Source organism: Drosophila eugracilis, unplaced genomic scaffold (genome assembly GCF_018153835.1).
Source record: "Drosophila eugracilis isolate 14026-0451.02 unplaced genomic scaffold, ASM1815383v1 contig_367, whole genome shotgun sequence".
Classification (NCBI taxonomy): domain Eukaryota; kingdom Metazoa; phylum Arthropoda; class Insecta; order Diptera; family Drosophilidae; genus Drosophila; species Drosophila eugracilis.
Genome location: NW_024573224.1, coordinates 933,863 through 1,005,725, shown reverse-complemented (window position 1 = coordinate 1,005,725; position 71,863 = coordinate 933,863). Strand labels below are relative to the sequence as shown.

General features: G+C 40.7%; 3 protein-coding genes across 3 annotated transcripts in view; all 3 read right to left on the bottom strand.

Annotated features, from left to right (window-relative positions):
• LOC108116394 (TSC22 domain family protein 1) overlaps window positions 1–17,861 on the bottom strand; it is a 23,259-nt gene extending 5,398 nt beyond the window's left edge. The window contains exons 1-3 of the mRNA XM_017228258.2: window positions 17,416–17,861; window positions 11,759–12,198; window positions 4,459–4,571 (exon numbers count right to left, since the gene is read on the bottom strand). Of these exons, the coding sequence (XP_017083747.1) occupies window positions 4,459–4,571; window positions 11,759–11,980 (335 nt within the window). The 5' untranslated portion in view covers window positions 11,981–12,198; window positions 17,416–17,861. The remainder of the gene's footprint in view (window positions 1–4,458; window positions 4,572–11,758; window positions 12,199–17,415) is intronic.
• A 29,550-nt stretch (window positions 17,862–47,411) lies between these two features.
• LOC108116313 (serine protease grass) lies at window positions 47,412–48,449 on the bottom strand. The gene is made up of 4 exons (XM_017228103.1): window positions 48,233–48,449; window positions 48,132–48,177; window positions 47,894–48,069; window positions 47,412–47,834 (listed from the first exon to the last, which is right to left on the bottom strand). The coding sequence occupies exons 1-4, from the start codon at window positions 48,447–48,449 to the stop codon at window positions 47,431–47,433; spliced, it is 843 nt and encodes a 280-aa protein (XP_017083592.1). The 3' UTR covers window positions 47,412–47,430.
• A 168-nt stretch (window positions 48,450–48,617) lies between these two features.
• On the bottom strand, window positions 48,618–49,783 carry LOC108116307 (serine protease easter). The gene is made up of 4 exons (XM_017228096.2): window positions 49,564–49,783; window positions 49,460–49,505; window positions 49,233–49,402; window positions 48,618–49,168 (listed from the first exon to the last, which is right to left on the bottom strand). The coding sequence occupies exons 1-4, from the start codon at window positions 49,781–49,783 to the stop codon at window positions 48,759–48,761; spliced, it is 846 nt and encodes a 281-aa protein (XP_017083585.2). The 3' UTR covers window positions 48,618–48,758.
• Window positions 49,784–71,863: the final 22,080 nt, after the last annotated feature.

Sequence of the window (71,863 nt, the reverse complement as noted above, 5' to 3'; positions counted from 1 at the left end):
TATTCTTAAAAGTAAATTAAATAATGTGGCATGCCACAAGCCAAGCCAAGGCACACTCCCTTGCCTGGCCCCTGTTTGACTCTCTGTGCTTCTTCATTTCATTTCACTTACGAGGCGTAAAAACGAAATCAAGAATGAGTGGGGAAAGTGTGTGATAGGAGTAGAGGTCTCCTTCTTAGCTTAACCCCTTTGAGAGGCTTGTTTGATTTCTAAGCGTTATGGCCAACTGGCCATAAAGAGAGTGAGTCCAGGACCCTTCTGGGTCATCCCCCAGAGTGTCGTACAATTTGGCAAGAAAGTAAACCATTTGTATGTATGCAAAGAGAATGAAAGGGGTTGATGCAGAGCTTAAGCCAAATGCGAAATGCGAAATGCGAAATACCTTTGGGGGGCAAAGCTACAGACACGGGTTTTTCCTTTTGCCATAAGCAATTCACAATAAAAAGTAGCCGTAGCCGTTGCCGGCAAACCAAAAGGGGCAACAATGTGTATTGTGTGTGCGTGTGAGGGAGTTACTGCTTGGCAAGAAGTGAATCTTTTATTTATGAACTCTGAACTAAAGTTCTCCTGGCTCCCACCTCCTACTGCTTCCATCTGCCATCTTTTGGGGGTAGCAAAAAAAAAGAGTAAAACCCGCCCGGCACGTAAAAAAGTAAAACTACAAAGGCGAAATGGTGAAATGGTGAAAAGAATAAGGAGAAGTACTACAAATATTCCCAAGGTAGGCAAAGGGGAGTTGGTTGGCTGGGCGTGTTAAGACTTTGATATGGAAATTGCCAGCAAAGAGATTCTAACAAGGCATCTAAAGAGGCAGCAATGGAAAATCAAATCTGCATAGGTAGAGGGAAATGTTAAAGCGTGTACGAGAGTTATAGGGAAAAATCAATGAATCTTTAACCCATAAAATCACATTTCAGTTTCTCTAACCAACTAATTTTTCTTGGATTTTTCCGTTGACCACACTTAATGAATACATTTTCCCAGGCAATAATTTCGTTTGAACTGCAGTCAAAGTAAATGCTATTTGACTGCTTACTGGGGGCCACAAAACCGACACCGCCACTTTGGTGGTCTGCCGGCCACATGCCCCTTGCCCCTTGCCCTTCCCCGCTAAACTCTGATCTCCACTCGGAATCCCCTTTGGAATGACCATTGCATAATTTCACTGCAGTCAACCAGACCAGCCAGGCCAACAAACAAACTGACCGCAGAAACAAAACCGCAGGGCAAGACTCGACTAGGCATCAAATTACCAAAAAGCCAGAAAGAGAAGAAGAAACAGCTGAGAGGCATGAGTCATAGGGTAACATGGCAACTCTGGCATAGGCCTGCGTTGCATTTGATTAAAAATTGCCAAGACAACCCAGCTACTTGGAGAAATTTTTATTGTTATTGCGTGAGGGAAAAAAGGCATTTAAGGTAAAAATGATTTTACTTATTTAAGGAAAAGCAATGTTAATGCTGCCATAACTTGTACTTTCCATGGTTGCCAGGGTTACCCTGCTCTGCTCATTTAATATGAATGAACAGGGGCCTTGAAGTTGTGGCTGCCTCGAAATTGTAAAATATTTTATCATTATTTGTCTACAAATTAAGCATTTAATGTATGCTTATTGAAATATTATTAACTGACGACAATGTTAACAATTTTAATAACAACGAGACGAGGGCTTCAGATTTTTTGTCTTCTTTTTTTGCATTTTTTGTTGCTGCCACAAACACACACACACACACACATGTTGCATATGGTTTTTGGTGTGGCACTCGCATATCGTGTAATTAATAAAGTTCCAATATGCAAACATTTGCAGCAAAGTGTGTGTGTGGCAAGCGGAGAGTGCTGAAAACACTCTGGCGGTTTATTAAAATAATTAAGGTAATTACCAGCGGAAATGCCAAAGGGATTGGGCGGGGGTTGGTTTATTTTTTTAAGGGCTGAATATGCATCATAATAAATGCAATTTATGGTTTGAATTTTATATGATAATCGGTTCAGGGGGGCGGCCAATGTGTTGGGGCATTTTAATTAATTATTTATCAAGAATTTAAAAGACCACGCACAGAGGAGCAGGAATCAAGCTTGCCACAGACTTTTTTCTTCCAGTGTTTTGCTTTATGATTATTTGATTTGTTTTTGAGGCTCAAACAGAAAATATAAATAAAATTAGTTGCTATTTTATTTATGGCTTTTCATAGTTATGTCTGTTTTCTTCCCTTTTCCTTTGCCTTGCTTTTCCTTTTTGCCTTTTTCTGGGGTCTCCAGGACACGCAGCACATAAAAGCAAAAATAATGTGCCACATCATAAATGCCACAAAAATGGCTCAAATGTGGCACACACACACACACATACATACAAGGGGGGAGGTCAGTTAGACACTTAAAGCAGAAACACCCACACTCAGACAGACACACACACACACTTGCATAGATAACTATGTAATAAAGATGCCCGTTTGTCCTGTATTTTTTGCTGCCTTTGTTATGTCGAGGCATAACCTCAAAAATGATGAAGCACAACAACAACATACAATGTTGTTTTTCCTCTTTCCCCCCCCGCCCCAGACCCCTAGTTCCCAACCATTTTCCCACCCACTGTGCGTGCGTGCGGTCAGCAAACTTTAATGAATATGTATGAAAATCGCTTGTAGCCATAACTCCCTGCCATTTTCCTCGTAGACTTTTACCCATGAATATTTCCGAACAAGTGGCGTATTGTTGTTGAAAGGAAAATCGATTTTGGGTCAGCCTTGGGTTTTTCGGTTAGCTATAGCCTGATGTTACTTCCACACTTGTTGATGTTAATGAGGGGGTTTTGTCGAAGGAGGAGAAATCCCATAACCTTAAGACCAAACTTTAACCCTTTAAAGTCGAAAAAGCTGTGGCCTTGCCCATAGCCATTATCTAGCCTGCCTCTCGTTTCTACTAACTGGTACATGTATGCTGTGCGTGCAAAAATCTTTTCCAGCTTTCCCAGCTTTTCCTGGCTCTCTGTTTCCACACTGCATTACATGCAAACAATGTCCATTCGCCCTCCCCCCTTTCGTTTTTTTTTTGCTGCTCCTCCTTTGTGGTTTATTTCTGCTGCAGATTTCATTTCGTTTGCAATCTGACTGAGTTTTTTTTTTCGAGTGTTTTTGTGTGTGGGTGTGTGTTGTAGAGACTGTAAAAGTAAATTGTTTTATATCTTTACTTGTGTGTGTGTGTGTGAGGGGTTTTTTTTTACTAAACCAACTGAAAGTTGATTTGTGTGTGTGCCTGAACCATTTCTCACGTGCTTTTTTCTTGCAGCTGCAGCGGCAACATTTATTTAAAATTTCAATTTAATTTAGTTTCGGTTTTAAGTGCACCCACACACACACACACACACACATACATACACACGTAAATGCTCGCACATTTACATTGCCATATAGGTCAGTGTGGCTCCGCTCAAAAGTAGACTACATTAATTTTCGTTTGGCAACGCGTTTTTTTCTTTCTTTCATTTCTCTCCCTGTCTCTTTTGCTCTCTCCCCTCGCTTCGACAGATTTAGCAAATGGGTTTTTATTTCTCTAGTTCATTTTCTTTCATTTTTCCACAATTTTTTCTCGCATGTTTACATACATTTTTGATATAGTTTTATAATGTTTATGCATTGCTTGCATTTTTCATACGGCGTGAACATTTTTGCGGCTCAACACTTTTAGCCACCGCCGTGTTTTTACCTGTATTTGCACCTGTCCTGCCCTGCTCTGCCCTGCCCTGCATTTCATTTTATTTGCAAGGGTTTTGGGGAGAATTTATTATCCTCTCTGAGCTGGCCCTGAGTTGATTAAGTTTTTTAGAGCTTTGCAATTGCATTATTTACGTCTTCTTGGGGGATTTATTTTATAAATTTTATTTGTTTTTCCTGCATTTATTTTTAAAACTTAAACCTCTGCCCGTTGAATCCAAAGACTTCCATGAAATGCAGCTAGACCACCACCGCCTCTTTATCGCATCCCAGCTATCTACCACTCTTCATTTTCTGCGGTTTGGGGCCACATAAATCATAAAGGCAAAAGAGCAACATGTTGCAGGCAATGGTTAACGCCTCCTTTAAAGCCTCAAAAGTCTGCAGCTTCCACTGCGGCAGAGTAAAGGAAAAAAATGAAGAAAAAATCAAAATGAAAGAAAGAGAAAAAATAAAGTTGCCAGAAGGGGACAAGCCAGCCGCCTTGATAGTTCAAGACAAAGCCACACAAGGCGTTTGCAGGGGAAATGACTCGTGTGCGAGTTTGTGTGTGTGTGGGCCAGGCCAAGTAATTGAGTCATTGCGGGGATCTATGTACATTGCACTGAGAAAAAAAAGGAGAGGGAAAAAGATGGCTCTTACTGTAAGGGATTTCCCTAGCCATATCAAAAACTTCCATCATTCTTCATCATCTTAAACTCCCCCTTTTTGTATATTTAAAACCTTTTCTTCAAGTGTACTTACTTCCAAACGAACAGCGACGAGATGAGAACAATCAAGACCAAGAGCAGCGCGAACACGGCTATCATGGCCGATGTGGCCAACGTCTGGCTGCTGTACAGGCTGGCATCCAAGATCTGCAAAAAGAAGATATGGAAAAGAAAGAGAGGTCTTAGTTGAGTGTGTTTTTTGGCGGCGGGGCGGGCGGTTTAAAAGTAAAAGTTAAATGTGAGTAAATCAACGCTAAACTCAAACACAAAGCCATTTTGCATATAAACAAAGGGGGGGAGCGGAGGAGGAGGGCCCCCAGAAGAAAACCCAAACTGTTGGCAAGAGGAAAATATTTTCGTAAATATGCCTAACGAAATGCAAACAAAAGCGCAGCGCACGCGATTTGGGCTGTTAACCTTTCGGTTACTTTGGCTTTTCCTCAAAATTCAGATTGGGTGTGTAGGCGTTTTACCTTTTTTTTTCTTCTCCCCCGCTAGGTTTTCTTTTTTGACCAGGCCCCAGGACCAGGAAATTAAGGTCAGCTGAGAGTGGGGAATAAGGCGGGCAATTTGCCTTTGAATTTATGCTTGGGCATGCAAAAAAAAAAAGAAAAAAATTTGCTAAATAAATGATGAAGTCGGGGATAAATAAGGGAAATCAGTTGATACGAAAAGTGAATAGAGATTGATACGGAGGAAGTTTTCTTTTTTTAGAGAGAAGAAAAATCAATATTTTAGTGGGATTTTTCTAATCTCTTTCCAGTGACAAGCTTTGGCTAATCAGGCTTATTTCCGCCTCTCACCTGTCACTGTCAAAAGGAAGTTAAACTAAAAATAAAAATATTTTGCATTAAGTATTTTTATTTTTATTTATTTGATTTTCCATTTGGGCCTTTGACCTAAGCGAGAGAGTCAAACTTGAAAAAGGCAAAACAATAAACGAAGGAAACTCCTCCACGCACAAATGCACCTGTCATTGGGGCACACACACACACACACATACACACACAGACGGCATAAATCACTCAAAAACATGGAAAATATTTTTTTGACCAAAAGAGACATACAGAGTGTGTGAACGAGAAAGCAAGACACAGGGGAGAGATGTGCAGCTTGGCCAAACACAGAAATTGGGGTCAAACTTTGACAGCTGTGCAAATAATTTCGCCGGCAACTGTGTGTGATGTTTACTTTTAACCGGCACTCTCTTTGTTTCCCGAATCTAGGTTACCCCTTAATTCGTAATGCATTTTGTGCATTTACTAATTTATTAAAAGCATTTTTCCAACTTTTCAATTTCGATTTATATTTACTCAGATCAAATACAAATACTAATACGAGTGTGGCACAGTTCGGTTGCCAAATGCGGAAGCTCTCGCTGAATTCAAATGCTTATCAAAGCGGGGCAATTAATCATGCGCTAGCAGCAAATATAAATATTATTCAGATTCCATTGAGAGCAAAACACAAATGCGGATTTGAGAGCGCATAAACAAACAGAAACTGTAAGAGAGAGAGAGAGACTGAGAGCAGCCCCTTGTAGATAAGCCATTAAAATATTGACATCCAACAGCCGTTTTCCACATGGCGAAATTGTTTAAATTATCGAAAGGGGGCTGTTCCCTCTGCTCGCATTTGGATTGCTTATCACCGAAACACACAAATAAAAATTAAGAAATTTGTATTTTGAAACCCATTCAGAGAGTCCAAAAAAAACGAAATACAAATAATAATAAATTAAACAATTATGCGTGGCATGTGTGAGCGAGCAGTGCAAAGGCAAAAGCTTGAAATCTGGCAGGGGGAAGCTGCCCAAACTGCTCGTAATCAAATTGATTTATGAGACCTGACACGAGTCTCTCTCCCTCTCGGTGTGTCTTGTCTTTTTCTGGGCTTCGATCATTTCCAATTCATTTGAATTTGGAGCAGGGAAAAGGGTCTTGGGGGAATGGCCAAGGGCGGTACAAAGATATATTTTGAAGAAAATTTAAGTTAAAAAAGGGAAATACTTAAAACATTAAGACTAAGAATTAGTAAAGTTTTAAGTTTTGCTACTTAATAGGTGACAAAATCTCTTTGAAAATCAATATGCCTTGCCTGATACCCTACCATAATAATATAAGATCCCCCCCTATACCTCCTAACCTATTCCCAATTGCTTTTTACAGAAATTACACTTGCCCAACTTCACTATTTTCAATCGTTGGTCAAAGAAAATGAAACAATTTCCTTTTGTCTCGCCTGCCTGAGCAAGATTTCCCTTTCCCTTCACGCATTTTCCACTCAATTTTGATCCGCATTCAGTGCCTGCGTTGATAATCGATAAATCCAAAATACATACACATGTAACTGTGGACTTGGAAGGCGTTTACCTATTTGTAATGCTCATTTTGGGGCCAAACAAATAAATGAATGTGAAGATCGTTTGGGGAGGAGTTGGAGTTGGGAGGGGGCCAGCCGTGGGGGGAGGGCAATAACTGTATACATTGCAACAGTTGTCGATTGCCACCGAAACGCTTCCAGCTGCCTTACGGATTAACCCGAAGATAAAAAAAAATGAAAATGAAAAAACAAAATACAAAGCAAACAGAGTCGCATTATCGATAACAACAGAAGCAGAGTTGGCCGCTGTTTGCCCAGATAAGCAATGCCACCGGTGGTATGATTGAAGGCTTTCCATCTAGGCCGTTTGTAATAACCCCCCTCACCCCTCACTCCGTTTCCTATTTAACAGCACACACACACACACACACACACTGCCTAACCCCATGGGCATTCCATAAATTAAATTAAATAAAGAAAAGCAGGAAAAAAAAGGAGTAGGCAATGTAAACCGAAGATAACGATAAGAGTTTGAACGATTTATGTCTAGGGAAAACCAACAGTAGGCACTTGGAAAAACTAGGTTACTTCAAAATCAATTTAAACATCTCATATAGAGACTAAAAATACCCCTTAATTTCTCTCCGTGCAAGGAGAACAACTTGGCCGATAAAATAATTAAGCCCTCCTTGAAGTTGCAGACAACAAAAGCCATTAGTCGGTGGGGGTTTTCGGGTGGAATATAAAATTATGGCTTAAAGTTTACACCCACCCAAAAATAAAAAAAAGGAAAAGAAAAAGAAATAATAATAATAATAAAAAGCGAGAATAAGGCAAAGTGAGATTAACGCAGGCAGAGCTGGAAAATGTTGTTTACTTTTATGCGTGTGAGTTTTTGTGGGAGTGGCTCTGTGTGGGAGTCTGGGTGAATGTTTTTCCGGCCTTGTGGTGGCAACTTTTTAATCATGAAAAATCACCAGGCTCAAGGGCGGCAGTTCTGGTCTGACTTGAGTAGGCCATAAAGTGAAATGTTTGCCTTTGACCCAGATTTTAAGTGTGGCCAAAGTGCATAAAAAAGCACAAAGCAACATTGTAAAATGAACTAAAAGAGGGGGAGGAAGGGGGACCGTTTGGCAAGTCATCAAAATCAGTCATCAAAATGAGTTTCCACCTGCACATCGACTCATAATATATAGAAAAGTTCTCACCGCTTCCGAAACTTTAAAGTTAACAACTTTTCAGTAGCAAAGTCAACGACTAGCGCGTTTTCATTTTCGTGCCTGATGAGAAAAACACAAAAGTTTTCACCATCAAAACACGACAAAAGGAGAAGCCAGCAGCAACAAGCACGTGCCACTTGCAGGATGAAAACTATTTTGCAATAGCAACAGCAACAAAGGCCAGAACTTGCCTGCTTTGATAACATGGCAAAAGTTTTCCGAACATGCGATGCATGTGTGGCTGGCTGGCTGGCTGGCTGGCGCCTTTTTCTCTTTTTTCTTTTTCTCCCCCTTCTTTTTTTTTAGCACCCCAAAGTGCACCTCCAACTTCGATTTCATTGCACGTGCATATCGAGAATCGACCTGGTGGTGGTTTCTCCACTTCTCCTGCTCATTGTGCTCAGCCCCCTCGGGGCTTTTGTAACCACTTGGCAGTGCAATTGTTTGGAAACAGCTCGTGATTGAGCCCCATTCCCATAAGATGTTCGGAGGGTGTAATGAGTTGCGAAACTTGTTGGGCCGATGTGGCTAAGATGGCGACGATAATGTGGGGGGTAGTGGAAAAATGCAACAGAAAATGGAAAATGCACTAAGATTGTTGGGAAAAGAAAGGGAAGAAAACTGGATTTAAATTTGGTTACATTTTAAAGAAGAAAATGATTTTTAATTTACTTTTTAGTTAAGCTTAAAGATAAATCTTCTTTAAGAGATTTTAAATTCTTAAGTTATAAGGCGGAGTCCTTTGACATTTTCCTATTTTTTCTTCCATTTTATTTATTGAAGCAAAAGAATATTTGTGTATATATTTTTGAGGAATATATCATCGCATGAAAATTCAATTTTTGTGCACACAAATATTTTTCGTTCAGAGAGCTGGCTGGCTCGGCTCCCTTTCTCTCTGTCTCTGATTTTTGTGACTGTCTGCAGCTGTGTCTGGCTATGTCAACTGTAAACAACATCAACACTAAACAGCAGCAACAGCAACAACAACAATGGCCTTGTCATTCTATGCCAACACCACCCACACGAACACCCAGTCATTCCTCGGAAACCAAAAGCCAAAGCGCCCAAAAGCAGACTACAACAAAAGCCAAAGGCAACAAATTTAGCTATATATAGGAAGAAGTAGCTAAGGAATTTCGCATTCTCACGACATTTGATATCAATGTCATGCTATTTGCTACACACCCAAGTCTGGATGTCCTTCGTCCGCCCAGTCCCTACCCCTCCCTTCCCCTCCCTTTATCATCATCTTCAACAGTTTCTCGTCTGCTTAAAAGGAGAGCTTCAAAATATATATTTCAAGGAGGAAGAAGGAAGCGAAAGCTGGAAAAAGGATTATTTGCTGCCACGCCCATTGGAGCAAATCAGAAGCTGCTTGTCAAGTATTTTTGCTCCTTGGCTTGGCTAACACACACACACACACATACATATACACATATACACATACATATACATTCACTTGGTGGAAATTTAATTTCGCATGTCTGGCGAGGATGCCACTTCCGTTTGCCTTTTAAAGGTTTTTTCCTGATTCGCTGGTGGTGTTTTTTTCAAGCTTTACTTTTTCTCTCTCTCTTGAGTTTTTCCTTTGCCTTTCCTTCTGCCAGTTGACAATTACACCCACACGCACACACTCACACACACACACCGCCCCCAAATTGGCACAATTCGCCGTTAAACTTATCAATTTGATGGGCGAAAGAGCTTTCCGCCATTGAATTTTATTCGTCAACGCTAATCCATTAAATTGATTCGGTTGCTCAAATTGATTTTAAGCTGATTTCGCTGAGATTTTAATGTGTTTACCTGCGATTTATGTGGAATTGCAATTGGGTTTGTGTGTGTGCGTGTCTAATATTGAAAATAATCTTATGGATTTTCGATTTGAGTTTTGGATTTCGTCTGATACTTTAGACCGCGAGCCGTGAGATACAGTTTTCCTTGACATAAACTGCATGTTAACATTAACATTTGATTTGTCAGCATAAATCAAACGGACGACAGCCTCAAGTGCCCACACACCGAAAAATGCTCTAAGATCTGTGTGGGGACCACACACAGATCCGGTTTATAATGGCTCTACACTTTTTTCCCGCTTTCGTTGGAGTTTTCGTTTTGGGTTATATTTATTTAAATTTATCATGTTGGAAATTAAGTGGAAAACACTCGAAGACGACGACGAGTTCAGGGGGTTGAGAGTTCGCTCGCTGTCAGACGATTCTCATTTTTTCTTCTCTCCCATTTTTTTGGGGCACGTGAAATTTTATCAATGACCGCTGCTGCGGTGTTGATATGTGGAATTTGATCTTTGTTTTACCCAAAACGAAAAGAAACCCCCATCCTTCATCGCCTAAACAAACACTTGCCCCAGATTAGACGAGTGCCGAGTTACAGTTTTTCCACATGGAAAATTATCTATTTGGCTGCTTTTTCTGGCTGGCAGCACCCAAAAAAAAAAAAAAAAAGTAACAAAACTTTATATAGAAATATCTATTATTTTTGTTCCTTTGTAACCGCTGACAACCTTTTAAAGTTGAGGGTTGATTTCGTCCGGGCCATATGTTGCCGAAAAATGCTTTTTTTTTTTCTGTTGTCCTTTTTTTTACTCTGGGTGTGCGTGTGTTGTGCTGCCGCTTAACTTTTCATTGTTATTGTAATTTCTGTAACTGTCCAAAAGGGGGGAGGGATGGCCAGCATCGTCGTCGACGTGTCCTTATAATGATGAGGGCAGCGGCAGCAACAACACTTCCAAGGAGCAACAGCTGTTGCTGGGGCAACTCTCGAGGCCAAAAGGACTTGAAACGAAAAGAAATTTGTTTCACTTTGCTTTAAAGTGATTCCTTGCGGTTGTTCTTGACGGCACCCCCAAAAATTGTGGGCGATGTATGGCTCAAGTGGGCGTGGCATGTTGGTGATTTTTCATCGAGTCTGTTTGGGTTTTCTTTTTCTTGTTGTTTCTTTTGGTTGGCAGACTTAAATGGCCTTAAAGAGGTTGAAAGGAGTTTAAAAAGAGGTTGGAATTCGCTTGAATTTTATGTTAAATCGATTTATTCTTTAAAAGGATCTCCTCTGGGAGTTAGACAGGTGAAGTAGAATCCACCAATTAACATTTCCCACCACAAATCGAACAGATTTCCTATCAGGTGTTATCATTTTTTTCACTCTGTCAATAAATCAATTTACATTCTTCAGTTAATTTTTGTAGCTTCCACTCAACTGTTAACATTTTCCAACAACTACCAGTTCATAATCACCACGCCCATGGCCACAACCCACCACTTGAGAGTCGACAAGAAGGCTTTTGTTATTGTAATATGCATATAGAACATAATTCAATAAGGCAACATACAATTCTGACACCTCTTCACAAAAATATAACTCAAATCACTTTGCAACTCGTTTCGCGGAACAGTACGGGGGGGAAAATCTCAACAGCTGTGCCAAAATGCAGGCCTCATTATGACGCACACAGAGAGAGAGAGAGAGAGAGGTTGGGTTGCATAATCATCAGCCCATTGGGGTTGGGCTTGGTTTGGAAAATCCCATTTGCAACGCCCTCAAAATTATAATCAGCCTAAGCTGCACTGAGGGGAAGAAGTGTAGTTGAAGGTCAGGAATGTAAGATTAAACTTTTGGGATTACAAAATCTCTTAAAAAAGGTGTCTAAAAGTAGGCAGTGTTATTTTTAGTTTAAGAAACTCTATGCAAATGAAGGATCTTTGATATGAGTTTGTTGATATTTACTTTTTCAAGTGTAAAACATAGAAAAACATAGTAAAACCAACTCACCGGCATTGCCTGGCAGACATCGCTGTCCCACTGTTGCTGGGCCAATTGCTCCTCATTGCAATCCTGTGGCACCACCGTGTATTCAGCCAGAGCCGGCGGCCTTGGTGGCGGTGGGATAAAGAACTGTGGCGGTGGGGCAAGGGGCGTGCCCGAGCACTCGTCGCAGTCGAACATAAAGAGCTCGGCTTCGGACAGTTCCATCATATCCAGCATTTTCCACATTGAATTCCTTTTGTGATTTCCGGCTGGACGGGGCAAGAGGGTGTGGTATATATACCTCCTCGATCTTCCAGGGGTTGCCTGGAGGGGATTATCTATATATATAGAGGGCTTCCCCTACTGTAAATTTCGGATTCGTTTTTTGAAGATTTTTTTGGCTGCGTGTCAAATTCGCTGCCCGATCGCTGTCATCTGGACAGCCTTCATTGGCGGCCTTGTAGCTGAAAGAAAGAAAAAGAGAAAAGGAAAAGGACTCTGGTTAGTTGAAAAGTACACTCAGCATGTGGCCATGTATATTTCTTTTGTGTGCTAATTATCTCACACATGGATGTCCTGGCACGTAACAATTGCTGGGCATTCTAGCTCTGTAATTAGCCTGATCCTGGCCATATCCCTGCAAACACGATTGTCTGTTTCAGTTACAAAAAGAAAGAAAGAGAGAGAGTCTACCACCTAACCACCCCCTTGGCACCTCCTATGCCACCTCTCTACCTCCCCTTCTGTGGCCAAATGTTAATTTTTATTGATTTTCCCTAATGCGTTTCCATTTTTTGCTATTTATTTTTATTTACTTAGCTCGCCAGCCACCGCTGCTATTTTTATCCCTTTGCACCCCGATTTTCGTCGACTCACTGGCAATTGTTTAACCCCCAGTTTTTCCAGCCCGCGCGTTCCTTGTTTTCTATTTTCAATACTTTTATTATTATTATCCTTTTTTTTGTTTCTCCTCTCTGACGACTGCGGTTGTGTTTTTTCTTCACACATATGCTGACAAAATAATTGAGAAAAAACGTTTGACTTGGTGAAACCTTTTTCGGGGTTCGATTGAGTTAGGTTCGATGATTGATGGTCCTGCCTGGCTATTGGTATGGGTTATGAGGCGCAGTAGTAGTGGATTTTTAATCGAAACTTTAACATTTGACTGCTGTAAGACTTTCCTCTCTCCCTCTCTGTTGCACTGACAGCTCAGAGTATGGCCCATCTGTTGGTGGGGTAAAGCAAGTCCAAGGTTGGGTTTTGTGATTCCAACTCTGAATCTCGTTCTGCGGCTGAAAGTTATTCTTATTCTCATTCTCATTCCCAACATATGTTGCCAGTTGGTTTCGTTTAATTAGCTGACAGTTCTGGAGAGGAGCGGAGACTCGATTCGAGGCACTGCAGCTTGATAAGATCTTTGAAAAAAAGTATATAGATACACAGTAAGTATCTGTATGTGTGTCTGTGTATGTGTTGTCTTGCAATCAAATGTAAGCCGCTGTTGACATTGGAGATTAAAAGATATTAAAAACGAAGACGACGAAGGAGGAGGAATGCCCGAGGAGCTCTCTTGGTTATATAAACACAATGACAAACAGACACTCCGACGGACACACAAAACATGTCAAAGATGAAATGTTGTAAAGAAAATTGAATTGAATTCAAGTCCAGTTCAGCTAGCCAGGGCAGGCGCAGACCAAACTAATAAATAACAAAAGAAATCGGATGAAAATAAAAGTAAAAAAAAAAAGCGGAAAAAAGAAAGAAATCTCCCAAAGATTGGATTTCAAGAAAACTTAAAGCTTTAGTTTTTTGGCTGAGTCCCTTGAAAATCGATTGAATTGTGTCTGGTCTGGGTGATTAACTTAAGCAGACAAGAAACTTAAAATCAGAAAAAGACCAAAAAAAAAAAACCATTGGCCAAGAATAATGAAATAAATCGTGTTGAAAAAGACCTAAAAAGAGAGGAAGCAGGGCTGGTATTCAGAAGGAAACCCAAACTCAAGACACACCGAGTCAACGAAATCGATTTGTTTTGAGATTAAGTCGACTGCTCGTATCCCCAGCCTCCCGCTTTTAGCCATGAAACGGACTTAACTGAAGCGTAAAACGGAAATGTTATGGACAGGCAGGCTGAAAAGGAAGCGTAATGGAAATCAAAGTCCTAACCGAATCAGGTAAAGGAGTTTCGGGGGGCAATTAGCGTGGGCAGAGCAGCTTCTTGTCTTGATAGGAAGACTGAATGGATTGGATCTGCAAAATCAAAGGCAAGCGCCCAAAAGCACTTAGATAATTGTCTTAAAGCTGGGCACACTCAAATAATTGCTTTTACAGGACTCTGGGCACACTCTTATAATCACTTTAAAGCTGGCAAGGAAAGTACTTATAAGGACAGCTGTCTCTTCCCCTCTTTCTCCTTATCATAACTCAAACACTTCAAGCCCAATTAAAGGGTTTTGACCCCCCCTTGGAAAGCAAATGCAATTTCTTTTATACTTTCTTTTCCATTTGATTGTTGATTTATTTCGGGAAAACTTCTTCCAGTACTTGACAAAAGACAATTGCGGTTCAAGTACAAGAAGCCAGCTGGCTGAAAAATTTATACACTTCCCATAATTGAATTGTTTGATTGGGAAATTGTTACCAAAAAAAAAAAAAAAAAAAAAAAAAAAGAAAGGAAAAGGAAAAAACTAAAATTAGATGGACATGGCCCAAAAGTCAGCGAGGGTTGCTATAGGACTATGACTCAATTGGAATTGGGTTCGTGTGTCGGTCAGGTAAGGGAAAGGCATTTATTAGCCGGAATGATAAATGTTCTCCGGGCATTGGCGACAGGCCTTCGGCTCGGCTTCGATACAAGGTAAAGGATCTCCAAAAAATCCCTACTGTCTATATCTGCTATATAACTACCTCTCTACCCTCCCTCTCTCACTCTTCCCTCCTTTTTGACCGCCAGTCAATGTGTAATTTTAATTCGTTTTGGGTCGCATAGAGAGGAAATTGATATGGGTGCGTCGTCGTTGCAGTCTGGGCCTTGGAAAAACTCAACTCAGGTAAGAATTTGTATCGGTCGCTGGTTCTTTAGCTCTCGTATATTGAGACATTATAGTTAAGGGCAGTGATAGCACAGCGGGGTATTGTCGGACTCGTAAGTGGAACAAATGTGGCAGACACTCGGAATTATCCTCAGAAATAATGATTGCAAAAATCTGAGATCTATAAGGTTTTATGTCGTTAAGATTAAGTTTTATCTAGCCCTGCCATTAAATAGTAATTATTTTTAAGGAATATATTTAGTTTTATAACTTTATTATCTGACAGAGATTTCTTTAGGGAAAGTTCTTAGTTTCTTAGAATTTTTCAGCGCCTCCATCAAGCCATCTTAAAGCCGGCTTTCCCTAGTTTTTCATCTTTAATCTCTGGCAAATGCCCTCGGGCCTATGGCCACACGCACAAATTACTGAGCTCTGCTCTGGGTTTTTGGCCCCCTAAGTTGTGATTTAGCCAACCTACGGCAACTTCTGACTTAGTTTACATATCATTTATTATTTGCCTGGGCCAAAAGTCCCACCGAGGCGTTGTTTTTTAACACAAGGTGAGTGTTTCTGTGTGTGCGTGTGTTTGTTCTACTAACCAAACAAAATTTGCCACGCCCCCGAGGCGTTAAGCGAAAAAAATGGAAATGAAAAAGAAAAACTTTTAAATAAAGCAAAGAAGGTAAAGGAAGAGGGAGAGGTAGAGGGAGAGGTACAAGCGAGGGCAAGATGACGGCATGTCACATCAATGTCACTCAGCATTAAGGCTGAAGTTGAGGGGGTGTCTGGCTTGGGGTAGGGAAAATTCATGTCCTGCGAGTACTGCGATAAAGTTTGTTTTTTTTCTGGCTAGGCTTTCTCCTCTTCGGCCGCCGCAGGGCAGCTGAGCGTGAAAAACAGCCTCCCGAATTCAAGACCTCCCCCAACTCTGAGCTTTTCCTTTTTGTTTTTCCTTTTGCCTGACTGGACTTTTCTGCCGCGATAAATTTACAAGCGTATAACAAATATTTTGCTTTGTGTTTACAATTTCTTACCGCTTAATATTCTTCCGCCAATGTTTTATTTTTGTTCCCCGGCCCCACCATATCGAGGCCTATTTGCATAAGAGAAGATACTTTTCTGTTTGAGGTTTGAGCGGAGTTTACCTGGTAAGTAGCTTAGGAATATGCCATAAGTAGCGCGATTCAATGAACTTAGTTCTGTGATGGGGAGACTATATAACACTGAGAGGAAATTCTTATAAAGATTTTCTGTTTTCTGGATTAAGTTTTTATCAGAGAAAGATCTTGTTAAAGTGTCTTTCTTGCTGTGCACTAGAACAGACGACACTTTTTGTGAAATTTATGTTTCAACTATAGAAAGAGACTGGGGGAGAGGAAAAAGCCAGTTGGCTTATAAATTTCATGGGCACACGTTTGGCATACTAATTAGCAAAGGAGGGATTTCAAGAGGGATTTCATTCGAAAAAAAGGCTAAACAGCAAACGGAAATCCTGTGAAAAAGGCCCGACATGTGTACAACTCAATTCCGAATTAAAATTCAATTTGTGCCAAACAGGTAGATTTTCAGATTCCCAGTCACATGAACTCAGAAACCTTTTTTCAGAGTTAACTTCTTAAACTACCCACGACTACAATCCAGATTGAGTTGTTATTATTATTTATATCCATGCCGGCCACGATTCCCGTTTAACAACTCATTTAAGACCAGATCTTATCGCGATCTTTCGTACATCTTCTTGTCCAACTCTGCCGCCCTCCCATCCCGCGAACTTCTTCTCCTTGAACTCCCACCAAACTCAAGGCATAAATTTTATTTTGCGTGAATTTATGAGTTACGCCGTCGACAGGAGGAGGAGGGGGATATATACTTATTTACCAAAAGGATTTACACGAAAGAGAGAAATAATGAACTTCGGTTTGCTGCACTTGTTGCGCGTTTGCTAATAATTTAAACAAATTTACCAAATGGAAAAAATGAAAGATGAAAAAACTCAGGTAAACAAAGGTGTCGTCTCAACTATTATTTGGTTATAATTAAAGGCCTCTTTTTCAGGTCTTTTTTCTCTTTATTTTCCTTGGCTCTTTGGCGGTTTGTGTTCGCTTTGAAGAAGGCAAGAAGCCGCAGCCCCAGCCAGATGATTTGTTTACATTCTTTTGGAGCCGCGATCTAGGGTGGCTATACGAGTTCTGGTTAGATAGTTTCCATCACTCATCAGTTTGCTGGTAATTCTATATGGCTTAACAGATATCTGTTTGATATAAACATAACACACTTTCTTGGGAACTTTGTTTGGAATCAGATATATATAATCCTTCACTTGCTTATTTGAATAATTCCCCAGCCCTGCTTTGCCACTTCCTATCATAAATCTCAGTTTTTATGACCAAACTTCCTCTTGAACATTTTTCAATTAGTCACCGCACTTTGAAGATTGGGAAAAATTCAAACTTTATACAAAATATATTTCTTGATCTTGTAAATCCCTAATCAAAGGGAAATTCCGTTGATCTCACTGTATCTCTGTGCCAGCTAAGAAGATTTTCACTTCGCCTACAGCAGCAGCTCAAGTAATCCGCTGCGTAAAAGTTTTCAATTTCTATGCCGCATATCCAGATTTGATTTTCCATTTCCCTGCCCACTTACCCGCTTTTTCTGCCTGTTTTTTGGTTTTTTTTCTTATACTCCAACGGATATTTGTCAAGTGCTTTCTTTAACTGTTTCTGCTTGTCTTTTGCTATAGCTTATCAAATCAGATTCAAGCCAATTAATCCAATATAGTATTGCCTTGTGAATTTTGCTTTGCTTTTTGTTAACTTTTCCTTTTGGCTGTAACACTCAACACAGAATATTTTTGTTTGATTTTCTTTCTAAAACATTTATTATTTGCACCGTCGCACGTATTTTTCGATTGCTTTCAATTTGTTGTATTATTTTTGATTAATTTTTTGTTTGGTTTAATCCACTAATATGCTGCACATACACCGAAAGAAGTCTCGTATTTCGTTGAGAATTTGTGATTCGATTTTTTGGTTCAACACGCGAGACTCACGTCCGTTTTCAGCGATGTCGAGTCAGAAACTGAATTCCAAATTCGTTTCGAGCGACTGACGACGGCGGCAATAGCAGCAACATCTGCAGCAGCAACACCAACAACAGCAACAGTAGGCGGCCAGCAACTTCGTGAGAGTTCGGGGAAAATGAACTACTCCCCGGGGTTTCACGAGAGCATAGAGAGAGAGAGAGATTCTCAGGGCGGATGAACTTGTTCTGAGTCTTCATTCTAATCGGGATTTTGACAGATTTTCATTGCAGTTGCCTTTTGCTGGCACTGGGAAATCGTTGGATGTTGCTGCTAACGCTGAGTTAGGGAAAATGTTAAACATTTTTATTAATTTTTTTAATTGGCAAATATTTATATATTAAATTACGTTAACTCAGCTACTGGTAGTTGGTATTTTTCATACAAAGAATGTTTAAATTTTGTTTATTTTGCATTTTAATGTCGTTGAACTCGTTTTTGTGGGTAAAGGTAGCATGCTTACTTTCTTTTAAGTTTTTAATATTATTATTTTTAAGTAATTTACTAATATTTTTTAGCTTATTATTGCCTACTTAAACATAAGTTATTTAAGATTGAACTTAACATCTTCTCTACATTCTCTTACTCTTTATTTGCTGGTAAAATTTGTTTATCCAAAAAGTAATATGATAATTTCATTGCTTATCAAAAGTTACAACTTTTGTATTTGCTTAACAAGCCCATTTCCACAGTTTATGGAAAGTTTTGAGGAAAAACATATGTAGGTAGTTCCCTTAGCTGTGATAAAGTGACAAATAATAAACTGATAAAACACCTCAAGATCGGATCTAGAAAAAGCCAAGCCCTTAAGAAAGGTATTTTTACAAATTCTTTTAATACCATTAAATTAAATTCTAGATTTTTGTTTACTTTTTAAGGGTTTTTCTTAGGGAAATTAATAATAATTTACATAAAGAAACTTCCTTTACTTTGTGTAATCAATAAAGCTGTTATGGAACTCAGATCTCATTTGAAATATGAAATTAGAAATGACTCTTCCTTCAAAACAGATTTAGCAGATGGCTTTCCAGACAAGTAAATTACCTTTTCAAGATATCATTTTCCGCACTTGCCCATTAAAAGTCTATCATTCTAAAATTACCCAAAGAAAATAAACCATTAAAAAAAATCAGAAATATAAAACCAATCCCCTTATAATCACTATTTATCAATCATAAAAAAATAACAACTTTTTGCCTTTCAATAAGCCGGAGAAAGAACAACAACAACAACAACAACAACGACCACTATCAAGGTCAATGTCTGGTGGGAGGTTGGGGTGAAAAAAAGTGGGAGGCAGCGCTTTTCAGCATTTTCCTGGTTTTTTCTTCTTTGTTGCTGTTTTTCAGCTGCATGTAAAATGGCAAAAACAACAACAGCAGCCGGCATGAAAATTCAATGTTATTTTTCATATCACACTTACGCTCTCTCTCTTTCGAAATTCCATTTTCGAAAATGAAGTCACTCTCTGTATGCCCGCTCTCTCTCTCTTTTTTTTGTTGATGTTGCTGATGGCTTAGCAACATGTTGCTAGTAAGTCATTTGAATGTTGCACACGCACTCTGTTGTTTTTTTTTTTTTTTTTGTGGCAATGCAATTTCTGTTTACGCATTTTTTTCGCACCTCCACTTGCTGTTTACATTTAACGTTATACTTTCACCTTCTGCGCCACTTCGGCCCAATGGCCCCGCCCACTATGCTAGCCTCCCACCCAGCGCATTCTTTCCATGTTTTGTTTATAAACATTCTTAACTGTTTGTTTTCAATGCAATTCCATTGTGCCAGTTGCTGAAAGAAGATGAAAAACTGAAGTGGGGAGTTAAGAAAGTGGGGGCCAATCTTTGAGTTTCCTTCTGCAGAGTGGGAAATATTTTTTGAAAATTTTTAGATGCAGTTTTTCTGGGTTTTCTATGTTTATTAGACCTCAAACGGCAGGTTTTTGGTTTGGTTGGAAAAATATCTTGTTTATAGCATAAAAATAAATACACGTAAAATATTTTTTAATTTTTAGTTCTCATATCATGTTATTTCTCCCAGTGCACTCACAAGTTTGTTTACAAAACGGCGGGAAATTCTTTATAAATAGTTAGCTGTCGACAGCAGCAGCAACAAATGCTGCTGGCCGCAGCTTAGTCAAAGTCGCTAACGGTAATATCTGCCACGGCCCCCCTCTGAAAATCCCTCCCCCCTCTGAAAACACCACCCTCTCGCAGACTCATTAGGCGCGTCAAGTGATATGTTTGCCTTTGCCTTTGCTTTTGCCTTTTTCCCGGGGACCAAACCGAAACACATTAGCGGCTCATTTCCCTTGCAACTTGGGGGCCAAAAGCAGAAAGGCCACGCAAATTAAAGGCGCATTAAGTGATTGACCGATGAAGGAAAAGGGGGAAAAGCAGAGGCTGGCGACCACACGCATATTTGGAAAACTCCCAGAACTTTGCCAACAGAAGCCGCAGAAGAAGAAACAGAAAAGTATCTTTATGGCTGGCAGCATTCTTGAGATATTGGCAAGGACCAAAAGATACAAAAGTATATGTCTTATAAATGTTGAGGAAAACTATCAAAATGCAAAAGAAACAAACATTTTTCAAAAGATCTGAAAATCTCTCATAAGCAAGCTTAGATTTATCTTTTAGATAAAAATGCAAGAGATGAAAAGTATCTTGTGAGTGCCATAGTTGCTGAAATATCTCAGGCAGAGACAAAACTTAGGAAAATGTGACTTTAGGTGGAGAAAGTTTATTATGTCGTTGAAGAAAAGTGAAATGTTTTGAATAAGATAAGTTAGAAATAAAACAAAAGTAAGCTGAGAAAGTCAAAGAATGTAGAAAAAATCAAGAAGATTAGTTAGTCCCAACTCTTTCTAACTGACAATTTAAATTCCAGTTTAAAACAAAATTTAAGCAGTTTTAGTAAAATTCAAGCTAACTCATACCACGTGGTTTACCAATTAGTCATCCCATTTTCCCCGTTGCCAAAAATTCATAAAACCAAAATGCTCTTTTCCGGCAGCTCCCTCGCCTGGGACAGCTGACGGCGGGGCTCGTGTTTGCAGATACAATAATTAATAATTCCAGGATAATCTGCATGTTTGTCAAAGTGATACGGTCCAAAAATGGAAAAAAGGAAAAATCTGTTCAGCAAAAAATAACACAACACAAAAACTCGTCTTCCTACACACACATGTGGTTATTAAAATCTCTGTGTGCCTGTTTGTGTGTGGAAAATGTAAGCAAGGCGAACATTTTTCGGCTGCTGCTGAAAACCATCTGCATAAATACTTATACACGGGGTGTGAGTCCAATTTCATGGCACAGAAACTGAGGTCCTGTTAATGATTTCTATTCGATTTTTGGCTGGACATTCCCTTTCCCTCCTGAATTGAGATTTTTTGTTTAGTTTACAGCTGTTCAGGGTGGGCAGGAGAACTATTTATTTGACATTTATGGCTGCAACTTCATTAGGTCGAAAGAAAATATTAGTTTTTCTAGTAAAATTTAAAAAGGAAAATGTAGATTTCTCAATATTTTCATTAAAGGGATATTGTTATTGGGAAATTTGCAATATTATTAAATTTTAAGACCACAAAAAGATTTAAAATAGTTCAATTGGGTTTTCCTTCTACAATTTTAAAGAACATCACCAGGAAGATAAACTTTTAAAAGCAGCAAAGTATCAATGAAACCTTAGTCATTCAAAAGATAAAATTCAACCCATTCATATCTTAAAATAAACAAAAACAAGGCCGTACTTTTATCTCATCTTTATCACTCAAAAAACATTCTGACCTTCGCTCAGAGTCTTACCAATCTATCTAGTTCAAGGTTCTACATATTCAGCTTATATCCAAATATGGAAATGAAATTCTGAAATAATCTCCCCAATGATTTTGCAGAATTCCCGTGTGAGATAACACAAACCCAAACACATGCCCACCCTCCACCCTCTGTGCCAATTTCAAGTGCAATTATAATTTTTGTTTGTCATGCAAAAACATCAACAGGCAAAAACAATCGACAATGGGAAACCAGGCAGAGGCTCCAGCGACAAAATGGGGAAAAATACGCAAACAAAACGAGGCACGAATTGTGGGTTGGATGGGTTGGCAAGGACGAAAGGTGGGGGGAGTCCACACGCCCACAATCAAACTGGGTCACATGGCCAGCCAGTGCAATTTGCATATGCATGAGTGGCAGGAAGATACAAAGAGCGGTGAAGAGATATATATATATGCGGGATCGGGATGGGGATCGGAAAAGGGAAGGGATACAGAGGGCAGGTTGCCCACTGGAGGTGTGCAAGTGTGTCCTGCACGTCCTTCGGCACATGACTTTACAGTTTTTCGACCTCTTCTAATAAATTTCCGCCCAAGTGGAATATGCAAAGTCACCAAAAGCGGGAAACACACGCAGGAAAAGGGTGCACTGGGAAAATTACTTTATGGATTTATCATAAGATTTCTTAAGAATATATATATAAAGATATGCTATATAATATTAAGTAAGAAAACTTCCAACCTCCTTGGTTTTCCTATGACTTTTTAGTAAAATATCTTAAATGGAAATCCAAAACTTTTTCTCTGTACCTTCACATAGATATTCCCATATCTATATAGTTGGAGTGTTCTCTATATATATATATTGCAGATATATATGGCTCATAAATCAGGGCCCAACTGTGTGTCACCTTTGTGGGATCCCCCCATCGAGGGGATTTTCCAGCTGGGCCAAAAATCTCTCCAACTGTGTCCAGTTTTCAGCATATTTGCCAATGGTCGAAGGAGTCTCCTTTTTTTCCCTTTTTTGCATTTGCATCCTGCATATCCTTGATACGCTTTTGTTGCATTATTCTAATATCCATGTGGGGCAAGTTGAGCTTCCTTATTGTTTTGTCCGATCTGCGACCTTAATGCGTGTATGAGAGTGGGTGTGTGTTTGGGTGTGATTTGCATACTCAGCAGGTTCACTTTCCACCTCGCACTTTTCACATTTTCCCCCAAAGTCAGGCCTGTATTTTGGCCCACATTCCACACTGCAGTTGGCCGTAATTAAAGGTGTTAATGCCGTTGATAATTACACTCGCCATTCTGACTCCCGCCCGCCCCCGGAAAACCCCTTCATGTGCTGGCTGCCCCTGCTATCGTGGCGGCCATAAATTGTTCTGGGTCAGGCTCTCACATACACACACACACACAAGGCAAAGGTGTGTTTTATGTCCTGTAAGTAGTTGGTATTTATGGCGAACTTGGCTGGAAAGAAATCCAGAAAGCAGCAGTTTATGGTAGGTGGTAAAAGTGCTAAAAGCCTGATCTATTGGGAGTTGCAGGTCAGCATTGGGAGTTTAAAGTGGGGATTTTGGTTAGTTAGTAGATGAGTAGATGGTTTCTAATGAAATTTGATCTTTAAGAAGTTATATTCATATATGAGACCTTCAACTTATCACCTTAGTAACCCCTAATTAGTATCCCTAATCTATAGAACTGTAATCTAGCTAAACTTCTGATAAAGTTGATCCCCTATTAACATGCCTGCAGGGCCTTTTAATGAATATGAGACAAAACAAATTATTGAACGGCCATAACAGAGCTATGCCCCCTGGTTCACCACCTCTACCCGTAAGATAATGCCACACCAACTGGCCACTTGCCCACAAAACAACTTACAGTTCATTGGCCTAGCTAACTCACTGCCTCAACCCCCTTTTTTGCCAACCCCTCCGGTTGCAAAAGAAGAAAACAGACCGCCTGTGGCTGGAACATATGAAATTACTGCAAAAGCGAACAGAGTTGCCAGCCAAATAAGTGAAGCAGGCTAAAGGAAAAACCCATTACAAGCAGCCATGTAAACTAATTTAAAAGGTCGCCTCAAAATCACCACCGAAAGGACTAACAAAAGACGTTGTCCTGCGAAAGGAGAACGAGGGGGGAGGGGTATCTCATTCGAATGGGGGGGCAGGCTGAGGGTTGACTTGGCTAATGAAGAAAAAGCAGCTGTCAGCTGTGCATTACAAGGCAGAAGAAGGTTATTTGCGAAAACAACCAAAATTCAATCACTCCCCCACCAAGGAAGCAAAGGAAAAAGCCACCCCCAAAATGGTAAGCCGGGAAAATGCAGGTCAAAGGCGTTAATGCACATTTGTCCTGGCCAGAAAAATCTAGTGGGGGGTGTTGGCGGCGGCCAAACTGTAACAAGTGTCAAAGCCCCACCCAGAAAAAAAAACAACATGTAAAGGGGGGGAGATGGCAACGATTTATGAAAATGTCCGATGGAAAAACGAAGAAAATCAATGAAGAGAAATGTGCTGGAGAGGAGGAAAAAAGTGGCAACAAAATCAATTGAAAGCAAATTATAGTTGTTGCAGTTAGATAAGCTTTTCCAGCCCACACCTCCAGTGAGTTGTCCCCTTTTTTCCACTCCCCTTCCCCTCTCTATTTTCCGATCGACGTGAGTTATGAACCTCGGACTTTTCCGGCTTCTCCTTTTCTATCACAAGGAAAAGGCCCAAAGGCAGCAGGACAATTTAGCTCAATGACTTTTTTTTGGGACGGGGGTGTGTCGGATGGTCGAGTTGGGGGAGTTTAAGTGGGAGTTGTGGGGTCAATTTGCAATCTGAGCAACTTTTCCTCGAAAAGGAGCAGAAAAAAAGGAAAACAACTGGGAAATGAAGAAGAAGAAGAAGAAGTCTGAGAAAAGAGGGAGTGAAAAGGTATCAAGCTGAAATCTGATGATGAGCTGCATTTCGTAATTATGCCAGGCAATTAAACGATTAAGCCTCAATGGAGCATCCAGTTAAGTTGGGGGAGAAAGTGGTTAAGGAAGTGGGTGAGGGTGGGTGTGGCAAGGGTTTCCCCCCAAGCTTGACCTGGGCAGGCAAAAGGAAGTGTTAAGGATTTATAAGGTGGAGCAGGCGTGTAATTGAAGTGCACTCGGTGAGGAATGTAAGCGAGGAAAATGCGAAGAAATATGACCCAGTAGGAGGAGGAAATGGTGTCAGTTAAGAAGAGAGAGAGAGCAGTGGAAAATGTCCAAGAAAGATATATGTGACGACATCAGCGAAGTTGGCCAATCAATTGGATGGATTAGTGAGTACTTAAGAGGGAGTTTTTCATTTAAGTAATTATAAGAAGTGGAGATTTCCTTAATAAAGATTGTAAAATATAAGTTAGATTTGCTCTTAATCATAAAACAACCTCAAGGACATTCATAAGAGGAAGCTTGTGTTCCGCATAAGGATTAGTGTCTAAGCAAATTAAATTTCAATCCAAGTCACATTAAGCCGCATTAAAACTCACTTTCCCACACCCACTTTCTCACACCCCCTAACACATCTTCCTCTAACCCCATCCCCACACCACTCCATTATATCTTTCCACCCTGTCCTCATGTTTTGCCTGACAAAAGCTTTGATTTCACTCACACCCATTGACCGCTGACCCTTGGGCGGAACTGCAACTAAACATAAAACTCCCTGGAAAACAGAGCCCCTCATCTTGGCCATTCGACATGACCATTTGCAAGACACTTTGCCAACATTTTACAAGGACCCAGGCAAAAAGCAAAAAAAAAAGACAGAAAGAAATAGAAAACTTTCATTTATGTTGGCGATGCAAAGGGCCATAAAAGTTTGTGCCTCAAATCCAGAGAAGAGAAGCAAGTTTGAAAGTGCGAGTGTTTGTTGTCTCATAAGAGTGAGGGGGCGGAGTCAAAGCGGCGGCGGGCGTGGCAGGCAGACCAAGGCAAACACACATATTTGGCAAATGCGGAAACGGAAATATTCGCACCAAGGGCGAGACAACAGCCAATAGAGAAGAGGAAAACACTTTTCGGGCCCAACATCTGACAACTGGCAGTGGGTTCTCAATTTAGCCAGCATCACCCACCCCCCTCTGTTCCACCCAGAGTTTTCCTGTCTATCTGCCATTTCTTTCTTAAATTCCTCCCCTTTTGTTTGGCTCCCTTTTTCCCCCTTCTTGCCTTTTCATATTTTCTAAATGCATTTTTGTTGTTCAATTTCAAACTGCGTCTGCAATTTTATTTCGCCATTTCTACCCTTAGCCTCCTTCCTACTCCTTCTTTGAGTTCTCATTTTTCTTAGGTTTTTCCCAGTGCTTTTTTTTCCCCTCTTTTTGTCAATCGGATAGGAAAAGTTTTTTTAGTCTATTTTTTCTCTGTTAAACGTCTTGCGGTGGAAATTGTTAGATATTTCAATCTAATTAGGATATAATGATGGTTTCCTCTGCCAGGGCACTTAAAAGGTGGGTTTTCCTTTTTTGATTTTTCTAGGCATTGAAAGAAAATGTTGTATATCTTTATAAGATCTGGGATTTTAATATTCCAAATAATATTTTTATTATATATTTTATTTTAAATTTTACATTTTTCCAAGATTTTTTCTTAGATTTTTAAGAACCTTTTCATCGAAACCCTCACTTTTCTCAGACAGATTTTTTAAATATCTCCCTAGAGAAATTTAAGAAATGAAAACAAAAAATTCTCACAGAAAAAAGAAAATTGACAAAAAAACTTAAGAAGTTCAAAGCGTAGAAAGGCAATTGGAAAAAATATGCACGAAGCAATTTCATAAAAATTTGAGGAGGGCAAAATTAAAAAATAAGGAAACTTGGCAAACAGCTGGACTGTCTCTCAAATGCAAGTGAGAAACCCGCTATTGAAGTTGGACCACCCGCAGCGTTAGCCACGCCCCACTTTCAGCCTTTCGGCCCCCATCAAACGGCGGGGTCTGAAAAAAAAACTGAATAATTTAATTAGAAATTGCCACTTCTGTCGCATTGGACAACAAAAGCGCGGCAAATTGGCTAAAAGAGGGAAAAATCCAGGGGGGCTGCGCTGCGGAAAAAACAGAAAAAAAAGAGTTGAGTTGTTGGCTGGTTGTTGGTGTTGTTGTTGTTGCTGCTGCTGCTGCTGGTTGTTGCTGCTTTTTGAGTGACGCATGCAGAAATTGGCAACGCTCACTTAACAGCTGCCGAGGTGGAGCGGGCGGAAAACTGACAGCTGGAAAAGCGGGCCAGAGGGGAGGAGACTGGCCCAAGTGCCAAGGCAAACACTCTTCAAGTAGCGTAGTTTAATTAAATTTCGAACATTTTTCCAACGGCACTTTACATTGTACCAGCCAAGGGGGGCGCGGTATTGTGCACCGCCGAAAAAAAGGGTGCAAGATGAAAAGGGGGGTTGGCTGAATGCGAAATAAAGTTGCAAAGTGTCAAATTGAGACAGTATGGCACAAAGTGTTCCACCGTCAAAACGAAAAGGGGGGGCGAGAGCAAAATGAAAGCGAAAGTCTCTCTTTGGGGGAAAAAGGAATCGCATTTCCTTGGGGGGTTAATTGCTTTAAGTGAAATGGAATTGAAGCTGGTAATTGATATTGCTTTGATAGAGTTTACTCAATTGGAAGTCGTTTCTTTGGGTAATGGTAACTAATTTAGACCAATGTAAATCATTCAATGTCTAAAAGATAAGAAAACTCAAGAAAAATAAGCAAAAAGTAAGCCAAATTCACACCTGCAGCCTGCATAAACCATTCAAAAACCCCCCTTAACCATATTACACAACCTTCTCCCTTAGTAACCAACCAATTTCTCAGAAATCTCCACCAACAATCTCAGAAACTTGCCATTAATCCAATCACTATTCCCCCAATTTACTCATCTAAATGGTATACAAAATAATCCATGAATTATAAGCGATTGATTTGCCACCTGAACCTGACCCAGTCGACTAATTGTCCTCAGCTCGAGTCACCTTGATTATCACCTTAATTTCGGTTGGGACACAGACAATGGAGAGCTGCCTCTGCCTGTGCTTCTCATTAGGAAACCTTAACGCTCTATGGTCTTAGGTGCTGCTGCTCCTCCTCCTCCTCCAGCTCCTTCCTTTCGCTCCAACTCCTAATCCTTTGTGGGCCCTAAAGTAGACCATTAAACGGCAGTTCCATCTTAGCCGATCAGCTTTGTCGGCTGGCTCAAAGGTCAGTAAACAATCGACGGCCAGAGTTGCATTGATTCTGTTACCCATTTCCACAAGTCAGTCTAACAATTAAGGCCACAATTCAGAGTTAGCCGAGAAATTATGGTGTCACCACAGCGGCGAAGGTGACAGGCGACTTGGCTGGCTAGCTGCTTTGGGCCTTTGACAAATGATAGTCCCGCTGATCCAAGAGGGCTGGAAAAAGTGCTGACTTGGGAGCAGCCGAAGCAGGTAATCCTTTAACCTGCCGCCAGACATCTCTATTCTGGGGTCAAAGACAGCGCACCGACATGGATTCGATTGAGACATTGTCATCATCATCATCATGGTACTATCTGGTCTAAAGGCGGCGTTTATCTGAGACAAACAGGTAGGGAAACCAGGGCAGGCTAAACCTCAAAGGACACTTTCACAGGCGAGTGCACAAAAGGACGCAGGACACAGGACAACGAAGAACGACAAACTTCATTGTGCAATTGGCACAATTAAACATAAAACCAAGTCAGTCAGTCGGCGGCTCCTCTAAAGGTTTGGTGGAGATTTTCGCCAGAAATCAGCAGAGGACCCGATCCAACATCAAAGGCCGAATTGTTGCCGATTCTCAGGCCGATTGTTTGATTGTTTGTCACAAAATGTTTATGCTTGACTGCGAAACAAACAAACAATTGTTACCTCAAAACTATTTATAGGGCGGCGGCAGCCTTAGAACCCGCTTCGTTTCCCTGGGAAATCGTTGGGTAATCTCGGTGAATCTCTTTGAGCAGATTTTGGTTAGCTTGCGTTAGCTGCGTGTATCTCAAAAGGCAAGAGAAGGGAGCGAAAAACCGCGGAAAAGCTCCGAAAACCACAACCTTAACCCTCGGCCGTGTGAAATGCAAAACCTGCTCCTTCAAATAATTAAAATTGATGTCCGCGTTGGCAAAAATGTTTTGGTCCTCGAAAAGTGGAAAATTTAGCTTGCAAGGCAAGGCCACCGCCGCCGCCGCTGTTCACTACAGTAGCATAATTTGATTAAAGCATCCGGAAAGCTGGAAAACAGGGGCCACTGCTAACCAACAACGTTGACGAGAAGTTGCAAGGTGAGCTAGGGAACTAAACACTGGGAGAAAATGCTTTTGGTTGGGATTAGAGGTAAAGAACGAGGAACTCAAGTTGCTTGAATTTTGTTTTGTTATAAGGAAACTAATGAGGAATCTAATGATTAAAGATTAACCAAGGGTTAAGATTAAGATGATTAAAGTTTAACCCAGAGTTAAGAGTTTCGAGCTTAAAATTCTTAAAGAAACCTTCTTAACTTCCCATTTCCTCTCAGTGTATCACACTTACTCCTCGTGTTCTCTCCATGACCGTGTCAGAATATTTGGAAAATTTTGACGCAGTCGAGGCGCAAAATGCCAAAAGCATGCTTCAGTCGACTCTCGGCCAGGTCGCTTTTTATGGCTCGTAATTACACCCCTTTGGGGCCAGCCGAAGCACCGATGGTGGAAGTGGCATTAGCCATAAACATTCGGCTCCCAAAGGGGCTGGAGGAGGGATTCCCTGGGATTTAGTTTGATATTCGAAAATGTTTAAAAATATAACTTTTATAGCGGCTAGGATTTATGAAATGAAGACTTCAAGTTGTGTGGGTGGGTGAGTTGGTTTCGTTACTCTGCGACCTTGTTACCGCAACGAATTAATGACTGTGAATGATTTTTAACAACTTTTCCAAGAGAGAAATAGAGAGAGGCTGAGGCTAACAGCGGGAAATTTTCGGGAATTCGGATGTATGTCCTTGACCGCCGCTTGGTAGGTACCTGGGAAAATGTTCACACTCAATTATCGACGGTCGACCGACGTCATTAGCAGCAATTTAGTATCGCTGCTGACCCACTCACCAGGATATTGGCCAAAAAAATAAGTAACCATGAACAAACCGAACTCAAACGGAGTTTGGTAACTTAATCCAGCATGTCTAAACCAAGCCAGAAAAGAACTAAGGCCAATTGAGTTGTGAACTTGTCGATGGCAAAAGATAATGGTAGCGTGAAGAATTTTCAAGGCAATCTTCAGCACGCAAGACGACAGCCTTAGCATAGAGCTAACCCAACCCCAACTTTGCCCTCATTGCAGCACATGACATGGAGAAAATGCAGTAACACTGAGAGGAAAGTATACAAGAGACTTAGGAATTTTGAACTTTAAGTAAAACCTAGAAAAATATTAAACTTAAATCTTAAAACTGTATATATGATATGATTTTTTCCTCTGTGCCTAAAGTGACTTAAAAATTTCCGTCACAATTCTACTTCTGGGTTTTCAAATCCCATCTAATCATATAAGATCTCCTATAGAATGGAAAGCCAGAGATCTTTCTCCCCGAACAGATCACAATGCACGGTTTAATGACTAATTATAGACGGACTTTACATAGCTCTATACCCAAGGCATGTCACGCTATGATGAGTTGTCATAAAATCCTCAATGTCAGAGGCGAAGTCAGTCAGCATCGAAGATGAAAATGAAGATGAAGTCGGAGTCGGAGTAGAGAAGGGAAGGAAAAGGGAACTTCTATGGTCATGTCAAAGTTGAAAGACAAACGTGTCGTAATTGATTTTTATGGTCTTTGGTCTTTGTCATTGTAGCTGCTTGCTTGCTTGCTTGGCCTCGTCGTCATCGCAAAAGAACCAAAAATGTTTTATGACGTGGCAAAGATCGTAAATCCATCCGACCTAGACACAGTATGAGCTTGTCCCTAGACTCTATGAGCCCAGTTAGTTGCCAATTTGTATTGCCCTTGCACATTTACGACCTTGAGATCCTGTTAAACTGCAGCCTTGAGGAAATGCACACAACTCAACATGTTGGTTTCTGGAACTCATCTATGGCCTCGGAGATGACCGAACATAAACAAATTATCGACGGTTTAAACAGTATGTGATATCATATGGCGTTGCTGTCAGCTGGGTAGTTGGTTTCCGATTTGGTTTCGGTTTTCCACCAACCTATCCAGAGGTGACAAGGTCAAGTCCCTGGGCAAGGTAGCGCTGCTTCGTTCTGGTTCCATATGCTTCTATATGGTTAGCCAAATTCGCGTTAGTCACACAGTTTGGGGCGTTTGATCTTGAACAGATTTTTGGTTGTATATCATTGGAAGGTTAACTAAATGCAATTTTTAGGGTAAGTTATCTAAGAGAGTGGCGAAAAATTCCGAGAAATTGCAAGATTTACCGATCGTTTTACAGGAATTTGTATTAGGTTCCAGCAATTTGAATGGAAAATCATTTTATTTAAAAATAATTTCAAAACCATAAACTTATCGTTCTTCATCTTCCCTCCCAAATGATACTCTTTTAATTCTTTAGCAGTTAATTTGTGATTTATTGCGATATTAATCCAGCATTAATATCAATTCAATTGCACGACAAAACCCACTCGAAACCACAACGAGAACAAGTTGCAAGCATTTTGACCCCGGCCACCGTTAATTGATTTAATTGCAACGTCAAGCAATACGAGATGCAACACGCCCCCCGTCTCCTTTCCCCGCTATTCCTCCTAATGCGATAACAAACAAAAACGAAAACTTTAACAAACAAAAGATTGTAGTAGGGTGTGTGTGGTTTTGGAAAAGCGCTGACTCCGCTGGTATCAGTGAAATATTAAAAATTAACAACAAAAAATAATTTCCCATAAATTCTCGTTAACGTGGCCCTACCATCCCCCCCCATTCTGCTTCTATCACTTCACGCTGCCTAATTAAAAGCAAACATCTAGTGTCTGATGATCCCCAGGAGGCTGTGGCAGTGCGAGGATGAGCTGATAAGCGAGAGAGATGGGTGTATTTGAAGAGAAAGAGACAGAGAGAAAGCAGATCCAGACATTGGCGGCGCATCACACAATTTGTCTCATAATCAAATATCATTTGTTAATGTCTAGCCCTGTGAAAGAGAGGACCAAAGCGAGATCTGCGGGCGGCTGACAAAAAGGGGAGTTTATTATGTAAATGCACAGGAAAAAAAATTATGAGAAAATAACTAAGAAAAGCTTTTAATATTTAAAGAGAAAAACTTAAAAGAAACCATCCAATATATGTAAATATAATATTTTCCCGATTTCTCATACTAATTTTCTGCCATTTCCCTCCCAATGATCAACTCCCTTAATTTCTCTCTGTGTACATGAGGGTGGCGTAACTTAATATACATTTTAAATGTATGCGTAAACATTGATAGCATATTGATGGCCAACTGATGATGATTATGGTGCGATGTGGTTGAGTATGCCGAAGTGGCCCTGAATGATGCAACCGCCAATGACCACTGATAAGATGCAGCTGGATGTGGCATCCACAACACGCGGATCTCGCGTCGCTGAAAACAAATGAAATGCAAACGCCCTTAATTAAATATTCCTTCACTCCTCCTGCTTTTCCTCTTCCGTTCATTTCAAGTTTCCCTTCATAAACTATATATTTTTCCTTTTTTTTCTCCTTCCACTTTGATACCGTGAAATTTCCTGGCCACACGAAGATCATCACGAAACCCGAAGAAACCAGCGAAACTGGCGTTTTTAATGTCTCAATTTGCCTGCAAACATTGAGAGGGGGGGGAAAAGTCGGGGCCAAGAAGGGGCCTCCAATGTCTTCATCAAAAACCACGATGCACAGCAAAACGCGTTAAATGAGCGATCGTTAAAAGGAATTGCGAATCGCGACTCGCTTGGCTTGGCTCTTGTCTTCGGTGTTGGAGTCGGAGTCGAGCTCCCTTCTTTTGCATTGCCTGCCTGCCCAAGGCATAAAACGGTTACGTAGCTCTCTGATAGGCGGTACTTGCAGAACAGTGGGGCAAGAATGGGTAGAAATTTGAATAACAGAATCAGAAATGTTGAGGTTATACTTAAGACTAACAAGAGTTCTGACACTTTCATGATAAATATGATTTATATATAATTTTGAAAATCTATAAAATGCATTTTCAAATAGTTTAAAATCTGATCTTTTTCCATCATAGGATATGATCTTTAAAATCTGAAAAATAGGTGACCTTTCATCTTGACCTCCAACCACTGTACTTCAACAAGCTGCTGCGAAATTGTTTGGATTGAGCAACAACAACAACAACAACAACAGCAACACGCAGCCGAAACACCGGCATCAAAAGCCCCCACACAGCACACGACGTCACGACAAAGCACTCGCAGAAAGAGATAGTTATAGGGGGTAAGGGGAGAGGGGAAAGAGATGGATAGATAGATGGGCAAAGAAGTGAAGGCAGGCAGCGACTTGCACTCATCGTTCGTCACACTCGCTGAGAGTTTTTCAGGTCCTTCAATTTTGCATTACCCTTTGTAATGAAGGTATTGCAATTTTTTAGGATTTTAAAGAATGATTTTTAGAACTTTATGTTTATTTTTGAAGAGTTTTCTGGATTAAAAAGAACTTAATATGAAGGTTAGAATATGATTCATAATAACTTTGAACTTTGGTTTGAATATAAAATGACAAAATAATAACATAATGATATATCTATGCAGGATCTTTAAGGCTTCTAACTAAAATTGTAAATTGAATTAACAAAAATTAATCAATAATTATCATCTTAACTATTATAATTCAAGTTTCTAACTGTTCCTGAGAGAGTATTAACTGATTCTTGCAACCAAGTCATCCTTTCTACCAATTCTCTGCTCTTTTTTTTTTGGATGCTGGTGGAAGTGATGCCGTTGTCGCTGGCTGCTTGCCGCTGATCTTATCGGCAATTTGTCATGCAAAAATTTACTGCCGCTCCAAGTCGCGTTTTCAACAAAAAAAAAAAAAAACTAAGAAGGGGGAAAGGAAGATGGGGGAGTGTCTCTGATGGGCGGAGCGGGCTGTGGGGTGGTAGGGAATGCCCCCGTTTGTTTATAATAAAAGTAGCTTGTGTGGCTCATGCGGCAATGTTTTATAATTTTTGTTTCGGTTTTCTGTTTCTTTTTTTTAGGGGGGCGGCTTCAAAGCGTTTGTACAGGATTAAATAATTAATTTGAATAAAAAAAAAGCTTCTTCTATATACAAAGCTAGGATTTTTGAAGCAAAAGCTTCTCCAGTCTTGAAAATGGAGGAAAGGCTGAATAGCTTTTCTCCAAATAACATACTACTCAAGCGATCTTTTCACGTAGAAGATCATCGTGTCTTCGAACCCATGGATGTAGATAGTTGTGATTCACCACCACCAATGTTTTATAATTTTTGTTTCGGTTTTCTGTTTCTTTTTTTTAGGGGGGCGGCTTCAAAGCGTTTGTACAGGATGTGCGTTGGTTTTTTTAGTGTCTCCCCGAGCTCCAAACCCAGTCCCATGCCCCAACGCTCCCGCTGCCCTTGTAGGCCGCCGCCGCCTGATCAACTCATACAAAATGTGTCGATTAATGCGCTCCAGATGCTCTGACAGATACTCCGTACAAAAACGAGAGGAGTGCGGCTGGAATGCGCCTTTGATTTGTTGGGGCTCCACAATGCGGCGGGTGTTGGCTAGAAGGGGGGAGGTGCAGGGTGTAGTGCCCTGACACTGATGAATGTCAGTCGTTTGTCAAAACGCACTGGAAAAGTGCGTTGAGTTTTTGCTGGTCTAAGGGGAATAAGGGGCACATTTTGAAAGCGAAATGAAAAAAGTAACAACAAGTGAGAATGATGTGTTTGGGGGATATAGACTAAGTGATACCCTTTGAAGTAAATATGATAAAAGTATGATCAGAATAATAACTAAGTTTGTCTCAGCTGCTTTTAATAACCAAAAATTAATCGAAATATGTCTGAAATCTGATAAATCTAGAATATATACGACCCCTAATATCCCCCTCCTTCTTCCAATACCTCTCATAAAACCTAAATGAAAAGCAATGAATGAAAGCCTGAGCGAGAGAGTGAGTGAATGACAGGGAAAGGCAGATTTGAATGAGGGCTGCAACTTGGTATTCCAACGCTTTCTCCCCCCCTTGAAAACTTACGAAAGGAGAGGGAGCGTTTCCCCATTGGGAACTGAACTTGGGTTCCCTGAATCCTTACGTGTGTGTCGATGGATGACGCCACTGCTGGACACCTTTGGGGATGGAGTGAATGTGTGTGGCCCCTAGGGCTAAGCAATGGAACTCCTCTTGCTCCTCATAAATGTGTTCCAGTGTCGGGTTTAATTGCTTCCACCAGGATAGCAGCTATAGCAGGCGCCTTGAAAAGTCAGACAGGTCAACGGGAAGTAAAAGTATAATCAGGAATATGTTTTCCCTTCAAAGTTAATCCATGCAGAATTAAGCCATGAGCTGGAGAACCCAACAGTTAGGAAGATCTCTTCCATCTGGTGGCCAGAGACCACTCGAAAAATCCCTGACTTAGACCAGGGACGACGACTACCTGCCTTCTGTTAAAAACCACATATTAGAAACAAATTATTACATTAAGCCTATTGATAAATCAATCCTAAAAAACCCAAAACTCCTCATAGGAAAAACCTCGCCAATGCACTTGAAAAATGTTTCCCTTTCAAGATCGCTGGCCAAGTGGAAAATATGTGGCAGACAAAAGGATTTCAGAGCAGGAACAGTTGTTGAAATTAAAAACGAAATGAAAAATATTTTTCTCTCTAAACATTCTGCCGGGTCTGCTGGCCAAAAAGGTATATAGTCATTAAGATAACAATCTGAACGACAGAGAAATGAAAACTAGAACAGAAATTGTCATCAGCAGAGGAGAAAAACAAAACAGAAATTAAAAGGACAACATGTGTTGCAAGCATCCCAAAAAATAAAAATAAAAAAAGGATAGGGGGGATAACAGTTGGTCTGATGAGTTGTTAAGAACCAAAATGAAAATTCCGAGTTGTTAAAAATTAAATAAGGAAAATATTATTTTTATATCCGCATTGGGAAAACCGCAACAAAGGAAACGGAAAAACTGGAAACCAACCAAAAAATCCACAAAAATTTTCGCAGTTGCCACCGATTGAGTGGCAAGTGTAGCAGGTAGACAGTTAGTAGTTACCTGTGGCGATTTTTTGGCAGAAATATATGTACATGGCTACGGTTTAATACCGATGATTGAGTGAGTGTGAGTCTTGCCCCGGGCAAAGGAAGTACAGTTACAGCCTCGTTGAGGGACGCAATTAGGCATGCCGCATGGAACTAATGCATTTTCGCAACCGCAGAAATCAATTTTCAGCGCAGCCAGGGAGAAGCACTTAAGATATGGTCTTCAGAATTTCCCGTTGACAAGGTGGGATCTTTTCAGGGAGGTCCCCTGAGGGGAAAAGCGCTGACAGCCGTCGAAGTATTGCACACGGGATTGATGGCTGTCATGGGGAATTGACATAACAAATGTCACCCCAGGGCGATCAAGTTGTCCTCTCTCCTCCGGTTTCCTGTTTGTTTGTCCAAAAATTCTTTGTCAACGTGCTTGAAAATTAAATAACAAAAAAAAGAAAGAAAGGGAATTTTTAGGAATACAAAATAAAAACTGTTTTACAGTCCATAGGCCACAAGTTCTCCTATTTGGTTTTGTCTTCTATGAAAACATGTGTTTGCTTCTCCAGAACTCAACGAGCTGTGGCTGTTGTGAGTTTTCTCTCTCGATTTGTGTAACAAATTACTGAAAGCAACAGATTTTTAATGTAAATATAATTGTATAATTATATAATCTGTAGCAGATGTGGAAGATGACAAAAGGGGGGCTTAAATCTTATAAAGAAAAAGGGGGATCTTTTTGGGGAATATTAGTTTGGGGACTCTAGATGACGGGGATTAATTTGAAGGAGGTGTGTGCTGTGTCGAGGGAATAGAAATTGTCACTTCAAGGGATATTAAAGGATGAAAGTGTCTAAGGAAGTGTCTGTGGAATTTAAATATGGAAAGTAAAATAAAAAACTTTTCTAAGGGAAAGATTAACATGAAAGGGAAGCCAGTCAAAGATTTTATTTACTTTAAAATGAGTTAAAACCTAAAAAGAGAACCCAATTATCTTCACTTTGATAGCAGCAGGTGTAACTTTTTTTAAGCATTTGTAAATAATTGGTTTTAAATTGGTTAGAATAAAATAACATTTATCTTCAATCCTTTAGCAATCTTGCAATATAAAAGCAACACCAATAAACAGAAACTCCCTAACCTGCTCCAGTCCCAAATAAATCCCAGACAATCACATACATATTCATGCAATCCTGGCGATCCCAGCTGTAAGACACGCCCCCACTAAGAAACCCAACTCACATTCGTGTGCTAATCACAAGAAATTCAATCGAAAAGTATATAAGGATAAGGTAGATCAGGAGAACCGAGAAATCACGCGCCTCGCAGGAAGCCTTTATCCAGAATCCGAAATTGGAGTGGATGGCAGTGCTTAGCACCCCTGCGGTTAGGGCATCCTCATCTTTTGGGATCCTCATCCAGGGCGATCTGACGATCCGAATTAATTTCGAAACACTTCAAAGCAAAGGCACGACGCCAGCCAGACTCTTGGATGGAAATAAATTAATTAAATATGCGCCCAGACAAGGCAGACCTTTGCTCTGACTTTGGTATCATCCTGGCTCCCTGGAGGCACAGTTTCTCGATCCTCACACACTGTCAAGTCCCCGGACTGCCAACATTGTTTGTGTCAAATTTTCAAATTTAGTTGTTAAACCCGAAAAACAAGACAAGCAGCCAGCCCAGCACCCGAAAAACCCGACAAACCAGGCAAAAGTTGGAGAAGATTCGAAAAACAAAAGGCGTCGGATCACATCACTCACTCTATCCGACTTCCAGTCCCCGGGTAATTATGGGTTATGCAATGCCAAAAAAAACTAAAAACAAGGAAAATCGAAATACCAACTCAAGAGGAGACATGAGGAGAGAATTTCCAGCAAAAGGTTCCATTGAGTTCGGGACTACAGAGAAAATACAGAAATTTAGACATTAGAGGCTTCCCTCTCACTTGCCACTTATTGGCAACAGGGGCAGGACCCCTCCCGAATGTCCGAAAATTGCTGTTAGCAGGTAGCCAGGAGCTGCAGATCATGCACTCTGGCCACTGGAACAGCTTCTCCTGTCCAGTTCTCCTTCTTTTTTTTCTTTTTTTCTTTTCATTTTGCATCTCTTGTGGATAACCTGTCATTAGCTCTGGGCGGGTTTTTGGGCAAAGGGAGCAATAGCAGCACCGGCACCTTCCTCTTGCTTTCCCTACTGCCGCCCGCTGCGACTTGCATCAAAATTTAGACATTGCAGGATGCACTTGATGATGGTTAGCAGGGGTATGGAGTCGTCTACAGTCTGCAGTATACAAGGGGCACAACGGGATACATTGTATATCGGTGGCTTACATTGGGATTTGGCTGAAATTTCAGACCTAACTGTTCAGTTTTCCTATTGGTGAAGTCCAAAACGTGCAGTTTTGGGTATTGGAAAGGATTGATGAATGACTTTTTGAGGTATCTTAAATGATTTTGCAAAATGTAAGGTAGTAGGCAGCTGGTTTTTACTTTTAACTGAGAAAGAAGATACTTCCTATACTTTCCAACAGGATTTCTTAACATCTTCTAGTTTATATTTCGATTACACCTTCTCTGCTCTATAAATATATATTACAGATCCAACTAGCTCTTAAAATTATTAGAGAAATTCCATCTGCCAATCGCGATATTAAACCATTACGATCAGAGCCAACCAATTATGATTTGAGAGTGCCCCCGCTGGTTTTCAGTTAGAAAGCGTTTTGGTGTATGGCATCTGTCGCCTTCTAGTGCCTCCGCTAACTGCATCCATTGTTGGCCTCAATGGAGGCAAATTGTCAAAGCAGCAGAAAAATTGAAGAGTTGATGGCAAGGGGGAGGGAGACAGGCATGGAAAGAATATTCAAAGTATCTGCAAGTATTTTGCATGACATTCGCGTTAAAAGGCAGACATCAAACTGAATGGGCCTGTGGATGTGGAGGAGAGCAGAAGAGAGAGAGAGATACTCATTCTTGGTCTCCAAGTCATCCTCAGAAGATGGCAATGATGATGATGATGATGATGATGATGATGACGATGGCAGTGTGTTCGGTGGCCTGGGCCTGGCATTTTATGGCTGCAGCTAATAATGCAATTTGCTGTTGGGCTCTTGGCGCTTGGTGCTCCTTGAAAAAGTCGCATCATTTGACAAGACATTTATGCGGCACTTGTGGCGTTTTCCCGACTTCCACACAGCCTTGCTAAATTAGGCGCAACTGGCGGAGTGGCAGCTCTTCTCCTGGGCAATTATTCAGTTATGAGTTGCCATTTGATTTGATATATGCCCCATATGGTTTGACAAGTTGCCGCAGTAATTGTGTCATTTGTGGTCGCGACGGTGGCAACGGAAATTAGAAAGATATTGCATTTCAAACACACTCGCACACCCCCCCATACACACACACACACGTACAGTTAGTCAATTTTCAAGTGGACCACAATCCGCAATTTCAATTAAATTAAGCAATTGGCAAAACCGAAACCAGGATCCACGAAACTTAATTAAGCCACATTGAATTTAATTTATCAATTTGGCAGGTCAACATTTATGGAGTATCGTTTCACCGCCGATAGATATATTAATAAATATTTCATCGGAAAATAATTTTATGCATACTGAAAGCTGTGTGTCGTCTGCGGTAAAAGTTGTTTGTAATCCTAAAATAATTTTGAGATTTAAGTGGCTCAATTGGGGGATTATTAAATAACCAAAATATTCGATTAAACTAAAATTTTGGCAATAAATAATAGTTTAATATTTTTATATCAGTACCAAATAAATTTCACATTTGACTGCCTTAATCTAATGATTATCTTGATTAACCTTAACCTCTCCACAATCTCAACACAATTTCTCCCTTTTCTGGCCCAAATCCCTTGGCCAATTAATTTTGTTTATGCGCTTCATTTGATCCCCCCGAGATGAGGCTTCGTTTGTCGGACAAATATATTTATTTCGGATACATAAATTTATGCATATTTATGAAGCAAATTTTATTTTATGTCCATTTCGAATGCAAACAAATAATGAAAAACAAAAACAAAAACAAAAACCGAAACCCAACTGCCTGCCAGCTCTCCAAGCTAATTCCCCAAATCCCCGAATTAATAAACCAGAGTACTCAAAGTCCCCCAACAACATCACATCCAGAGTGAAAAAAAAAGGAAAATATAACAAAAATCCAACACGCGAATGGAAAATGCGCAAGGAAAAACTTGACAGGCCAAGCAATTTACATGTCGAAAGAGACAGCAAGCTTAGTCAGAGAGGGAGAAAGGCACAACCGATTATTAGATGGAGATACATCTAGGTAATACTGTTCCGCAGACTGGGCCAGAAATTAGTTTGTGTAAACAAACATGTCAACATCCACATTTATCACCGCCAGAACGAGGGCTACTCCCTGCCTGGCCCTTCGGCTCACCTGTCCATCAAGACACTGGGGGAAATAAGGGCTGCTCTTAGAGGAAATTTCGAAAAACCTATCAAGACTAAGATTAAGATTTTCATTAACAACTATCTTTAGAAACAAAAACTCAAAGGGATTCATTTCAAATAACATTTTCTTAACATAAAAAGTAAGTTTCTTCCAGTGTAGAAAGCAGCCCAGTGGCTAGTTACGGAGCAGATTGCTACACAGACCTTAGAATTCCAGGAAACCTCAACGAACTCCAGAGTCTGTCTTATTGTTTTTATTTTTATGGCGCAATGTCAACACTGCATTTTTATTCCTCGGCCAAGAATATCGCAGATGGAGTCTCTCTCTCTAGATCCGGTAGGTTGAATTGGCAAGAAGGGGGGCGGTTACCTGTTTGGACCTGTCACAAGAGCACTGTTGTCCTAAACAAAGACATTATTGATGCCCAGATGGTTCCAACTTGATAACAGAGAGCTCAAGCGGACTTGGAGGCAGTCACTCAATGATCAGATAAGTGAGATGACTGGATTCTCCTCCGTTCGAGGGAGTCTGCCTGATCTCAGACAGAGAGAGAATGAGACACGCGATGGGGTCTGGAGCCTTGAATTTGCTCTCCAATAATTTATAGAAGGTAGTCAGGTGAAGTAGTCGTCGATGCCCAACATCGATTTTTCCCCCACCGACAATTACTTTTACTGAGCTGCCAGTCAGGCGGCGACTTGTTGACATCTACTCCTTGCATGCGATGGTTCTGCCTGGAATCTCCTTGGGATCTCTTTGGGATCGGTTCGTGTTTGTTTGCTTTGTTTGGTTGTCACTTCGGGGGGCCTTTTCTGGGGGTAATTGGATATTGTAAACAAGTTGTAGTAGTAGCCAGTGCCAATGGGATGCATTTTCCCGGCTTATGCTTATTTATGAGTACGATGCTGGGGTGTAGATATGAAAAATGCCCGAAGGAAAAGCCATAGATCAATGGGGGAAAATGGGATGGGGTTAGGCTATAGATACCAAAGAATATAGTTGGGTATAGCGCAGGTATGACATTCAATCAATGTTGGTTCGGGAAACATAAAATTATATCTCCTAACAACCATAACTATCTCTCTTGGGAAAATCAGGCTTCATAATTCCTGGGATAATTTGGGATACCCTCACGTTTAACCCGTAAAACCTGTGCTACTCCTGCAATCTCATTCTTGTTGTCAATCTATTCCATCAAATCCCCCCCTACACCCAGCTCTATTTCAAGGTACACAAATGATTTTATTAGTTTGACTTCCTGTGCCTGATCAGGGCGCCAAATAATAATTCAAATATTGACCAGATTTAAAAACCAAAAACGTACAAAGAAAATAAACAAAGGCGTAAGCAGTGACATTGCTACCGATCGATCGTCCGTCTTGGGTAATCCAAACCAGAACTCCGAACTGAGATCGCTGAGCAATGGTTTGGCGATAAGAAGGGTTTCCGAAAAGAACCCAAAACCAAAAACTGATTCAGCTCTCCATTCAGGGGAAATTGTCAACGATATACTACGAGTAAACGATCTCGTGCAGGGGTAAATATTCAAGTAGGACGACGACGATTACCGAACAAAAAGGGACAACAAAAGGAATTTATGACTTGTGTCACTTTCAGCGCCATCAACCCGTAACTCAGACGCCGCCGGACGACAACCCACGAGAATTCCACGTATGCGCGCCTGGAAATTAAGATACAAACTTGCCCAAGGAGCGGAGCCTCTGCCCAAAAGGAAGATCGCATCTAGCCAAACGATCGCTCAAGCGTTCCGTCGAGGCTCCTTCTTTCCAATTGCCATCCCTCTAGTGTTCCTCCTCCACCACCATTATCCGCCTGTCGTCAGCCAGGAAGATAAGTGCGTGGCGATAAGCCAGACGGACGACAAACGACATCAATGCGTTGGGTTGCGCCTCTGCCTCTGAGTTTGGGAAATACACTGGAAAAAATGCACACATGTTATTGTTTTTACAACATTTAATGCAGCTGATAAACTGCTCATCAGGGGTGTAGTATAATAATCATAAAGAAAAATTAAATATATTGATAAAGACCTTGGTTTGATAATAAATATTCTCAGAAATGATTCCGGATTTCTGCATTCCATTCCAGTAGCTAAAAATGTATTGATGGGTAATATTTTTAAAAGGTTAAAGTTGGGATTAATAAAATAAACAACAGCTTTAATAAGAAATATATACTTTCTCTCAGTGTGGATCTTACAATGATCCCCAGACTTGGTCTCAACTCTCTTGCTTAGGATCGGAAACTCTGCCACGGGAGCAAAGCAGCTGGCCAAGCAGAGGGGCGGGTCTCTTCCCCATCTACTGGCCATTCAAGGAGTTTGCACAATTGAGCACTTGAACGTCCGTCCACGACAAGAAGGGGCGTTGTTTGTAAAAGGGATTCCTGGTAGAGAGAAAAACGTGTGGGTTGGTCAAGGTAAACACAGCAGTTAAGAGGTTGCGATAATTCAGGCAGGTGCCGGTTGTTTGGGAACAAACTTAACTACCTTTTGATCTTAAAAAACTAACTGATCGTAATGAATAATGATCTATCTTAAGTTAAAGAGAAATATAGAACATAGAAGTCAGGACTGTAATCCAGGATTAATAGTAAGTCTAATCCCCCCTTAGCTCCAACCATGTTTGTCATGCCATTCTATCATCAGGCCATTTAACGCGATAAGAAAATATGTTAAAGGATTCTTAATTACTTTCAAGTGGTGGAGGTAACCAAACCCAGACACTTAGCCAACAAGAACATTGGAAGACTGCCCCGACAAACTTACACTTATGTAAAATCGCTTAAGGAGGCGCTGGCCAAGCGAGATGGTAAACCATTATAGACTGGCACTTTAATGAGGTAGATCCCGAGACAGTCGAGAGCTAGGAGTTGGGGATTTCAGATGGCGGTTGGAGAACGGAGAGCAGAGAGAGAGAGGTAACTTATCGAGAAAACAATTACCATTTACAGGCTAATTGCCATGCTTATCCATGTTCAGCAGCTGGATGAGATAATGGATAGGGCTTCGACGATAAGCACAAAACCCACAATCAATATTAGAGAGAGTATAAGCCACAAATTGTCATCGAGAGTTTACATAGAGAATTGTCCCCCTTTTGGTCGGACATATTCCCCAATCGAAATCATCAACAATTTATTCATTTAATTCCGGGCATTCGCTGCTCATTTGCCACACGATTATTTGCATAAACAGAGGCGGCGGCCCCACACAGACTAACCATTTTGATAAATATTCAATTAGGCATAGACCGAGTGTAATGCAAAATGTGGAAATATAATTTTTATAATTTTCCACTAAACTGAATTTTGCATTTTACGAACGCATTACACATTATGCATTACACAAAATGCAGCAGAGATTGAAATTACAAATTAATCGACTGGGATTTGCAATGCAAAAATTGTTGAATCTGTAATCTCAGCCAGCATTGGTTTTATTTCAGAATCGTTTTACCACTTTTTTAAACCAGAAGTTTACTTTTTGGCTCCACCTGGCCTAAGGGCCATCAAAGGCCATCCCGACTCTCTCCCTCTCTCTGTAGAAGATCTGGCCAAGAACTACGCTAATTATGCTTTGGCTTTGTATGCTTTGTTGGCACTTCCTGTCGTTAATTTAGCTGAATCTGAACGTTTTATTGGCCATCGAAATGCAATTAAAGGCCATAAAAGGAGTCGCCACGAAACTTATGTATGTGGCCAACACATGCCACTCCGATGGTCGGTCACTTGTTTGTTGAATCTTTAAGGCGGCGCCAAGTTCTTTGATTTCTAACACCTTTTCCCTAAGAACTCACTGCCTTCTGCCTCTGAAGTGTGAACATTTGGTGTGAACTTGTAGAGAAAACATTTGTTAGCAATGTGATTTCAAGATGAGAAAGGCTTGGCTGGGTTTTTTATTGGGGAAGAACAAAGATCTTAGCATGGCAAGTGTAGATTGAGGTGCAAAATGTTTTTATTAGGTAACTTTTAGATAACATGAAGTTTAGAATAACAGATATATTTCACATTTCTTACATCCTTTCAGAAACCCTATGCCCTTTGCCTATTAACTTACAAAATATTACTTGCCTTTACTTCGTCTCAAGTTCAAACTCCCCCATTTTTATAACCCAGCAATCATAACTCAATGAAACGGAATCATATAGCCAAACATATCTGCTCTGATATACGATTTAACGATTCAAGTTCATGAGCAACTTTAACGAGTCTTCTGTCTAATCAAGTAACATGACCGAAAAACTGTAGGGAAATATCTGTCTTGGGGTTGGGGAAACCCTTCAAGCAAAAGGAAAACACAAAGACATTGCTTATGCATGTAAGTACTCAAAGTGATTACAATTTTTATGTGCACTTCAGACGATGCTTTACGAGACCCCAAACACTGCTTTTGCATACAAATACGACACTAAATATCTATATCTCCGTCTATATAGTGCCTGGGTAACATTTTTAATGACACTTGTCGAGGAATTCGTTTCACTCAAATCAGAAACACAATTTGTGCATTTTTCTCTAAATGATTTCCTAGCAGGGTCATATCTTTATTGGATAATGGATATATTTGGTATACATATATATGCGTGGTTATATAATTTTAATTTCTTTTCATAAGAAAACTGCCCATAAAAGTCGAATATGGTGGCCATAAAAAAGGGAAAGATCAGGCCCATAGCCTTGTTGTGGCCAAAAGGTGTGAATTTCCTGGGCATTTCACTTTAGCTTTCTCTCTCTCTCAAGGAGAAAAAGTAAAAATGAGAATCGTAATAAAAATTTCCTAAAATTAAATGTTTCATTCCATTTAAAGGAACTTTATGAGTTTGAGTCAATTTGATTTGTATCATCAGACGTTTTTTTTATGGGAATTTTTTGTTTGTTGGTTTGTCTTAAAGGAAATCTCTTTTCCTTTCTCCTTTATGATTTTCCCATATGTGCTGTTCTTCAAGTGATGCCAAAATATTACTTGCCGGCTCTTGAGCAATTTCACGAAACGAATTGTAATCATCGAATTCTATCTAAACAGACGCAAGACGAAGGATCTTCGAAATGCGGTTACTTCAAAGTCCGCATAGAGATCCAGAGATCTGGCAGTGCCTCTCATGCCTCCCGGCATGTGGCAAACAGATGAGAACCTCAAGATGAACCTTCAGTTGAACCTGCAACAACCTAATGAAGCCATTAGCAGCGCCTTATCGTAGCTGGCTCGCAAGGATCCTCGAAGCGCAACAAGACCTGGCACAAAAGGTCCGCGTCTAAGTATTGTCTTTGTCTTTGCCTGAATTCGCCCTTTGTTGCGGGGCAACTAATACGCCTAAATTAGATCGAGATCGGAATCGAGGTGCTTGCTGGTAGTGGTGGTGGTGTGCCTGTGTGGCAGCTGTTGTTCAAGATCCTCCTCCTTCTTTCAAATCGCCAGTAGGTGTATCCTGACTCTTGTGGCCAGCCATTAACTTCACTTTCAATGGCTTTATTTCTACTTTTTTTTGTGTTTTTTTGGCAACACAAATCATTCTGAATAGCACCTGATGTTGGCTCATTAGGTAATTTCTGGCTAAAAGATGCCAAATTGAGTTTCTTATGGATGCAATTTAAGATTTATTTTGGTTATAGAAGTCTTATAGAAGATTACTCTTTAAGATAGCTAACCTTTCTCTAACTTTCTTTTTCTAAAACACTTGCTTATAGTTTAGCTTCCATATGCTGGTCTAACCGCAGACATAAATTACATGGAAAATATTCGCCGCTCTACAAATATTGCGGCACTTAAGCACAAATGCTGCACCACCATCCCCAGCCTGTTATTGTTGCACCACCCTGTCCTGTCTCCACCAATGTCGCAACACTTTCCAGACAATTGCAATAGCGAGTGCAACAAGCGTCGCAAAACTTGCAGCCTCCCGCGCTCCTGCCTCATGTTTTATTACTTCCGCGCACTTTCGCTTCAGCAGAATGTGGCATATAGTATATAATACATGTGTGTGTGTGGGAAAGTTCTCAGTGCGTTTAGCAGTTGGTTAGCGGAGAGTAGCAGGAGTGTGAGTAAGGAGAGAAGGCGGAGGCAAAAGGACTACCAGGAGAGGGTCTACATATAGGAATATAGGAAGTAAGCTTCCTTCATCCTCTGTTGTCTCTGGCGTTGTTGCCACATTTTGGCGGTGGCTGGGAATGGTTTCCTGTCGGAGTTGCGTTGCCACATGGGAATAAGTGCAGTGAAAAAAAGCCCATGAGTTGGATATTTCCATTAATCTAAGAATAAAATATACAAAAAAGTTGTTTAAATGTTAAAAAATAAGGAATCTTAAATAGTTACAGTCTTGAGAGCAAACTAAATTTAGTTTATGTTTAACTTAAAGGAAAAACCTTAAAGTGTTTACTCTCTCTGTACAAGGACACATGTGCCATTGCAAAAAAAAAAGAACTTAAGCCTGAAGATGCAGAATCCTTGCCAGGATACACCGCCCAGACACTGGCAACTGTTCACTTTCGCTGCTCGGCAGCGCGCTTCCCCTGCCATTTCCTCCATCCTCTGCCTCTTATTTTTTATTTCATATTTTTCCTTTTTTTTTTTTTGTCATTAAAGTTTTACCGCGGCATCTGTCACTGTTGGCGGAGCACAGCTTTAAAGCCTGCTAAATTTTAATTGCCCTCGGAAATTTACAACGAGCAACAGTCGCGCAGAACATTTGCAAAAAACTGGAACAAATGTAGATGTGACTCCTTTTTTTTTTAACTCACTTTTCCCCCGTTTCTCCCCTTTTTTCTGGATTTTTTCTCTCCTTTTTATTGCCAGCATCTCCTTTTTACGGGCAGTTGCAAGGTTTGTGGCCTCGTTTTGGCCACAGCTTCTCCGTCATATATCAAGAATTAATTAGCGTAATGCATTCACTCCCGGACATTCGAAAGGGCGGACTTCTTTTATATGGCCCACTGATCGTGAAAAGTGTTTACAGCCAACTCGAGTTTTTCCGCGTTTTCCTGTCTCTAAAAAAAAAAAGGAAGAGGATTTGCATTAAATATGCATGACAAGCATTTGCATGATGACAATGCTTGGGCTGCCAGCGATTTGCGTTTGTAAATTTTCAGTTTAAATTGCAGAAAGTCGTGTGGGGAAACTCAGTAGTTTTATTTTGGCAGAAGATTGGATACACTCTTGAGAAGCTAAAACCTAACCCTGATATCTCTGGACTGCCAGAATCCAATCAACGTAGCTTAGAACATCCGTGAAAGCACTTGCTTTGCTGCATCTGGCATTGGTGAAGCTAGCGATTCCAATTTGTACGAAACGTTGAGAGTTTTGGTACGGCACCAATGCACCAACTGGACCACCTGAGTCACCATTGCACAGGTTACTGTCCCAATTTCCGGCACAAAAATGAGTGCTGCTGAGAGTTCGATAGATAAGTCGATTGCAAATTTCAGGATCTTGACGAGACAAGTCCACGGTCATAAGTTTGGCACTATCAGAATCATTTTCTGTCTTGCCCCATCCAGTGCCAGTCAGCGGATCTCTGGAGTTGATGTAGTTCCTCCACCTAGTGTCCCACACAATGCAGATGGGTCTGATGTTGTCTGTGAAGAGTAAGATAAGAGTGTTATCTATTATATATATTTGATAGATTAGGAGCAACCTGTATACTCGATTCTCCTAATCAGCCGGAGAATGGCAATATCGTTGGCCATTGTGCGGGGATTGTACTGTCGGTGCCGGAAGCCCCTTTCCACTTTGGCCTCTATTCGAAAGGTGCAGTAACTACCATAACACGTTTCGTGCTCATACCTGTCGTACTCTCCCAGACGAGCTACTCTGCAGAAGGATTTTGGTTTCTATAAAATATATTTAAAATATTTTTTTTGTTAATAACTTACAGGTGGGTATTTGGAAGAAAGCAATGGGCTGCAGTTAGTACTAGGCCTGTAAAAATACAAAATACAGAAAGAGCTATCAGAAAATATATCTATTTACTTACGATTTGTGATCAGACTTCCTCCGCAAATGAATCGGTCATCGGTTGAGTGAAGGAAAGCCATCCAGGGACTTGATGTCAGTCCAGCAACCGAGCCATTCATAATCCTTGTGGCAACGATGCTTGGCGCACGAATGCCACAGGCCATGTCAATAAACTGAGCAGTTCCACCCAGAATTGGTAGAAGAATGCAAGTAAATCCGATCACAAGGGAATGCATTTTGCGACTGATGTTCGATCTTTGGTGTTCTTTGGGATTAATAGTCTACAGCAAACGAGCTTATCAGGCCCTCGATTATGAGGAACCCTTATAAATTCTGCGAAATTCCTTTTCTTGCTTATCAGGAATTAATTAATATAATGAATCAATCAGACTTATCAGAAATGGTTTCATGCAAAAATGAATATATTGTCAAATTCCGAGAAATTCTCTTAACGAGAGACCAGGCTTATATTTGGAACATTTTACAGTCAACAAAAAGTAATTAATTTTTACAAATTAAGCTTTCCAATGTAGCTGATGACCTGATCATTGAGTCCCAAATAAGTTGACCACCTTTTCGATCCATTCGAAATAGGTGCTTAAATCCGTGTAGACACTTGGGGCCCGGCATTCAAGGTCTCCAAAGCTTGTTATGGCGTACTGGAAGAACCGCATATTCCCATTGTAATTCATCATACCACCTAGTGGTCCGCCGGAGTCGCCAGAGCATGTGTTGGTCTGATTGTCTCCCGCACAAAGTTGGCTCGGACCCAGCGGAACATCATACAGACCACTGCAGATGTTCGGGTGCATTAGCTCGATGGGGACCACCTGAAGATCGGTGGCCAACGATTCTTCTTCAGTTCGTCCCCATCCAGTAGCCGTAAGTGACATGCCTTCCTCTAGCAAACGTTCCATTACCGAATCCAGGATAATGCAAATTGGTCTGATGAAAACTTAAAAAAAGTTAAATAATAAAGTTATTACTTTATTTGAGATGTTGATCTGACTTAAACCCACCAGAGTACTCCACTGATCTAGCCAATCTCAACATGGCGATGTCGTTCAGAGCAATGCTGGGTGTATAGTATTTATGTCTAATTGCACGTGCAATTTCGTAGTCCTCGGCTGCGGGTTGGCACATCATGAAGCCACTGGGCCTAAGATTATTTCCGCCTAGACGAACCGTCCTGTAGGACATTCTCTTTTAAAGCTTAAACTTATCTTTTTTATTCTGAGTTACTCACAATTTAATATCCGGATCTATGCAATGTGCAGCTGTCAAGACAAACTCTAAGAAAAAAGAAAGAATTTACTTTTAAACTTAAAATTTCACCAAAACGATACTAACGATGATTGATTAGGGTTCCGGCACACCTGTAATGCCCATCATTGTGCAGGTAGGCCATCCATGGATGGGCAGTAATCTTGACATCACTGCCTCCAATGATTCTGTTTCGAAAACTGGCACCTTCAATGCGAATTCCGCAGTTTGGTTCTAAAAGTCTGGCCGTTGCCAAATGACAAGTCAGGCAAAATGTAATCACAATGAAACCAGCAGCTGATCTCATCGCGAGTGAATTAAATGCAATAAACTGAAGCCTCGACTAATCGAACGGCTATTTTAATACTTATCAAAGAGAGTCTTATCAACAGAGTGCAGCTTATGGAAAGCGAGCTCAAAGATTCTCGGAAAGAGAAAGAAAAATTCTATAAAGTGCCTCGCTGGATTGAAAATATGTTACCGAACCAAAAGGCGTAAGCTAAAAAGCATTTCAAAAGTAACTAAATATTAAAATTAAAAAATATTTCTATAATTTAATATTCAATATAGATTATATATTATATATAATGACAAAGTTACAGCTGAAAAACTGCAAAAAATCGTGGCTCTCTGCTGTCAAAGGACGTTTTGCGTCCGAAATATCATTATTTTGATCACAACACAGTAAAAAATTGTCCAAATATGGAATGTAATACCTCGTAGGGTTCGTAATTCAATTGCTATGATTCCCAATTGTTTTGCAATAAAATCTGGGAAACTTAATTTTTTCCCATTTTTCGCAAATTTTGATGATGGTACCCCTTATCGAAAATGCGAAATTTTGACCAAAATGTATTTTTTCAAAATCGAAAAACCTGGGATAGGGGTGGTAAGTGTTGGTCTTTAGCAGAACAAAACCGTCGTCCTTTTAGCTGTGAGTCTTGTTTTGACCGACCTAGAGCTAAAAGGCTGCAAGTAATATTGCAAATTTCTGTCAAGAATAGGTTTTTTGACTTTTGAACCATTAAATCAGCACTCGTCCCAACAAAATCAGAACAATACTGTAAAAAGTAGGTATATAGGCTTAACGGTTTGGTTGTAAGCTGCATAAAACAGTCATTGATTTAGCTGTGCGTGTCATGTTAAAGCTATGAAACGGCAACCCAACCGGAATCTCTGCTGTCAAAGAAGGACGTATACATGATTTTAAGCCAACAAAAAAATCAGTTTCTTTGCCATAGCACAGCCAAAAATAGTCCAAATGTGGACTGTAATACGTCATAGGGCTCGGAATTTGATTGCTATGATTCCCAATTGATTTGCATTAAAATCTGGGACAGATTTTCCCGTTTTTCGCCAATTTTGATGATGGTACCCCTTATCAAAAATGCGAAATTTGGGCAAAAATTTATTTTCTTAAAATCGAAAAACGTGGGATAGGGGCGTTAAGTGTTGGTCGTCAGCAGCACAAGACAGTTGTTGTTTTGGCTGTGAGTCTTGTTTTGACCGACCTAGAGCTAAAAGGCTGCAAGTAATATTGCAAATTTCTGTTAAAAATAGGTTTCGTGATTTTTCAGCTATTAAATCGCAGCTCGTACGAAAATATCAGTACAATAATGATAAAAGTAAGTATAGGGGCTTAAAGTTTTGGTTGTTAGCTGCATAAAACAGTCACTGTTTTAGCGATGCGTCTTGTTGTGACAGAGTTAGAGATAAGAAACTCCAACAAAGCCCGACTCTCTGCTCTCAAAAGACGTATATATGATTTTTGGAGCAAAAAAATCCGTTTTTTTGCCATAGCACAGCCAAAAATGGTCCGAATATGGAATTTCATATCTCGTAGGGCTCGTAATGTGATTGCTTTGATTCCCAATTGATTTGCATTCAAATCTGGGACATTTCAATTTTTTCAATTTTTTGCCAATTTTGATGATGGTACCCCTTATAAAAAATGCAAAAATTGGTCAAAAATTGTTTTTCCAATTTCAGACTGACAGTCAAACAGGTCGTTAGTTGGGGTCGTTAGCTGCCCAAAACTGTCTTTATTTTGGCTGTAAGCCTTGTTTTGACCATGTTATTAGCTAGAAACCGAAACAAAATATATCGAATATTGTAAAAAAATGTATTCTGATTTTTCTAGTTTAAAAAAAGTATTTACCTCCTAGCAAGCCTAAAAATGGTCCAAATATGAAATGTTATACCTCATTGAGCTCGAAATTTAATCTATTTTAACTTTTAATAGGTTTGCAGCCAAATATGGAAAATTTAATTTTTGGCAATTTTTTGAAAAAAAGACGATGGTACCCCTTATCGAAAATGCGAAATTTGGGCAAAAATTTATTTTCTCAAAATCGAAAAACGTGGGATAGGGGTGGTAAGTGTTGGTCATTAGCAGCACAAAACAGTCGTTCTTTTGGCTGTGCGTCTTGTTTTGACCAAGATAGAGCTGAAAATCCGCAAAAAATGTTGCAAATTTCTGTAAAAAATAAGTTTTTGATTTTTAGCACTTTACCCTTGAGTTGCCTTAATTAAATTGGCAGCAAAGAACCCTTTTGCCTCTTTAACCCGTTTTTAAGACCACGCCCAGTAAAGACCAAAAAACGTGGCTGTTGACAGGCCACGATGACGATGGCGATGGCGATGATATCCCCCTTGGCATCAGCCAGGTGCAATGAGTAAGGTAAAGGGCTCGGATGAGGAGGAGGTCACTATCGCCATTTTGCTGTCAGCTGCTTCTGGCAGGCGACATCAGCAGAAACTGCAGGAAAAGTTGGAAGGCGGCAGCAAAATGCATGCCAAATTAAACAGTAAATGCAGCAAGAACCTCTTCCCGCCATAAAACAAAAAAAAAACAAACATAAATAAAAGGTGAGGGACCAAAAAGCCGAAAAAGCATTCAACCAACTCGCCAAACAAACAAACAAGCGAATGCAGTGTGAAATTTTAATGCACAAAATTGCATGTGTGTTTGTGGCCATTGTTGTTGTTGTTGCTGCTGCTGGCGATTCCCTTTTAGCCAACAACCAACCAACAAACAGCAACAACACAAATTACTGGCCACGTCAACACACAGAGAGAAAAAAGAGTGAGACGAAATGAAACTGTTGCTGTCAGTCTGCGGCAGCAACAAAATCAGCTTCAGGCCATGCAAAATACAACGGCAACGGAACAAAAACCAGAAATTAACCTTGTTTTGGGCAAAAGAGTTTTGGATACTCTTGCTTGAAGCTGAAAATAGGTTTTAATGTTAAGAAAATATGGGATTAACAGTTTTTAAGTATATTTTATATGTCAGGTAGGCTTAGATTTAAGGTTGATAAAGTATAATCTTTCCAAGCTAGTTATACCATAAAAGCTAAAACAAAACTAACTTATCCCGGTTAGCTTAAATACTATGAACTAGATTGATAAGAAAAGGCTCACATACATTATTTCTTACTAATATATATGTTAAAATAAGTTATTGCTTTAAGTTAAGTTTAAGTTGACTAAATATCTTCTATCAAAAGTTCTTACGACACCAAAACAGGTTATTTTCAAAAAGCTATATACTTTATTGCCTTAAAAATGGCAACTTTAAATACCCCTTGTACAAAAGAGTATATAAAAGGGTTAAAACCTGGTAACTGCAATTCATTGGCCATGAAGTTTTCCACCTGTCGACAATGCGTTGATTGCTCCCGCTCCACGAAACCAACAAAATCGGACAACTTGAAGTCCCAGCTGAAGTTGCCGTTTGTGTTGCAGTTGCAATTCTCAGACGCCGCTGATTGTTGCCATTTGCCAGTCAGCCAGCCAGCGATCGGGGAGACCATTAAGTTGGAAAGAGACCAAGACAGCTAACTCGAAAGAGAGAGCAACGAAGCTTCCCCTAGAAAGCAACGAAGCGTGGCCATAAACAATGACTGGGGGACCCTTCTAGTTGGTTTATTGCATTCATTTAGCGCATTCCCTAAGCTGCGAGTGTGTGACTGAGCTGTTTTTTGTTTTTTTTTTGTATATTTGTAAGCTCTCCATAGGCAGGGCAGTTTTAGCTGTTTTATGGCTCTGCCACACGCCATCTTGGCAAAACGTTCTCCGGGGCCACACTTCTACCGCCATTGTTGGCCATCATTGAAGCGTTAAGGAAAAACATGGAAATTGCATGCGAAAGTCAATCAGACAAACAAAACATGGTCTAAAGTTGACAAAAAGGGATGGGAAGGGCTACTTAAAATTCTCTGGGAAGGTAGAGTTTTAGGGTTCTAAAAGCCTGAAATGGTGGAGTTTACAAGGGGAAGAGTTAAACTTGAATTTATTTTAATGCGAAATCAGTTTTTGTAAAACTTTTAATCAAAGAATCTAGTCTGAAAAGATTTATCCTAGGATCTATCAATTTTTCCTTAAGTCAGCAAATAACATTTTTCTTTATTCCTGAAATGAAATGCAAATAAGAGTTTCCCACTTCCAGCTAAGGAAATAAAAATGTTCTCTAGTTTCCTGTGGAATATATACTTTCCGATAACCCATTGGCCAGTCTTTTGTTTTGCATTCACTCACCTCTCCCAGAATTGCATATTTCTTTGTTCAGAGTTTGTTTTGCCAGAATGAAGGAAAACTCATGCATGCGCCCTAGCCTCTGATTATAAACATTATAGACTCCGGCTTGGTCCATTTTCCCCTTGGAAAATGCTCTGAGAGATTTCTGAAAACGAAGGAGAAGCTTTATGCCAAGAGGTGTTCGGCTTGTTTGTTTGCCAGGTCGATGCATTTTAATGATGTGCCAGGGCCCCACAAATATAATTTCATTTTTGCATTTCTGCAACTTTTGCAAGGGGGCCCAACTGCAGTCTGCAGACTGCTGACTGCAAATTGATTGCCGGCCAACAAAAGGGCACAAACTGGCAGCAGCAGCAGCAGCAGGAGCAGCACTCACGCAACGCATGGCAACAATTGCAGTCGGTTTAATGAGCTCAAAAATGCGCGCAACAATGAAGAGCTGGCCGGGCTCCAAACCAAGGGCAATTTCCCAATGGCCAACCCCATCCGGCAAACCCCTAACCACCCCCCCGCTTTTCGCCCACTTAAGCCAGTGCTTTCGTGTAATTAAATGCAATTTTATTGCCACGATCGGGAACCAAGAACAACAACAGCAAAAATAGGTGGGCAATAAAAGTGAGCCGACCGACCGGCCAGTGAGGGCCACAAAAGTGTTGAAAGTGCTGCAAACTTGATTTATGCAGCACAATGGAGTTCGGCTAACGTGGCTAATACAGCGCCCCCTGGCGGACAATGGCGGCAACTTCCGTTGGCCAAGAAAACAATGAGCGAAGTAACTAATTTTCAAAGTAAACAATTTATCAAGTGCATTCCACTGGCGGTCCAAAAGAGAGATCACTTTGGCGGGCAGTCATTTAGTTTTGGTTATGGAAATTTCAAGGCAACAAAGTAAAACTACAACTTTCTTTAAAATCTATAAAAAACCAATAAGTAGTTAACTTAAAATTTAATATTTATAAGGAAACTCATCTTAATTAGTCATAAAATAGGTTTACATAGGTTAAATATCTCAAAGTGTCACATCCACACTGCCATCTCCTCTTAAAAACTTAACTTGGAAAACTTTTCGAATTAAGCAATCTTTTCTTAGCATTTCACTAACACTTTGCCCCGCGCTTCGCTGACCAACACTTACTTACAGCTATCGAATGGGGCAAATAAATCCAAACCGGAAAAGCACCCAAAAGCCATCAGCATTATCTACTCTAATTAAGATTGCCGAAAAACTCAGTTTGCCAAGCACTCTTCTTTCGGGCCAACCAGAAGTGCATTTTGGGTTACAGCTACGTGCTCATCAGCATAATCAAGAATGGGTGGGTGGGGTGCTAGTGGGTGGTTGCCTCCAGAAGTGGAAGTAAAACTTAACTGCAATTTGAAAGAGATTACAATTATTTGATTGCACTTTGAGGGCTGAGCTAAAAGCAGCGTTGAACTTAGCCGAGGCCAAAAGCATTTTGCGAGTCATAAATTTTGGGAATGCCAAATGACAGAGATAAAGCTTATCGCGATTGAGGAACAATACTTTCGGGGGATAAGCGAAATGAATCACAGCCCAAGTAGTTGAGTCATCTGTGGACAATGAATGGGATCCTCTCTTGTCTTTCCACGATCTTTTTGCGGTATCGCAAAGCAAAAACCGATGGAAAGTCTCAGGGCCCTTGACAGTTGTTCATAAATTAAGACATCCCACAATAAATAAGCCAAAACAGTGAAATCCCTGAGAGATGCACACGTGTCTGTGGCCGGTCGGTGGAGCTCTTCAAAGAGTTTGTCAAGCGGCAAAAGTCTGCGGCTAATTATGCGATGCAGGGTGAAGATTTCCCCTACTGCTACTGCTGCACTGCTGCATCATCCCCTTGCCACTTCCCGCATAAAGATCTCGCCCGCCAGACAGTCAACTGCAATTGCATTCGCACAAAAGACGGAAAAGAAATGCCAAAAAGCCGAATGACATGTGAAAATATGCAAATATCAAAAGTGAATGAATGGGTCTGGGACCGGTCTGGCCCGCTCTACTTCTGCTGGTTGGATCTGGTCTGGTTTGGGCTGGCCTGGCCTGGCCTGGTCCCGGGTATAAGTGTGCTCCTCTGGTTCAGTTCCCAGTTCCGTTGGCTCACTCATTAAATATAATGGACCCGGTCGCAAGACGAGACCCAGCGTCGTCACCATGCGCTTTAATTATGATGTCGAAATTCGCATTAATTGCCACAGAAACGACGAGTTCCGACTGCAGGGCCAGGACTTTGTCATTGCACTTGGAAAATATGTTTCAAGATGGTTAATATCTTTGGGAAATTGCATTTGAGAGAGATTTTCCAACATATTTTTCATAAGTTTTTCAAGTAATGATCAGTTTACTTAGCTTCCTAAGGTTAGAGTTCTAGATTTGACTTAAACTCCTTTCGATCATTGTGGAATTCTGACTTCTAATTCCATTACAACATTAAATAGACAGCATTGAGAACTTTTCATCTTCTAGCTAGTTTTTCTTCAGTGTACTTCTTCACTTTAAAGAAAACCATTGCGGAAAAAGTTCCCTATTCGCCGCCGGCACTTCTGACAGCAGTTTATATAATTTTGACAAGCGTTTAAATGCCTGCCAGACGACCGTCGACAGTTGTCAACTGATATTGTGGGTAGTGGTGCCCTGCGACTTGATTTCACATTCAGATTACGTTGCTGTTAATAAGTAGGGGGTGGGGAATATGGTAGCAAACTTGGGCTGAGATGTCGCCATCTCTGTTTTGATGTGCCTTAATGCATTCGGACAGCACGCGATTTAAATTGCCTCGGCAAGGCACTTAATTATTTGCAAATGTGAGAATGGGAATCCCTTCAAAGCTGGCGGCAGTGTGGTTAAATAATGGGGGGTTAAAAGGGAAACCTGGGGGAAAGATGATACAGCGGTGAAGCTCAAAGGATATTGTGTGGAGTAGGAAGAAAATTCAAAGGGAAATTGCGGGTAAGAGGTAGGCCATTAATGTGATTTAATAATGTCTACAAAAGCAAGGAATAAGCAATAAAAACTAGTTTTTGAGGATTGATTATTTACATCGTTTGTACATCCTTTCAGATTGTATCATAAACTAGTCATTAATCGATGAAATGGCTGGAAGAAGAATTTTCTACATAGTTTTCTGGCTTTTTCCACAAATTATTAAGTATACGTAATCATTAGTTTTGAGATTCTCCAGGCATATAGCAAAGAAATAATCTAAATGTTCTTTGTTTATTATCCCAAGCTGTTGGGAAGAATAATTAAGTAATTGCACTGGCAAATGAGTTGCCAATCACGGCCAAATCTCTCCTTTCCAATGGCATCAGCGACAGCATCTGCTGGTCAGGGAAACCAGATTTGATTTATGTTAAAGCTTTTATTAAAATTTCACTTCCCACACCGCTTAACAGCTGATTAACAGCCAAAAGGGAAGCCAGACGTGCGTGTGATGCCAAACAAAGGACGCAACAATGATGGAGCCAGGATTAACTGGGATTCTTACAGAGGAGGAATATGGTTGGAGCAGGAGGAGATCAGCGGCGAGTTCCTTTAATTAAAATAGACAAATGGCGCACGATTGGGCACTCGATGATGGGTCGCCACCCCCTCGATGGCGCAGCTGTTGCCTAATTTATGAAAAATTCACAAAACGAACTTATCAATCATAATGCTTGAGCTCTCCAACTGCCGGCTGCCGGATGGAGCAGTAGTAGTAGAAGACGAAGTATCTGCCACATTGTTGCCGTCTTTTAGATTTCTTAGGATTCCAGGCACGTGCCTAGCTGCCGGCCAGGAGAAAAGTGGAGACAAGCTCTAAAGCAAAAGGAGAAAAGTAGAGAAAACGAGCAACCACTGGCAAAGCTCTCAGCGAGAATTCAATAGAAAAATTGCAAAAACCTTTCCGACCATTTGCAGTTTGCAGTTCTCAAACGTAATTGTGGGCGCTCCCATTTTAGTTTATTTTTTGGATACGGGTAGAAAAGGGGTATAGTGTTTGGACCGTGATGAAGATGAAGATAATGCGGCGGATGCTTTACTGTAGCCAATTTGGCTGGCAGCCGCTCAGCGATGACACGCCGTACGTGACCTGTTCCTCAAAATGCAGCCGGAGACAAAGTGCAGGAAGCCTTTTGATCAGCTTTAAACTTTTTGGTCAAGTCATTTGGCTTGGATTGACAATTTGGGGACAAATAGTGATGAAGGTCTTTAGGGGGGGAGAACTGGAAACTAGAATTGGGAATTTATTACACATTTTTTAAGAGAACTTTTCGTTACTAATATTTATTAATGCTCAAAACTAATTTTTAAAACATTCTCCTATTGAACTTCCTTGAACATCAAAGCAAATTACTCCACAAGCAAATCTCACTAATTGCCTTAGTTCGCCAGCGACATCATAATTAGTCACAATCACTAATTTTTAAGCAGGAAAACCTCACAAAATTTTATTTCCAATGAAAATGGTCTCCCGAAAAGGGAGCTCCCCAAAGAAAAGCATAACAGGGAAATGCTTTAAAGTAAAAAAAAAGAAATAGAAAATCAAAGACAGACACGCGACCACAAAAACAACTTTTACTTGGCACTTACGCTTCATCCCGCTCGACTAGTAATGAAAAATTCCGAGAAATTTCAATTATTCAACATTTTTAACGCCAGGCAAATGAGCAGAAGTTTTCCTCTCCGATTGGGGCCCCCGAAAACCACAGACGAAAGAGAAACCAAACTAATTAAAGACGCGTCCACCTACAAAACCAGGCCTGCTCTGCGGTCTCTTCATCCTGGGCAATCCAAGAAATCATACAAAGTTATATAGTCATCAACTGCACATCAATCATAGGCCGGCAACTTTGGGGCCCCCAGACACTGTTCCTTTGTCTTTTATATATATATCGGAGGAGCAGAGGGAAATTGGGGAGCTGGCGGGAAAAACAAGACCAAGAAAAGCGTGAAAAATTGTCGAGCATGACGCAGTCTACGAACGCATCTCCACAGCCATGGGCGGCACTGCTGCACTTAGACATTGCTAAATTTGGACCAAAAAACCAAAAGAAGAAAATCCACGTTTGCCATGTGTAGGCATTTTGCTGATAATTAGCGAGCCGAAGAAAAACCAAGTGTTTGGCCGCCCTAATTGATAAACGAAGGAGCAGCCAAGGGATGTTGCAACTGAATACCATTTTCCTATGCTGCAGGAATTCCCCCCATCGTAGTCGCTCTACCATAAAAATTATCTTAATGGACAATTTAAGAATCACTCATTGTGAATTATGCGCTGCATTTACCCGGCGAGGAGTAGTCAAAGTCTGGCCACTTGAGATGCGGTATTGGAATCTAGTCCGGGGGCCAATGTCTGCCGGTGTTGAAAGTTTTTCTTTTTATAAGGAAAGGGTATGATGGGATGTTGGGGATTGGGATGAGACTTTGCAGAAAGTTTAAATATTTTACTAAAATTTTAAGCAGGAATGATGATGGATGAAAGAAAGTTTTTCACCTCACTTAGTTTGATATAAGTAAGTATGTAGATAGTTATGTTAGAAGTGGTTATAACGCATAACTAAATTAAAGAAGGATGTGACCTAAAAGCTAGCTGAATATTCCTACTAAGTAAGTTAAAGAACTGCAGTCTTCCATCTTTAACAAAGTATCTTAGTTAGAAAAGTATCTTCCACAAAGAGCATTCCATATTCCATAGCTTTCCTCCCAAAAAACCCAACCATTCTTTGTTTTTGATAAACATTTGGCCTCAGTTGAGATCCTCAAGATTGTAAATGTTTTGGAAAATCTCCTCTCGCATACGCAAATGAAAAGCCAGGCCGATGGCACAGATCCAGCTAAAGATTCAGATGGGGAAATATTTGTGGCAGGGCTAGAGACTGCATGCAGCAGGGCCATGTGTGTGTTTCGAGTTGCAAGTGGGGCGGGGAATATTTCTCATCACTCAATGCTACAGATGCTAAAAACAATCAACAGGCACATTCGTATTATTCAGCCACCAGGCATGCAAAATTATCGTAGGGCCTGATGGCTCTCTGTCTCGACTGTCGTTTCCCATTCCTTGCCGTCTTCATTCTAATGTTTTTAATGAAATAAACTTTTCTCGTATATATATTTGTTTTTTGATTTTTTTTTTTTGGTTTGGTTTTTCCTTAATGTGAATTTATTGTTCGAGCAAAGAGTTGCGGTCGCTTTTCGTGCTGTGTGGGCACTCAAAAATAAAACCCCGACAGCCAGTAGAGCTGAGTGAAGTGTGCGGTGGATATGTGGATGAAGTGGGTTGGGTTGGGTTGGACTGCGTTGGATTGCCCACCATCTCTTCTCCTCCACCTCTATCACAGTCCAATCTGGCAAGAGTCAAGCTGCTTATGCGCAGATTTTTTGCCTTTGAGCAAGGAGGTTGCAGTTGGGGAAATGCAGATTAATCAAGCGCATGATGCAAGCGCTCAACTTGCTGCTGCTGCTCACTGACTCTACCTTGCCACCGCATTGAGCTCGCTTCTGTCTGCTGCCACTTTGCCAGCTGATTAATGTCTTACATGCGACGTTTTAATACCAATTTTTTATGCATATTCAAAAGTGCAGTGGTGTGGCTGCGAAAATCAACTGAGAAATATCTGCGGCCAAAAACCTGAAGTCCTATACGATGTGGTGCTGTGCTGGATGTCGTGACATTTCCTGCGTGCTAGCCGAGGGAGGCAAGTACAGTGTTAGGTTGATAAAGTGAATTGGGCTGGCTAAGTGATCATTTGTTTTGGAAAGATATAGAATTTGACACATTTACTATGAAGTTAAAGCCATTCCCTTACTTCTACATTCATTTTATTTTGAAAATCAATTTTTAATATTTACTTTAAAGCTAAAACCTGTTCTCAGCCATTGAAATATCACAGATAGTTCTTTATATAGTAAAGATTTGAAAACACATATCTCTTTTCCTTCATATCTAGAGATCACTGTTCCCTCTTTCAAATCCGTTTTGTCATATTCGCAACGTTGTTTGCAACTCGACCAGATTGAAAGGTGTTAATGCCAAAAACTTGCACAAGATTTGTTCGTTGCTAATTTCTGAATATTTATAAAGGCAAAGACGACAACGGAAAGACATCTTCAGGCGAAGTGGATGACCCCACTCCACACCAATGACGACGAGTAATTGCAGATGCAGCGGAGTTATGGTTGCCCAGCTCAAAACAACTCGTTGGAAAGTAGTAATTAAAAGGAAATTAGTAAGCCATACCCTTATGCGTTGATGATCGTATCTCATAAAGGACCCACATGTGCTCAGTACTTCCTCGTCTAATTGAGGTAACGACTTAATAAGTGAACTCTGCATTTATTTCGGTTCACCTTCAACGAGGGTTTTCAAGTTCACCTCGTTATATCATTGTGTTAAATTGACCAATTCTTTTTGTTAAAAAGAACGAGTTTTCCCTTTTTGAATCCAATTTTCCGAGGTGTCATCTCCGTTGCACCTCGTTTGATGACTCGGCAAGCGATTAAAGTCGTGCGGCAAAAAGGGTTTCTGGTGGAGATCAAAAATGATGATTTCGATCACGGAGCATTCTTGGCCATGTTTGTATAACTTCCGATTCGAAACGCCCTCAAACGAAGCCACTCTAATTGGCTTGAAAAGATTTTGGGCTAAAGAAATGTCTTTAATATGAAAAAGTCGTTTTGGTTTCGGTTTTTGTGTTAATGAGATCAAAAGGAGTTGAATAATGGCAGCCAGATAAATCTCGATCTTGGAAGGCAAAGATGAAAAGGTTCTCGAGTGTTAAGTTTAATGAATAATGTTAGCTGATGTTAAGTAATTATGATGAATGTAAAGTTGGAGCTTCTTTTGGTCCCTAGATATATCTCCTCAAAGTTGCTTCATTAGATATTTACTTTGTTGTGTTAATTAGTTCATCCCTAGACCAATTCAATCTTCTTAATTCTATCAAAGATGTGTGTTTTGACGAATTCTGAAATTGAAATTAATTCTCATTGACTTGTATACGAAATTAATAACACAATATATCATAATACCACCCTCATAAGGAGAACCATCCACCCCCAAAGGCAATCATCACTCAAAAACAGATTCCTTGATAGAAGCGGGAATTTGCTGTTGCTCTGCTGTTGTGTCACTCTGCTCCGGTAGTAGCAAATGCAATTAAAATCTAATTAAATTCTACCGGCATTTTATTAAATATTTTCTGAAGCAACCCCCCTGAGTGTGCCCGCCCCCCCAAAAAAACACAACACAACAACACTCACCATCCATAAGCATCGTGTAAACAGGCACTCATAGTACCCAGACACACACTCGGCATTATCATTATTATGGGGCAGCAACGGGGGGAACTCATCAGCCTGCATATCATTGACGGGCTTCGTTCGCCACTCAATGTCAACTGCAAAACAAGCAATGACAGCAGGGCACACACACACGACCACGCCCCCTTATACTTACACCCACGCCCCCCCGAAATAACAGCCAGCCAAGAACAACGCTGGCAAATCAAAAATATACCCCGTGTGAGCAAAAAAAAAGAAAGAAAGAAAAGAAAAACTTTAGAAAACTCAATTTCAAAACCCTCATCTTTTTTTTCTTCTTCCTAACGCCCCCAAATTTTCATTGACACGCCCCCAAAATGTTGTCATATTTAGGAAAAATATTTGTTTATATGTAGATAAATTCAGCATAGGCAGCGCAGATTCGGGTGGGTGATTCCATTTCGGGTGTCAGCCACAGACTCTTGAGGATCTGAAAGTGTGAGAAAAGTGGGTGGGTTTCTCGAAGGAAAGTTGTTTCGTTGGGTGGTTCATCTCGGAAACTGGGACAAGGATCCAAGGCAAAGGAATCATCGAATCCCTGACAGTGGCATCGCATGAGATGTTCATAAGTTGTTGAATTTTCATTTTCATTTTCATTTTCATTTCAATTTGCCCGGCACACACAAATTTCATTGTCTGAAGGCGTTGGCTTTGTCACTTTCAGGCCGGGATTAGCCCATCACGTGGCCCACTGAATCGGAGGTGATTTCATTGCCATTTCTGGGAAATCCACAGAAGGTTTCCCCAGAATTTGATTATGTTTATATTTAGGCTATGTAATTGACGTAATTGGTTTCGGAAACAGAGAAAGAAAGCGTTTTATTCAAGGTTTTTAGTTACTGGTTAGAGTCTTATTTGAGCCTTCATTTTAGTTTTATTTTTATATTTTTTAACAATTAAATCATCTACCATAATAAAAAATCACATAAAAAATCAAATTATTCACCAGCAAATTCTGATGTTTGTTGTCCAGTAAATCATTCCAGTCGTTTTTATTTTATACACTTTTAATGATATTTTCCAGTGCCAAAGACTGTCAACATCTTTGGTTATTTATTGGTGTGGATGCTGGGGGGATGAGGGCGTCTCTTGGCACGCCCACTTGCTGCTGTACAGGCACCAAATATCTTAGGCAGCCAGAAAAGAGACACATATGGCTGAAACAGTTGCGATCACTTGGAAAAGTGGGCGTGCCTGCCCCCAGGAAGAGTTGAGAACAGTTCAGTCGAGGCATGGTGGAAGCAGTGAAGGTGCCACGGATGGATGCCGCTACTTTCCTCGCTTTCGGTAGAGTATTTTTGTATTTTGTACTTTAGTTTTTCATTTTTTTTTTTTTTTGGTTTTGTCGGCTACCGGGCATTGGTGGCAACACCAAATGGGCGTGGTAATGAGGTCCATTGATGATCGTGAATGGGAAACGGCGGGAAGTCGTTGACATTTTCGAGTGCTGCGATCAGCAAATAATTTCCCTCATTTCTATGCGGATGAAAAGGCACTGAGAAAATGGAAAATTTTACTTTTTAACATAAAATATTCTTTAAAATAAAATACTAAAAAATAAAAAACTGATGTGCAGTACAGAAATATAAGATTAAAACTTAAAATTCCGATTTTTAAATCAAAGATTACGAAATGATTAAATTTCTGTATTTTGTTGTTACTTTTATCTCATCTAAAAATGCTGAAAAATATATTCTTAAACTTTCTTATACCTTAAAGATTTCCTCTGCCAGACAACTGTCACTATTGATTTGGTTTCTCACTTGGAAAATGGCTGTGTTTAGCTTTTGAAGTGCCGCGCTGTTTGTGTGGAAAACTTTTGGCATTTTATTGAAGTTCATTCGGCACTATTTATAGGGCCCAGCATTTTGATGAATTGATGGCTCCCCAGTGGGCTGTCTTCAGGTTTTGATAGTTTTTCTGCCTGCTACTTTTGCATTGATTCTTCAGTCTTTCTTCGGCTAGAGCAGTCTTCTGGTGGCGTATTTTTATTTTCTTTTGAGATTTTTGGAATACTTTCAAGGATGCATTCATTGCGTTTCCCTCTTGGCAGGCAGTCTGTCTGGATGTGTCGTCAAGTTAATTAAGTGATTTATGCTCTTCGAGGTCGCGCATCTACTTAATTATCAAATAGTTTGGCATGTGGGGAATGTTTCTGGGGGAATTGTTGTCGACGTTCGAGAAGAAAACTTCTGCCACGGATGTGGCTATAAAATTGCTTTATGGCCAACGCTTGGAGTGATTTCAATAGAGCCTGAAGGAAAGTACAGGAAAAAGAGACATCATTAGTTGGTAAAATTAAAAAGAACAAGCTTTTAAGTTTATTCCTATTATTATAAAACTGAATTTAATTGTTTCATTTAAAATATGCTTTAAGGTCACGCAGTAATAAAGTTGGCCATAATTGGGCTGTGGCATATGCCACGACTGTGGTCTTTTCTGCTGCTGCTGCTGCTGCTGCTGCGTGGCGGCGTTAACATTATCCTTTCTGATTATAATGTATGAAAAATGGCCAACAATGAGCTGGCAGGCAGGGCTCCTTATATGCGACCGTCGCCATGACAATGGCCCTCGCCATTGCAATATTTGCATGCATTTATCGATATCCCCCTTTGGGGTGATACCTTAACATGGGGTAGAGTCTTTCGGTTATCAGGTTATCATAAATAACAAAAGAGATACTTTCTTACTTCATGTCCTACAGTAGATACTACTTAGTTTCACCTTCTCCTCATCAGAATCTATTTTTATACCGAAATGTAAGTCTTACTTTCAACCCCTTTTAGGGTATCTCCTCTTCCATAATAAACCTTACCTACCTTGTTATTTTTTGTAAATAAATTTCGGACTTATGCAAAGTAAGGCTGGCTGAAAGGGGCGCGGAGGGCCCGGCGATATGAGGATCAGGAGGATACTCGAGGTGTCCTGACCCCGCGCTGGCAACGCAGCATTCAATTAACAGCGCACATAAATTTACTTTGACCGTAATAATGCAGCTGGGTCCTGTCGAGGTCCTGGTCGTGGCAACTCCCCCCCAACTCCACTGCCCCCTCTCACGGGCTGAATTCAAGTAGCCAGAGTCCTGGCCTCGAATCCTCTTGGCTTTAAGCTGCGCCATTTATGGGTGTCCTTTTATGTATTTCGGGACAGTAGCAGCAGCAAGGAGCCGGCTTAAGTTCGGCCAATGAATTTATGGAAGGGTCAGCAGGAAGTGCAGTCGTCGAGTCCTGCAAAGGAGCCCATGAAAATGGCGTTCTAATTACTTTAAGCTGCAGACGGTTATTACTGCCATTTGGCCAAAAGTGCATGTGTATGTAACCAGGCAAAAGGATAACAGGCCGGAGGGCTGACGGTGGGGATAACCCGCCACCCAGCTTATTAGCCTGCCACACATGCCGCAAGACTCGCCAACCGCCTGGACCTCCAACTAATTGCAATATGCCATTGCATCGTGTGCATGGATGCACGGCTTTAGGGGGGAAATCCTTGTGCCGGTGTCAGTGTCCTTGTCCAGTCGTCAGGACCGTCATGTTTGACTTTCCCTCAAGTGGATGGGTGGTGGTGGTGGTGGTAAGGCCATGAGTGGCCTTTGACAGGCCGACAACATGCTACATTTTGGGCCCCTTCCCCCCCGAAACTGCTCCATATTGACCACATCCTGGATGCATGTCCTTGCATGCCTCACTGACAAGGACAAGCCAAATTAAAATGCAATAAAACCGATAATGCAGCTAGGGGAAAAATGTCAAGGATCTGGAAGCTCACACTTGAAAAAGTAATATAAATCAATTAAGTTTCTTCGATTGGTTGGTAAGAACTTGGTTTCCCCTTTAACCCTTTTTCAAGAGTCTAACATTTGCTATCTAAAATCTTAATATGACTGCAATACGACCTAAAATTTCTCTCCAAATGATAAAAATATTTTCCAACGTGCAGCGACAGGATCAAAACCCTAATGAAGAGCTCTCCGTGTCAGGCGGTAAAAGGTTTCCGGGGTCAAAGGGTTCGCCCTCGCGCCTGTTAACATGGCTAAGATATGTCGCCAGCTTATAGCCAGAGTCACAGAGTGTGTTGTCGTCATCTCTCCAACCCGACATCGCTGACTAATTCCGAACAAACAGCTGTCAACATTATCTGGCGCCTGCCCCCTAGCAGCCATTCGCCACTCGCCACTCGACTCGAAACCCTTTCACGCTTGTCCATCATCTGGTTCCACTTGATGGCCAAAAGGTCAACGACGTTGCCAGTGGCAGGGGTCTGGGCGCTGGAGGGGTTGGTATATATAGGGAAACTGGAACTGGAGAGGCACGCTGCCTAATTTAGTGGTGCTGCACAAAAGTCCTGGATATTTAAGGCAAATGAGAGCACATTTATAATGACAACAAGGACGAGGACAATGACAATGACAATGACGGGAGGCAGGCTTGGATGGTTTTGACAGTTTTCGGGTTATTCCATAAATTCCAGTTTCGTAGGGAATTTGAAATACTCTGAATGGGAATTTGGTTTTAGGTATTCGATTGGAAGTTAAGGAGAGTGATAATGAAGGGATAAGTTTTAAGTTATGATAACATTGGCTTTTTCTAAACATTTTTGTTCAGTGTTGGAATATTTTTGTAGGTTTCTTTGTCATAATAAATCTTTTTCGATGTTGTATGATTTTCTGATGGTTACTACCCAATACCTCTTCCCAATGTTTACTTATGATTATCGAATAGCTCATTTTACCAGTCGACGTTACCCATCCTACTTATATTTTTCCTTCCCAACCCACAGCATTATCTCACCCCAAAACATTTATTTGCATTACCCATTCTGCCTGGCAAATATGTTTCATCAAAAGATATACATATATTAATTATGCAAAAATACTGAGGAAAAAGCCCCAAAAAAGGGGCATGACAAAACAAAACACAAAATGTCACAGTTGAATGAGTTTTTCCTTCTTTATTTATGTTTTTTCCTGTTTTTTTGCGCGATACAAATTGAAAAAAAAAAGCCGCGTGAAAGCTGCCGCCTGAGGACGAAGGATATTTTTTCGTTTTCTTTTTTTTTTTGGGTTGTAATCAGGTTTAAAAATGACCGAAAGAAGCTGGGGAAATAACGGTCACAAATTGCAAAGGACAACAATGACAATCAGCAAACGGAGAAATAATGGAAATTAACGCTCGCTTTGTAATCAAATTGGCACGAGAAATATTGTAAATTTTTTATGGCCAAAATGGGAGGGTAAGAACTGATATCGTTGGGCATTAATAATGAAGGTTTATGGCTCTTTTGTGTTTTGTTTTTCTGGACAAAGTTTAAGAACTGAAATGCTTTATCTTTGAAATAAACTTGAAATTGGTTAAAGTTGCTCATGTTCCTTATAAAAAATACTATGAAAAATCATTAAAAAATTCTGAATATATATCAAAGAAATTCCTAAAAATAAATTGGTTTTACTTTTGCTAGAAACATCCCCAAAACTTTGAACAAAGAAAAGCAACCCCACTAAAAATCTCATTATTTTCCAAATGAAGGTGTCTGGCTGTTGGCTCATTTGTCACGAGCCCAGAAGCATTTTACAGGGGAAAAAAACCTCGAAAATTTCCAGCGATCTGGCAATTACACACCTCACACATGAAGCTCCTCACAAACCATGCCCCGTAGTCCATTTCCGTTGGCAAAAAGCAACCCCAAAGAATGGTCAATTATTAAACTTTGCATTGCAAATGAAAACATATGTTTAACAAGCGAGAACGAGACACAGCGTAAGAGCATGGGACGACCCCATATCCGTTTCCGACTATCAGCAACAGCAGCCCCCTGGCCCTTAATCCAATGTTCCCAGTCCTCCCCGAAAGGGTTGCACGTTGGAAATTAAATGTTTCAAAATGAAATTCCTCAATTGCAGTCGCCATGCTCTCAGACACTCGTTCCGAGTAGAGGCTGCTGACGGGGCTTTTCGGGGTTTTATGGGTGTTATATTGGGTGGGGACTGGCGTACGTTTGGATGGGAGACCTGCAATAGACCCAAAAGCAATAAATCCTGAACACAGCAACGGCAGCAGCAGTAGCAACCCTTGTATGCCCCAGTCCAGGCCTTGAAGGTTGCTTTTCAAATTGCAATTAAACGTTTTACAAAACCGCGCTGACCGGTTCGTCTGGCCAACCAGCCCAACCACCCACCCACCACCCATCACCCGACGGCCAGGAACTGTGAAAACACAACAGCACATCACAATTTGGTAGGCCAATGTTAGCTAAACAAAACATGGAAACTTGGGAGAAGAACTCTAGACATCTGGATACCCTGTAAAGTTTATAGGAAATATAAAGATCACATTAAGCTTAATCTTACAAAGATCGGGCGGGGAATTATATTAATTCTTCTTTTCTATATAACTTTTTAGTTTACCAAATGTCCATCAAAAGCTTATATCTTTCCCTTAGACAGCTTTTCCGATGCAGTCTCCGAAGCGATTCCACATCCTAAACCCCCTGACAAGCAAACCAGGAGCAATGCATTCGCATGGCCCAACGGCTTGACCATCAATGTCCATCCTTCGTCGGTTCAAATGCCTAGTCCTAGTCTTCGTCCTGGCTGTTCTGTGCTCATCCTGAGGCTGTTGCGTTATTTCCGCTTCCGTTGCCTCGACGGGCGCTTAGGCAGTGGGTGGTGGGTGGTTAGTGCAATGCAAGAGGTATCTCTACCTCTGCCTTGGGTGGCTCCCCTCTGCCAGACACTTTCATTACACTGACGCCGCGCTTAATTGCGTTTGTGTTTGAGTTCAAATGTTGAATGCGCAATTTTAACGCATTTTTGCACGTGCTTCTTGCCACACCCCGCCAGACCACCACCCTAAGGCCTTAACTTCCACCCCACCACCAAAAAGGGACCTTGTTCAATTTTACAATTTTTCATTGCCCCATTCAGAGGGTGCTTTGTGTGGGACCAGAAAAAAGAAGCACGTGTTTAGCAATTCGCTGCGGTTTGTCAGCAATTGCAACCCTCCCGAGAAAAGAAATACCTTGTGCAGCCAGCCAGCCCCCATGGCTTCCTTGCACTCTGGCACTTTTTGTTTTCATAAATTATTAATTGCTGGCCACTCAAAATGCAATTAAATCTTGGTCAACTTGTTGGTCCTCCGTGTCCTTCGAGTCCTGCTGCAACAGCTGCCCTAAACCGAAATGAAACCAAATTAAAATTCCGATGCAACGGAGCCAGAAGGAGCATTGCCATGGCTGTGTTAGCTTGTTGGGAACCAACTGCTGCCATTTATGTGGTAACCAGGCGGTAGGAGAAAAAGGAGTGGAGCTAAACGGATTCTACGTCGGGCGAATGATAATGAAATGCCAGCGCAATGCTCGTTGATTAGTTGGCCACTTTTCCAATAGGTAATGTCGGGTTAAGGACGGTGGGTTGCAGATCGGAGGGGAGGGGACATACACCAGATGACGCTCTGATGACAAAGTACGAGGCGAGTTTGTCGAGCACGTTCAGTACACCTATTTAGCTGCACTGAGAGAAAAGTTTTAAGGGCACTTAATAAAGATAAACAAAGATTATTCCTATATAAAAATTTATCATTTTATGAAAGTAAAATCGTTTTTTAATAGTTAATCAGCTTAAAGTAATAAATTTTGAAGTTTTTATTAAAATTTATACATTTTTTAAACCAATTCAAAGGCCGACTTAGCCCTGATCGTAAACTAATTAAGGCTTAATCTTATCCTTTTCCATTTTCTCCGACTGCCTCAATTCATTTAGCATGTAAACGCTTCTGTGTGCTGCTGATAAAATTAAAAAGCATTTTAGAGAGGAAACAATGGAAGGCCAAAGCCAGGCCACCAAAGGATGCTGTGTTGGCCAGGTGAGGCGACCAACTTTTAAGCGTTATTTGTTGTTTGTGTGTGTTTGTCTGTCTCCTACAAGCTTCTCCTCCAGAACTGAAAACTCATCCCATATATGTATGTATTAGTTGGGCGGAGTGTCCCTGAAACTAGTGAGCTTGGCGAACGAACAGCTGGCACATGACGTCGTTTTTCGGGGGATACGTGAAAACAAAATGTTGGTGGGTCATAAAAATTTCATTGGCCATTTTCTGGCTTTTGGAAGGCGCTGCCGGGTTCGGGCAACAGTTGCTTAATGACAGTTAAAAGCCATTTTGGCTAAAAGTTTTTGCATATTAAAAACATATTTTGTCCGGGACTTGAGTCAAATTAGTGGACTTTCTGCTCTGCTGTCCATTCCCAGCTGGGCGGGCGATCCAAAGTCCCCGAATCAATCATAGCCAATTAGACTAAGGCGATTTTTATGGAGGCTAATAAGTAGTTTTAAGTGACGGACCATGGCGAATGTCCTGCCGTCCTGCTGTTCCGCTGGGTAAAAAGCAGAAATCCAGCAGGATTCGAGACTGGCCATTAAATCTAATCGCATTAAATGAGCAGCAACAGCAGCAGCAGTAGCAGCAGCAGTAACAGCAGCAGCGGGAGTCCCGACCAGCAAAAAATAAATCGCCGGAGCAGAGCAACAACAACAGCAGTCTGATGACAGTTAACGCAAATTTATCGATTGGCGATTAAAAGCGAACGAGAAGGCGAGAAGGACCAAGGACCGCGTTGACGTTGATGCGGTCCCCGGGTTATTCCTCCGGATCGCCGGACAGGGTGAGTCCTTTACGTTTCGAAAATCACAGGAAATTAATTACAATTACGCGAGGGGGGTGGGGGGAGGTAACAGAATCACAAATCCCAAAAATCCCTCCTCCTCGATCAGGACAACATTCCGGTTCTAGCACAGAAGGCATATGGTTTAATGCCCTACAGTCGGTCGTCGGTGCCGTATTTATCGCTTTGTATTTTAAGCATTTTAAGTGCCATGCCATGCCTCGAATTTGGAATATCTCTCTGTCTCTCACACCCAGTGCGAATAATGATTCTGTGGGTTTTTCACCATCACCGGGAATAGTCGCATATGCTGGCTGCGGATTTGCCGCTTCGCTGGTTGATAGTTTGCCAGTTTGATGGCTTCGCTAGTTTGCAGCTAGCTCTGCTGCTCTTATCAGCGAAATGAAATTGATTGGAAAATGCCAATGAAAAGATTGCATTGTCAAGCTATTAAATGGGGGGAAATTCCTCGCTAAGTGGTTGGACAAATGCATTTATTCACTGGCAGTTCGAGCTGTGGGAGGTAGGTCGGGCATGGAAATTGGGAAAAGTTACAGGTGCTAAAAATGGTGAGCCACCGTAATGTGTGTGTGTGTGGTAACCAAAACTGTGGTGTTGCAAAAGCATTTATTCTAGTTGCTTGTTTTGGTTTTGAGGATTGTATAGGTTTTACTACTTACTAAAGAAAAGCTAAAAAATTAACCTTAAATTTGTTTCCTTTGCGTGAGTTACAAGCCCCCTGCGTGTGACTCACAAACTGCTCGAACTTTATATAAAAACCAGCCTCGCGTGACTTATCAGATCAGTGAGGGACTTAAACTATCTAAGATTAAATGACTCACTCAGAGAAAAACCACAACTCAGGGTTGCAACAAGAACATA

What these genes read in the sequence shown, in the direction of transcription:
- LOC108116313 (XM_017228103.1), bottom strand. Translation starts at nt 48,449, where the DNA reads ATGCATTCCCTTGTGATCGGATTTACTTGCATTCTTCTACCAATTCTG. An exon ending in AGGAAGTCTGATCACAAATC is followed by an intron (nt 48,178 to 48,232) that starts GTAAGTAAATAG and finishes GTATTTTTACAG; the next exon opens with GCCTAGTACTAACTGCAGCC. An exon ending in TAGGAGAATCGAGTATACAG is followed by an intron (nt 47,835 to 47,893) that starts GTTGCTCCTAAT and finishes TACTCTTCACAG; the next exon opens with ACAACATCAGACCCATCTGC.
- LOC108116307 (XM_017228096.2), bottom strand. Translation starts at nt 49,783, where the DNA reads ATGAGATCAGCTGCTGGTTTCATTGTGATTACATTTTGCCTGACTTGT. An exon ending in CGGAACCCTAATCAATCATC is followed by an intron (nt 49,506 to 49,563) that starts GTTAGTATCGTT and finishes CTTTTTTCTTAG; the next exon opens with AGTTTGTCTTGACAGCTGCA. An exon ending in ATAGATCCGGATATTAAATT is followed by an intron (nt 49,403 to 49,459) that starts GTGAGTAACTCA and finishes AATGTCCTACAG; the next exon opens with GACGGTTCGTCTAGGCGGAA.